We start from the raw sequence: 72089 nt of genomic DNA, 5'->3' as shown, positions 1-72089 counted from the left end.
GACCAGTTTCTCTCATGCCTCTGGTTACCTCCCACCTTTTTTCCCTGCCCACTTCAAGTCAGGAATTTCCATTGTACTTAATCCATGAGGCATCGTATGGGAAACAGAAGTTTGATATCTGCTTTTGTTCCCCAATGAATGAAGCCTACACCTGAAGTCTTAAAAGTCATACTTTTAAGACATTATATTTATAGATGTTCTAAAATATTTCCCAAGTCCAAAATATAACCAAAGGGTGTCTTGATAACTCCATAAGCTGATAGATATCCAGCTCAAGCTCCACATTATAATATTGAGCTCTTCCTTCTCCATCCCTCCCTCTCCTGGCCTCCACCCCTGGTCTTCTCATCTCAGTCACTGGGACCATCTGTTTTCCATCCACTCAGGCCCCAAACCTTTGGAGTCATCCTTGAATTCTCTGTCTTATACCCCACATTCAAATGTCAGGAATTCCTTTTTCCTCCTCAGAATATACCTGGCACCTGGCCACTACTCATCAATACCACTGCTGCCCTCCTTGGCAGCACCATCTCAATGGCAACATCCCCACAGCCTCCAATATGTGTCATTGCTCCTTCTCTGCCTCTTGCCCACCACCAACCACCTACCAGACAGCATGAGCCTTTGCAAATGTAATACTGGTAGCACCACACCTGCTTAGAAACTCCAGCTCACCACACGTGTTATCACGCCAACCACCTCTACTATGTCTTGAAACCAACTCCTACCACCAGGTATACTGGCTTATTTTCTCCCACAAACTGGACATGCTCCCACCGTAAGCCCTTCCCCTACCTGTTTCTTTCCACCTGGAACTCCTCTCTCGACAGGATTCTAACAAAGTCCCTCATCCGTGATTGCCTCTAGTCTCATTGGCATGGTGGGCTCACTCTGACCTCCAATGAACTTGCTGGCATCATTAGCTTTGCCTGCCTTGCCCTAAAGCTTCTTTTCTCTTACTCTGTGTGTGAGTATGTGTGTGTATGTGGAGGGGGGTCCTTTTCCCCAGGATATTCCCCTCCCACAAGACCCAGGATTTATGTTTTATTTACCTTTGTGTCCTTAGCACTCAGAACAGTGCCTGCTGTAGTAGATACTCACTAAAATATTTACCAAGTGAATTGGTTCAGGGAGTCTGTATGTGGTGTTGAAAGAGCACAGAGGGAAAGAAGGTGGCTCAGGACAGAATCCTGGCCCCATTGCTTAGAATCTATGGGACTTTGGGAAAATCACTTTAACTTTTTGAGTCAGTGACATAAAATTATGACTATAAAATCATCTTTGTGTCTGATGTATAAAATACTCAATAAATGATGTTATTAATGGTATTGTTATTACTGTTCTATGTGCCAATACCGACTGTAACTTGGCAATAACCTCTAAGCATATTCTACTTAACTTCCAGCTTGGACCATAAGCTAAGGACTAACTGAATGGACTTTTGCACCTGTCAGGCTTCCTGCTTGCCTATTTCTGTTGTTTCTCTGTTTAGTAAGAGGGAGGTGGTGGGAAGGCATGTAATTGCCATGGCATTAATTTTCTCAGTGGCATTAAATTTCAGCCTCACAACTTCAACTTAAGCCTGCTTTGAGAACAGATCAGGGGCTTCCAGACAGAACCAGGCTCATTTCATCTTTCCTGCCTCCTCCAACTGGTTCAAACTGGCTTCTTCATTATTGTCACACTACAAGGCAACACGGGGAAACAGAACAGAATGGCTTTGGGGTTTAATCTCAACGCTACAAATTGCTAGGTAGACTGACCCTCTATGCATATCACTTTCCTTCAAAAATGCACATGCTCATTGAAGTTCATCAGAGAATAAAATAAAATGTACTGCCCCTTACACTCAGTAGGTGGTCAGTATGTCATGGCAGGGGCTGTGTTATGAGAAGACAAGCTCACCCATAGAATCGTCAGCATTCATTTTCTGGATGGTCATCACTATATAATTGAATAGGTCTTCTTCTAAAGCAGTGAGATAACTGTCCTTAAACGTATTCAAAATGAAATTTCAACTGCTAAATTGGCTGAATGACCAGCTTCTCATACAGGCCTTTTCATGTCTAAATGTGTGATGCAATAAATTCACCCTTCCATCCTCCGCCACTGCCCAGTGTAAACCTGACCTAGCTCTTCACAATGCAGGATAGAGCTCTCTCTTTTCATGGTGGTCGCTGCAGAATGAAAGCATGGAACAAAGAGAAGTGCTCAGAACACTCCTAGGAAAGTAGAAACATGACAGACATAAGAAATTTAGTAAATGCTTATTAGAGATGCAAGGTTAAATACAGCAATATTGAATATGCAAGACTAGCAGAGCATGTTTGGAGGAACATTCAACACCCACCTTCTTGATTTAAGGGAGACAAGATGAGAGAAGCACCCTGAATGATGGGAAGGTAGAAAGGCCGAAAAGCAAATGGGGGACAGTGAGAGAGAGGAAGTCCTGGGCATGCTCCTCCCTGCTGACTATGCAAGGAGAGAGTCAGGGGGCAGCGGTGAGAAGCACCTCTGTGCAAAGAATGCATCCTGGTTCACAGAATGCCCAGGCACAAATGCACTCTGCTTTTTTTCGTGGTGTTCCCTAGGATTCTTTGCACCCCCTCCCAAAGTGGTCCATAGCCAGAGTGTGTTGCCAAGGCAACAGGCTCAGTAGGGGAGCCACTCAGCATTACCCAGTAATTCACATCTGTGCTTATTTTGCTCTCTCCCTCTCCCCTCTCTCCCCCACCCACTTTTTATCTGTAAGTGGAAAGCAGCTCATGAGTGACACCATCTTGATGCTGACAGTTTCCAGAAGGAAGAGGAGACATTTTTACTAAGGGATAGTTCTCTTCTTCCAAACAAAAGACTATTTTACTCCCTGACACCTCACCCAGAGGAGGAGGGAGCGATACCAGAGACACCCACAATGGAGCATCTGTGACTCTTCTAGGCAATGCTGGGGACCAGCCAGAGTGGCTGGCCTTTGCTGCAGGAGAATTTCTGCCTCAAATGCTAAGGAATGAGCTGGGACACTTTTACAAGTTCCCTGGGACTTCGGGTGAAGTCATGTGGGTGGTGGAGGGCTCAGTGCTAGAGTTATTCAAGCACTTCTACCTTACCTGTCTGCAACCTTCCCATCAGGCCCTTGATGTCTGTCTTTGGTCTCCCACCTGGTTGTCTTCCTTCCCTCACTTGTTTTCTGTTTTTTTCCCTTTGTTCAACACCAAGACCCAAAGCTGTGGATGATTGGACATGTGGGGTGAAGACAGGGCCTGAACTCCTTCTTGCAGGGCTCCTGTGGACCCCATGTACTGCCCCTTGCTGCTATCTCCTGCTCTGCTTGTGCTAACTTGGGTGAAGTTACAGACAACAGTTTGAGATGGACCCACCTACCTCTACTTCACCACTTTGCCTTCCTGTGAGCTGTAACTTGCTAGGCTGGTCTGCATCTAATGACGCCTAGCAAAGGTACCCAACACCTCTGAAAGGGTGAATCCCCATACAAAATATGATTTGTAGATAGCACAGAATTGGAGACATGATGGCCGACTTTTTAGGGGAATTATTGTTTGGTGTCTAGAACTTGGCTTATTTTCTCTCCATAATGTTTCTCTTTCCATTCTTATTTTCTTACTTCTTCAATAAGAAATCTATTCAGATGATCAAAATTTAAAGTCACCTAAGGGAAGCTGGAGCGATAGCACAGCGGGTGGGGCGTTTGCCTTGCACGCGGCCGACCCGGGTTTGATTCCCAGCATCCCATATGGTCCCCTGAGGACCGCCAGGAGTGATTCCTGAGTGTATGAGCCAGGAGGAACCCTTGTGCATCGCCAGGTGTGACCCAAAAAGCAAAAAAAAAAAGAAGAAGAAGAAGAAGAAAGAAAGTCTTAAGGAACTGACTGAAAAATCTTCCTTTTCTTCCTGATCTTCTAACACCAGCTCCCTCTCCAAGAGGTGACCATGATTAGGGTTCAGACTAGATATATATATATAAGGAAATGCAAGTACAGTATATTATATTTTATCTTTTCTTTGAAAATCAACTCCTCAAAAGCTAGAGGTTCAGGAGGTAAAATGGAGCATGCTCTGACTTATTTTCTATCCAATTTACTTTACTAATGAAATTTATATTTTGCTAGTGTGTCTGTATATGAATAAAATAAGTAATCACTGTAGCACTGTAGCACTGTCCTCTCATTGTTTATCGATTTGCTCAAACAGGCACCAGTAATATCTCACAACAAATTGTGAGACTTGTTGTTACTGTTTTTTGGCATATCGAATACATCATGAGTAGCTTGCCAGGCATTGCCCTTGTGGGCAAGATACTCTTGGTAGCTTGCCGGGCTCTTTGAGAGGGGCAGAGGAATCGAATCCGGGTCAGCCGTGTGCAAGGCAATTACAGAGCTGTTTATTTGGGGGTACTCGCAAAACTGTTTCATTTATTTCTTTTTAATTTTTAGAATGATCTTTCTCCCCTGTCATTTGCCAGGATGACAAAAATGGTAAGCCAGGTTCCCTTTATTATCTTGTGCAAAACCAGGATCTCTTGGATAATTTGGGTGGAGACAGAGTGCTGGCTGCCTTTCTCTAAGATCAAGGATGCTTTGCAACCTCTTGTCTCCTTCTTGCGGGAGGAGCTGGCAGAGGAGGTGGACCAGCGACTCCAGCTCCAGGCGGCATGTGGGACGGGGGTGGGGAGGGAGGAGAGAATCCACCAGACTGCTTATTTGGCTTTAACCGACTCGTCCGCATCTCAGTCAAAGCTGCTCAAAATGGCTCCTGTGGGCAGACAGGCCTGAGTCAGCCCGTCAATAACATTTAGAGCATGTCCCTGGGTGCTGAACCCAGAGTCCGGGGTGTAACAGTTCAGTTCTCCTTCTGAAAGCTGAAAATGCGAAAACACAGAGGAGACAGATATACCTGAAAAAGACTCAAAATCCTTGTAACACAAACACAGAAACCAGGACATGAGGGTTCCTACTGACCAAGTCAATCTGACATGGTTTTCCTTCTCTGCTTCTCTATTATCTTGTGTGTGTGTGTGTGTGTGTGTGTGTGTGTGTGTGTGTGTGTTTGGGTCACATCCAGCAATGCACAGGGGTTACCTCTTGGCTTTGCAGTCAGGAATTACTCCTGGTGGTGCTCAGGGGACCATATGGGATGCTGGGAATTGAACCCAGGTTGGCCGCTTGCAAGGCAAATGCCCTACCCGCTGTACTATCACTCTAGCCCCTCTGCTGCTCTTTTGGAGGAGCCAGAAAAAGCCCCTTGACATACTGCCACGTGTCCAAACCATGTGGATAAACTACTCGTGTAAGCTGTGATGACTAGGGGGAGGTGGAGATGGGTGGTGGTCAGGCTTGGCAGAAATAGGCCTGGAGTGGCCTCTCTATACTACTAGACATTGCTACAGTGTCTGGATCTCACATGGGTAAAGTGGGGACAATCTCCACAGCTCACATCTGTGGTTAGATCAGAGGACACAAAATATCTGCCCAGAATTGAGGTTAACTTACCAGAAGTGCATGTTTTGCATATAAGAAGCTCCGAGTTTCATCTTACCACCCCTTCCCCCAAAAGCCTGCTTTTCTTTGATGCAAAGGGGACCTCTCAATGAATGGTGAAACTATCTTCTAGCAATCATTCTTTTTTCCCCCCCTTTTTGCGTCACACCCTGCGATGCACAGGAGTTACTCCTGGCTCTGCACTCAGGAATTACTCCTGATGGTGCTCGGGGACCATATGGGATGCTGGGGATTGAATTGGGCTCAGCTGCATGCAAGGCAGATGCCCTACCCGCTGTGCTATCACTCCAGCCCCTTCTAACAACCATTCTTAAACGATAAATAGCCATAGGGAAAAGCAACCCACTCTTCTATTGCCTCCACCCAAAATAAGTACCCCACCCCCACTCCCAACGTCTCTTGCCCTTGGCTTCTACATAGTCTTTTCTCTGAATCCATCATGCTTCCATGGGCCAGCAGGAGTTGACAAACAGGCAGGCCCTGCTTGGGTGAAATATGTCTACATAGACAGTGCCCAGTGTTGGTGTTGTTGAACAAAGTCAATGTGATGATTTCTCCAGGGGACAAGAGAGGAGGGTGAGAGGATCACCTAGGAGATGGGGCCCAGGTTGAAAGCAGAAAGTAGTCAGCATCTTTGTGTGACACAGAGCAGTGAGAGATAGGACTAGGGACGGAGAAGGGTAGAGTATCGGGTATATCACCATGGAGTGATTCCTGGTTAAGACAGAGACTATTTTGGCAAGAACTGCCTTAAGGCCATTTACAGACAAACTTGGCAGAGGGATTCTTGGTGGCTGGGGCTATCTGTGGAGATCATCCAACTGATAACTATGGTGAAGCTCTTCTGTTGACTTTGCTCTGAAAAGACCCAGCTGGTCTGAGCCATTGTTAACTCCCTCTTTATTAGTGCAGTCACAGCCTCCTTCCCCTATCCTACCCTCTCTCCCCATCCTCATCCCAGAGCTGAGCTTCACTCTGCAGCTCCAGAAGCATCTAGGACCCTCTACGTGGGCTCTTAGGTCTCTCAAAACTTTCAATGGTTCCTTCTCACTGAGCGTGAAAGCCAAAGTCCCTACCATGGCCTAAGTCCTAGCTTCTTAAACTGTGGACTCCCTTGCATATGGAAGATTGCAAAAAATTTATTTAAAAAGAAATTTGGGGTGTATTCTCAGTAAAAGTTTGATTTATACATCTACTTCAGATATTCAGTAAAAAAAAAATTCCCCAGGAAAATAAATGTAGAAAATGTTTAAGAAGCCCTGAAGTTAGTTTAGAGAGCTGGTACAGCAGGAAAGGTGCTTACCTGACATGCAGTCGGCCCTGGTTCAATCCCCACTACTCCCTAGGGTTCTCTGAGCACAGAACCGGGAGTAATAATCCCTGAGCACTGCTCTGTGTGACCCCAAATCACCTTTCCCTCAGAGAAAAAAGAAGCCCTGGACTAGGGGAAACTTGGGCAACTGAACCCACTCACTGGCCCTCTTGTCACCTAGTCTCCACTCCTCATTCAGTTTCTGCCCTCTCCACCACTTCTGTGCCCTCCTTGCAGATCCTCAGACTCCCAGGAGGAATGGGGAGGTCACTGGCCTGCTTGGAGGATGTACTTGTACCTTCAGTGTTTGTTCCCTAGGACCTACATGGCCACTCCCTTACCTCATTAACATCTTTGTTTATTTGTTCCCTTTGCCAAGAAGCCCATTCTGACTCTGCTGCTCAAAACCATACTTTACTCTTATGCCATCTCCCTATCCCCTTTTCTCTGTTTCGTTGTTTCCTGTAGCAAGTGTCACCTTTTAAGTCAGTTTCCCACCCCATTTGGAACAGGAGAGCTGAGCGCTCTTCAAGCGCTCCACTCCAGCCCCGCCCCCACCCCTGCTCTTGCTTGCTCTTGCCCAGAGGCTTGGCACTAGCTGTCCCTCGACCTGGAACACTGCTCCTCAGACCTGGCAGAGCTGGTTCCTCTTCTGTCCCAACTTCAAGGTTACCTCTTCAGAGAAGCCTTCCCGGATGCTCTATCCTCCTATTGGGGTTCACTGCAGAGCAGTTTTCACTGAGGCTGCTTCCTAGGTTACAAGTCTGGTTCCCTGTTTCTTTCTGGGCTCTGCCCAGGAGACTGGGGACATACTGTAAGCAGGTCTTGGGTATACTCCACTGTCTTGAGAGGTTCCAGCACGCCCAGGAGCAGGTGAAACTACCTTCCTACTTAAGAAGCCACAGTCTGGGCTTTTTGTGCAAGGGGTGACACCAGATTTCCACAGGGAAACTTAAAAATGAGAGAGAAGGCTCATAGATCAGGAATCAACAAGTTGTAGGAACACTGAATAAGCCAGTGTGGGGGGACAGCATCCTGAGAGAGCCTGAAAAAGGGTCCACCTGTGAAACCCAGCCCAGTGATGCCAGGCTCTCACAAGTGAGTGGGTGTGCTGGTGACTTACCCTCCAGAGCAGGAGCCCTTCCTATACCAGCCCCATTCCCCATCATCTCAAGGGTCCTATCAAGAACCCTTTGCCGTTGAGAATTTGACACTCCGTATCATGCTGTTCTTCCAAATTTGTGGTTGTTGATTCTGATGATCTGTTGCGTTTCTAAATATTTTTGAATTTCAATGACTCACGTAGATGTAAATATATGCAAATAGACCAGCTCTGGCCTTTACTCATCAGCAAGGATGCCAGAAAGGAGTGCTGGATTGTCATTATTTGTCACCACAGGCCTGGGTCATGGTAAAGCATGAGTCAGCACCAGGGGACACTGCTTCATTTCCTTGTTGCTTCTGTTCTCCTTCTTCTCTGGCTCCTGCTGATTCAAGCACTTTCCTCTTTGATGGTGAAAGATTCGGGTCAATGAAGGTTCCAGAGTGTTTCTCTGGCAGGGTCTGCTCGCCTTCTTCTCTGATGCTGGAGCTGCTGGGAAAAGCTCAAGGGGAGAACGATACCTTATTTGTTTCTGGTGCTTCCTATTGTTTTTGGCAGCTTGGTTTTGAATATCAGGAACGCTGTGTGGCGAGATAGTATTCTTTTTATTTATTTATTTTGCTTTTTTTTTTGGGGGGGGGTCACGCCTGGTGTTGCACAGGGGTTACTTCTGGCTCATGCACTCAGGAATTACTCCTGGCGGAGCTCGGGGGACCATATGGGATGCTGGGAATTGAACCCGGGTCCGCTGTGTGCAAGGCAAACGCCCTACCCGCTGTGCTATCGCTCCAGCCCTGATAATATCCTTTTTGATGGAAACTTTATCCATGAGCATGTTTTGGAAAAGGAAAAAAGAGTTATCAGTAGGAGTTTCATAGTTTGGTTCTTTTCTCCAGAGAGCTGCCATTCCTTTCCTTCTCTGCATTAAGAAGACCCCCGACGTTCCCGAATGTTCTCACAAGTGAATGTGGGGCTTCCTATGCTCCGGCTGGGCTGGAAACTGCTGAGCAGCAACTCCCCCCCTCCCCCGCGGGGCACTCTGGGGCTTGTAGTTTGTTGAGCTCATCTGCTCTGGAAGGACCCGGTTTATCTCCAAGTGACAAGCCCTGAGCTCAGAAAGCTCACTTTCTCTGGTCTGCAGAAAGTCATGACTTCTCTGCAGAGATTCTTATTGATGCTGTGGGGTCACCACCCACAGCTGCTGCCATGTGGATTCACTGGCAGGCCCTAGTCCTTAGATTCACAAATTAAATCCCTGAGGAGATGCAGGGCTGGAGCGATAGCACAGCGGGTAGGGCGTTTGCGTTGCATGCGGCCGACCCAGGTTCAATTCGTCCGTCCCTCTCCGAGAGCCCAGCAAGCTACCGAGAGTATCCTGCCTGCAGGGCAAAGCCTGGCAAGCTTCCCATGGCATATTAGATATGCGAAACACACAACAACAAGTCTCACAATGGAGACGTTACTAGTACCCACTCGGGCAAATCGATGAACAACAGGACGACAGTGCTAGTGCTAGAGGAAATGCAACCCAGGCAGATAAAATTCATGGACACACAGGTCTCATGAATGAAAACTCTGGGGTGCTGTCGGGAGGATGATGGGCTGACACCCTGCTCTGTCAGAGCCCTAACAGCTGCACCCACAACCCAGAGCTGCCACCACTCCAGTGGCCAAACCCTACAGCTTCCCTAAGAATCTCTGCAGACTCATCCCAGTCCTACAGATCCTGATGTTCTGGACCCCATGGCCACATACGCCCAGTTTCACAACATTGAAATTCCAGTAGGAGCACACCAAATTAGAAAGTAACATAGTAGCCAACCAAGCTCAACAAACAAGGTCAGTAACACAGAAGGCTCAGCTAGTGACCAACAGCTTAGTAAATCCTCAGACAAAGATTGAACAGCCCTGTGGTGAGATACAATAATTTTCACAAATTTCCTTTCACTGGGATATTTTTGATAAATTTTTTTAGTCCTTTGGTTGTAGCAAGCAATATAAAACAAATTATTGTGTACCTGCTAAGGGGTCAGGCTTGAAGAGTGGGTGGGAAAATGGGGATCATTTAATGGGGACTCCTCCGCCCCTCTCGGAGAGCCTGGCAAGCTACCGAGAGGATCTTGCCCGCCCGGCAGAGCCTGGCCAGCTACCCGTGACGTACTTGATGTGCCAAAAACAGTAACAACAAGTCTCAAGATGGAGACATTACTGGGCCTGCTTGAGCAAATCAGTGTTAAATAAAAATTTAAAAAAGGATACAAATCTCTAATTTGAAAAGAAAGGAAGAAACAAAATGAGAAAGTAGAGAGAGAGAAAAAGAAAGAAAGAAAGGAAGGAAGGAAGGAAGGAAGGAAGGAAGAAAGAAAGAAAGAAAGAAAGAAAGAAAGAAAGAAAGAAAGAAAGAAAGATCAGCCATGACTTCTGGTGCAAGATGGGGACTAACCCTAACTGTGTCCAGGTGACAGGATTTAAAATATGAAGCTGAATCCATTTCCCAGATCTCAGTGAAGCCATACATTTCCACAGGTAACCTCAAGAACCACCTCAAATTTAACTAAAGCTTCTTCCTTGTGGGTAAGGATAGGTTATCTCTGGAATTGGGGTGCTATAAAAATTCCTTCCCTCCTGGACCCCTTTGCTACCACTGACAAAACTGAGCACAGGATGGCTGCATCCATGGTGAGGCTCAGCTGAGAAGGACTGCATGTGCACTTTTTGTGTAGGACTCTCAAAAACCATCTCTGAGAGGGACCAGTTCTGAGAAGAATGACTCTGCCCAGGCATACCTGGGACATCATGTTCGGAATCCCCCCTCTCTGGGAGACTAGATACTATTTTCCTTCATCTGGGTCACACTTGGAAACCAGAATTCTCCCCAAGATTGGAGACGTGATATCTTTATTGACACCCCCTCGGTTGTGCCCGCCCTGAGGTCACATCCCCCACAATGTGGCTTTTCTCATAATTCCTGTTCAATAAATGAGCACAAAAATCTCTGCTGCTAAAGTCACAAACTTGTGACATGTTCTGGAATCACTTGGCCAGCCTGACCTAAGCTCCGGCAGATATAAACTAGACACTAAGGTGAAATTGTAATATAAGGGACAGGAGCCCCGCCTTGCGAGGTCACAGGTTACCTCTCCTGGTGTACAGAAGGGTGTTCCTGTGCAGGGAGGGGAGGGTAGGCCTGGGGCTGAATAGACTGCTTTCATTCTTTTTGCTTAATACTTCCTGCAGTTTCATGTTATCTCATGCAGTTAGGAGATGCAGATAATATCCATGTTTGCCTTTTCCTGATTATGCTCAGTATCACTTGCTTAGAAAACTACCCTGGCCACAAACATACTTCTGGCTGCATATTAGAGACTTTTCTTATTATCTTTTAAAAAGATTTAAAAAATATTCTGCCACTCTGTTGTTTTTGCACACCCAGTGGTGTGAGCATGTATGGCACTGCAATAAAAGCCACTGCTAGCAGAATGAAATGCTCCAGACTTGGGCCATGACTAAAGAGCATGACTGAATGGCTCATTTTCTGGTCTGCATGCTGGCCTTTTTGTATGGGGATAGTGGACAGCTAGGTGAGCTTTTGGATGGCAACCATCTGGGTAGGTCCAAGTGTCTCTGGAACTGCCTCCAGTTTCAACTACCACTAGAGCTCAGTTGGATTTGTTCAATGATCAGAATTTAGAGTCCATTCCAGGGACTTCCCAAAGTCCAGACTCTACAGCTAAGACTACATACCTCTTAAGATCTCATTCCTTCTCTCAACGTTTAATCCAGCAAGACTTTAAGACTTAAAACCGGGGCTGGACCAATAGCACAGCAGGTAGGGTGTTTGCCTTGCACACGGCCAACTGGGATTCAATTCCCAGCATCCCATATGGTCCCCTGAGCACCACCAGGAGGGATTCCTGAGTGCAGGAGCCAGGAGTAACCCCTGTGCATCGATGGGTGTGACCCAAAATGCAAAATAAATAAATAAATAAAAATACAACAAGGCTTGTGCCAAAGATAGAGTCAGTGGCAGAGTTTGTGCCTTGCATGTGGAAGGCACCACAAAAAGCACAAAATATTCCACATCCAATCAGAACTTGTGACCAGCTGGGTTCTCTGGAGAGCCTGAACAGCAGCTTTGGCCAAGATGGGCTCACACATGGAATGAGGAGCAAGAAACTCAGAGGCCACACTTGTGATAACTGACCCAGCATAATTGATGTATATACTTATGTAGCTTGATCGCATCTCTACACATCTGAGGAGCATATAGAAACTGAGCCCTCAGTCCAGCTGCACAGGCTCAGAGAGGCCAACCCATCCATTGGTGAACTTAATAAGTGCTTTCTCGCCCCTGAATGCTGATGGCAACTGCCATCACTACTATTCATCCAGCACTGCTGGGCTCTGCCATGGGTGATGAATTATTTTTAAGTTTATCTCCCATGGTTTTTACTTGATTGCGGAGTCAGCAAATGCTTTAGAGATGTTATTTACCCAAATGGTGAAACTGTGGCAATTGGAGGAATATGTGATTTGCTCAAGGTCACCAGATTCCCATTATTCAAGGGAGAGAACAGCCAGGCCCTGGCACAAAAGCAGCGCTTCTGGGGTGGGGGTAGGGGTGGGATTACACAGTGACAACCCCTAACGGGAGCCCCAAGGCCCTTATAGAAAAATGAGGGAGACCATTCTTTCCTTCAGATTTTGGCCTGTACAAAAACAGTGGGGAGGCCATCAACACAGATTCCTGCACCAGGTTTCATTCTTTGCAGGCAATAACAGTTCTGCCTTTCATTGACGCCTTCCTGATGAAGTAGAAAAGGGCTAGGAAGCAATCTGAGGATCAAGGCCAAACTCTTGGTGAAGATCTTCTGATGGCATTCTGGGCTCTTCAGAGGTGATGTTAGGGCCTTCAGAGCTTTGAATGTTCCGTCTGTCTTCACTAGAGCAGATCATCAATGATCACAGGACTGGCAGGAGAGTTATAGAGATGTCCAGACCCACTCTGTCATGAATTAACTCTGGGATCTTGAGCCCTCAATCTGCATGCTACCCTTATGTGAGAGGTGGGCCAATCCATGACCAGCCTGATGTCGTCATGGCTAAAGTGAGCATCATACTCTCAGAATAAATGTGCACATGGTGGTGTGCCTCTTCTCTCTCCATCATTCAGTTTTTGCTGCACGAGTCAAACAAGTAACAGAAGTTAAAAAAAAAATCATTGGCTAACTCTATTGGTGTCTAGATGGAAGGATTATAAATGGGACAACCCAAAGATCTGTTTGTGTGTGTGTGTGTGTTTGTGTGTGTGTGTATTCATTTTGTTGGTGCCAGGAAGATGCAAGATTAAGTAAGTAGTATCACAGAACTTCTATTTTTTTTCTTTCTTTTTTTTTTTGTGTGCGTGGGGGGGTCACACCTGGCGATGCACAGGGATATTCCTGGCTCTGCACTCAGGAATTATTACTGGTGGTGCTCGGGGAACCATATGGAATACTGGGGATTGAACCTGGGTCAGCCGCGTGCAACGCAAACGCCCTACCTGCTGTGCTATCGCTCCAGCCCAGAACTTCTATCTTTGATATAGACCTTTCTTGTCTCTTTTTAAAATCCTCAAGACTGGTATCCTCATCAGCCATTTTCCTGATCACTCCTACTTGAACCATCGGTCAGTGCAGGCTTCTTTGGGCCAAGCTGATTTTGGAAGCTTCCAAAAATTGATTTGGGGATGTTGCAAGAAGCTCCTATCACTCAGACTTCACACTCTCCAAACCCTTGGGTGAGAGAGGGGAGTAATGAAGACAATTTTGAAAATGGCCATTGTTTTTCCTTTCCCATGTGAGCAGCTGGGCATCCTAAAGCCCCAGAACCCTTGAATTCTCGGGAGAGCTCTCTGCAGGAGGTGGCGGGCTGAAGGCTGTGTGCATGGACATGCAGAGCACTGGGCTGGCAATGACTTGTATAAGTTCTCTTTCGGCCCCTCTCTGGTACAGGCTTGAACACTAAGTAATGAAGGAGACCACTCCCCCCCTCCCCAACCATGGCCATTGAAAGCCTTAGCAATAAGGCAGAGCCTCACAGCTGAGGTTGTGTTTTATTATGTGATCACAAGAACATCTTTTATTTAAAAGGAAGCAAACAAGCCCTTGACTTCATGAAATCCTGGCTGGAGTGTGATCCAAATGTCTGATCCGTGGGGCTGGAAAGATAGCACAGTGGACAAGGCACTTGCTTTGCATGAGGCCCACCTATGTTTGATTCATGTCATCCCATATGGTTCCCTGAGCACTTCCAGGAGTGATTCCTGAGTGCAGTCAGGAATAACCAACCCCTGAGCATTGCCAGGTGTGGCCTAAAGAGAAAAAAAAAAAGCCTGATCCTTGAATTCTGTTTCCATGCAAATTTCCTTCTCCAATTCTAAGATTAGTGACCATGATTCACTTTTCTGTCTACAGTGAAGAGCACATGAGGACTGGAGAGCTAGCTCAATAGGCTGAGCACGTGATTGCATGCAAGAGGCCTGGGTGTGTTTCTGCTCCTTCCCCTCCTAATCCCAGCACTGCCAGGAACGACCCTGAACACAGAGACAGAAACCCTCCAGAACTCTCCAAGCACCACCAGGTATGGCCCCCCCAAGCAGCAATCAACAACACAAATCAACAAGAACTATTTGATATGCTTTCAATGTATGGCTGTAAAGCCATGCAATGACCAAAGGCAGTCTCTCTGTACATTGATTTTTAGCACAGGCTTGATGTCTGTATGTAATTATTTTTACTATGCAGGTGAAGCAAGAAATTAAATTGGGCTTCTTAATGAGGGGGAAAAAAAACAGTCCCAGAAATGAAAGATCACAGAACTTGAGCAGATAACTTGCTTGCAAATACCCTTCTAGCTTTAGGTCTCTGCTGCTGAGAATGCAATTACCACCCCCCCTCCCCACCCCACCCCACTGCCCTACACACACACACACACACACACACACACACACACACACACACACACACACTCACACGCACACAGATCTGTTTTGCTTTCTCTTGGTTTCTCAGGAAATAAAAGTCCCCCAGGATCTTCGTTTTCTGCCTGCCTGACAAACCTAATAGGAAACCGACATTAATCTGTAAGTGAGGGTAATGGGTTGTCTGCTGCTTCATACTTGTTCCATCCAATCGGTGGATCTTGAGGAGAGAGAAGGCAATGACAGGGGAGGGACGAGCATTCATTTCTGCAGGGCCAGGTGACCCGCCAGGCAGCAATGCTGAATGAGGCTACAGGAGCTGACACTTCCCCAAGGAAACAATCTGTTCTTCCTGCCACTTGCCCTTCTCCATTTACAGCCACTTGGAGAGAACATTGGTGCTCTGAGTCAAGGCTCAGGGAATCCGATTTCTACCCTTGCTGAAGGAGGGAGCAGTAGGTCTGATATCTCCACAGAGTATGGTTTGCAGGCAGTCCCCAGAGAGGTAGGCCTAGAAAATGGGGTGGGCTGAGGCTTTGCAGGCTCAGACACACTAGGCTGCTCTGTCTCCTGTGTGCCAAGTGGATACAAATCTGTGTAGCTCTGGATTGCTTCTTGAAATTCATTACTCAGCCTTTCCTTCACTAGAATCATCTCAGAGGATGGGAATGTGGTTCAACCAGGACCCGAACAGGGCATTAAGAGGAGCACACAGGGGTTTTCAGCACAGCGTGAAAGTGGATACCCCATCTCCATCACTTCAGGGTGGCTGGCTTGCCAACCCTCTCTGAGGGGGAAGATGCCCTTGTCCCTGGTTAGCACCACCAGTTAAGGGGAGGGGCCGCATCCTCTCCCAGCCCCCATCGACACATTTTTTTTCTCAGACATGGAAGTTTGTTATTGAATCACTTCTGCTTAAACACATGATTCCCTTTGCTCTGTCTTTCTGGTATGAGAAGAAAGGGTGTTCTCTGCTAGTCCCTAACTCCCATTCTCCTGGGCTTTGCTATTTTTCTCGGGACTCCTAATCTATGGAAACTGTGTGGAGGCGAACTCACCAACTCAGTCCAGCTCTCCATTGTCATAGCCTCTGCAGAAGTGAAGTACAGATGTGTGTCTGTGTGTGTCTGTGTGTCTGTGTGTGGGGGTGGGGGCGGGGAGGGACACACAGGAAGACAGTGAAGTACCTGGAGTCACCTGACGGAAACGGGTGAGGGTAGTTGTCCTCTGACGGGATTCTTCTGCTTCAGTCAATGTCTTTCACTTAAAGGAGAGTACTTTTCTCTTGAAAACAGCAGCAGGGCCTGTGATAAAAGTCTGAGGAACAGGAGTTGGGACCCATTTCCACAACACTTTCTTCCACCACTGACCTGTTGCCTCCCTGACACCTCTGGTTGAATTCCAGACAGAGGAGGGGACTAGGCATTCTTCTGAACACAAAGTGGCCCCTCTCGAAAGGCTCATGGCAGTCCTGGAGAAGGGAACCATGTTGCCCACTGTTGCCATGGAGAGGCTTTTGCAGGCCTTGTTCTAGCCACCCCTTCTCGGTCCCTTCCAACTTCCAGTTCAAGAGGCCCTCAACGGAAAAGCCAAAGCTTGCTGCAGTCGCTTCTAGAAACCCCAGAGGCCTTTCCGAGAATCGTGCTGAAGCCTGTGGGTGGGGAGTGTTGTTGCAGCAAGGAAAGCTGGCAGTGGAGCCTCCATTTCTAAGTAACCTTTGCCTCGGAGACTCGCCAGCAATCTGCCTGGAGACTTGCCTTTGATCACCATGTGTTACCTCCCTGAAGATGTTCTACTTTCCAAGCAGGTGAAAGATGAACCTGATTAAAAATAGACTGGACTTTTCAGAGTCCCTTAGTAAAGAGAAACAAAGGGTGCTCCTCCAAGTGGCAAAAAAAAAAAAAAAAAAAAAACCCCACCACACTCATCCCAGCCTTGCTTCTTGGGCTGCAGAACTCAGTCAGGTTCACACAGCACTGAAGACCCCTGAATGCTCCTCTACTGCACCCCAGAACCCTAGCACAGTCCGGCGCCTGAGCTTCATGGTCATCTACCGCTCTAGTTCACGGGGTTCACCGTGGTGACCGGGGATCACTGTGACCATCTCTGACTCTTCCCCCTCCTTCCCATTCCCTTGGCTGCTTTCTGGACCTAGATTTCTAGAGCTTTCTCAAAATTGTGGACGCCTTCCCAGTGGAAATCATGACATTTTCCGTTTCACATTACACCCTGCACAATGCCTCAGGAAAAGAGCGAGAGAAAGAAAACAGGGCCTGGGAGCCAGCCAGGCCTTGGAGCCCCTCTGTAAACAGCCCGGCCAGGCCATGCCTCTGTCTCAGTCCTCTCTGTTTATCCTGGAGTCACCTCCCTGAGCTTGACAGCTAGCGCGCCAGTGTTTTCTTCCTTAGTCAAAGGCCTGATGAATAGGTTAACTGCCTATTTCTAGCTGCTCGTGGGGCACATCTGGATAAAGGCGTGCCTCTCTACTTCATTGTGTGTGTGTGTGTGTGTGTGTGTGTGTGTGTGTGTGTATGTGTTTTTTAAAAAACTTTACTTTCGACTGCCATGGTAACTGCTGCATGTTTGGCAAAGGGAAAGAGGGAGGGGGGGAAAAAGGAGAGAAGAAAAGGAGCTCTCAGCGCGGGGCTGGCGGCTGTCCAGGGTAATCATGCTGCAGAACTGAAATGAGGCCTCTGGCAGGCAGCCAAGTTACAAAGAACAAAGCTGTCAGTTCCTAATGTTGGCGGCAAAGCTTGTTTGGCACCCATATATGGTTTCCCAGAACTCCCTGCCTTGGCCGCCTTCCATTCCCTTCAGGGCAGCAAACAGGATTAGCACAGCTCTGAGTTGTTTTTCTCCTCTCTCCTCCAACTGTTCCAATGACATCATCCCTGCTGCATTCATTTGCCAGCCTGCTGGGTTTCTTCTCTCTCTGCACCTCCCTCCCCACCCCCCCCACCCCCATCTCACACACACACACACACACACACACACACACACACACACACACACACAAAGAACACACTCGAGCAAGCACACACACCTCACCTCCACTCCCACTTCCTTCCTGTCGCCGCCCCCTCTCCCCTGACTTTCTTTAAACAACGATGTTTTAGGTCATTCTTCTTGTCCAGCTTCTCTCTGTTAAATTAAAAACGCCCTGGTGCTTGTACATTTAGCTGAATCAAGCCAGACGTTGTATTTTATTTTTATAACTGAATTCCTGTGAGATAAAATCTCATTTTCCTTAACAGGCTGTAATCAGCACTCGAAGGGCTGTGGTTTCCAACTGCCCCATCTCGTGCTTCCTTATGAAGCTCCGCTGAGAAGTGAACTTGGCTCTCTTTCAGGTTTAAAGGGCCCGCAGCCGGTCATACATTCCTTACACACACACACACACACACACACACACACACACACACACACACACACACACAATGTACTCACAAAGACCATTATACACTCTCACACACGGGTGCACACACCCACAACTACAAAGACAAAGGGCATGAAAATATCCCCTGAGACCGATGGACATATAATCAGTACACAGTGTCATTTTTTCCCTCTCCAGAAAGAAAATAGGTGAATACGCAGAAGCTGAGAGCTGCTTCCGAACAGACTGGTTTAAACTAGCAGGCAGGCAGGCGTTATGCAACTAATGGCTGGGTTCATGAAAGGAATTGAGGTTCACCGACTGCATAAATGCTCCCCGCCCCAGTCCCCCCAACCCCACCTCACTCTGATTCATGAACTAGTTTTCAGATTCATGAATCACTCGGGAGCCAACAAGAGAAAAATGAGTAGTATTGATCTCGTTTCAATTGAAATTGGCTCATTATGGCAATGCTGGCTGTAGTTAGCTTTCCATAACCAGATGCCTGCCGGCACCCGAGAATTCCAGGCAGACACCCCCACCTTTGGGTGGGACAGGAATCCTTGGGTGAAGCCTAATGTGATGGATTCCCTCGTTCTAATTAAATGGGCAGAATAAGATCTATTTATCCAAGGGGCTGTGGCTGGGTCCCACTGTCCTCCTGGGATTTACCGTTGTCTTTGAATGTTCTTCCCTTTAAAAAAATTTTTTTAACTTTGGATGAACCCTCCAAAATGATATTTCAATGCAATTATTTTCTGGAGTTTGGTGACTTTTCAAGGACTTGAATTCAACTTCAAATCTGACTAGGATGTCATGGGGTTTGTGGGGTTTTGCTTGTTTTCCCTTTCTGCCCTATTGTTGTCGTGATGCCCCAGGGTATCAGGTGACATTGGTGGTGGCATCAGGGATCAAAAATGTCAGTGTAGCATCACTAGCATCACTGTGCATCACTGTGCATGTGGAATGGCGTTGGGGATGAAATTCATGACATGCAGGAGTACTGCCACTGAAGTATCCCAGGGCAATGGGGCTGTTGATTGTCTTAAAAGCAGACCAGTAGCTTTAAACTCTGTCACTCCTTGCCCTTTCTTCAGGCAAAGGACTGAGGATGATGGGGCCCTCTAAATTTGGGACCAGCTGCTTTACATAGACCACTTGGATGACTGCCATAGCATAGAGATGGGGTACTGGGATTTTATAAAATCATTCTTTCCTTTCCCAATGAAGTGAAGAAGTGGGATCTGAGACTGGGAGCAGAGACATCGCAGAATCCTGATTTCCAGGCCAAGGAACCCACTTGTCTCCAATTCTGTTTCCTTTCTTCCCTTAACTTCTAACTCAACCATCTTATCTCTGGATTTGCACCTTCCCTAACCCAGCCACACACATCAGCTTTATCCCTATGGCTGGGAAATCTTTTTACCCCCCCCCCTTCTCTCTCTGTCTATCTCTGTCTCTGTCTCTCTCCTCTAACATTTATTTATTTATTTATAGAGTCACTGTGAGATAGATCCTTACAAAGCTGTTCATGGTTAGGTTTCCGTCATATAGTGTTCCAACACTCATCTCTCTACCAGTGTACTTTTCCTAGCATCAGTGACCCCAGTTTCCCTTCCATCACCCCCCACCCCTCACCCCCTCCCCAGTCTGCCTCTATGGCAAGCACTTTTTCTCCTTCTCTATAACACTGCAGTTTGGGCATCCTGTGTAAGCAGATTGCGAGCTCTTGGCCTTGACTACAGCTTTTAAAAGGGTATTTTTGTCAGGGGGTTTCTGCTCCCAGGTTCCTCTCTTCCACTTCTGCCCTCCCAACCCTGGGAGATTTAAAACAATTGTCTGGACATATGCTTTTGAGAAAAGTCATGCAAGTTAGCAACTATCACCAGAAAAGGATTCGATCTTAATCTGCATAATTTTGGATCCAAGAGTTTAGAAATGAGATTCTTATCCATTTACTTCAGACGTACAGTCGCACCATTAGATGCATTTCATTTGGCAGGAACTTGATGATGTGACCTTATTCCCTCTTCTTCCTGCAGTGCTCAGAGGGACTGGGTGCAACCCAAAGAGGGGGGAAAGATAGGTTTGTGTGCATTTCAATAAGCAGCAGATTCAAGGGAAAAGAGCTTCCTGGCATCCAGTGAGGTCTGTGTGAAGGTGCCTTTCAGCTTGGCACTGCCCAAGCCCTCCTGGGCTGAACCTGCAGTCAGCTGGAGTTTCAGTTCTGCTGGGGCACCAGGGGTTAAAATCACTCCCACAAATGTGTTGGCTGGCCTCAGAGCAAATGGGGATAGTGGGTTGGCTCATGTTTTGCATTAACTCGTTTGATTTTTTTTCCACTGCAGCCTCCCATTCTATGATAAGGCTGAGTTGCTAGGAAGCCTTTATGTAACACCCACCACTGGCCTCTGCTTCTCGGAGCAGCAAGTGTTCTGCTTCCAGAGTCCCCCATAAACCTGGCAGCACATCAAAACCTCTGTTTCATAACAGACCAGAAATAGGATTTTCTAATAACATTCCAAGGACTGGACTTATCATTCAGGGGTCTGGACATTTATGAATTGTTAATGGTTCACTATACACAGAGACCCCCACCACATCCGACCGGCTGTCTCTGGGGTGGAGGAGGAAGGGGGAAGTCAGGAAAAAAAAAAAAACAGAGTTGCTACATCCAGGATCTCTTGGTTAGTGACTTGAGCCCTCATCAGAGAATTTGCTAAATAATCTCAAACATATTGAGGATCTTACTCATGTATTTTTCTAAAAAAAAGAAGAAGAAAAAAAGACCTTCCTTCCTGCTTCTTCCTTCATTCATGGGGAATGTGGTTTCCTTTTATTTTATTACTAGACACAGCACCAGTGGTCACAGATTTAACCCCTATTTCTTTCTTCTGGGGGAGGGTGGCTTCTTCCATGGCTACACCTCATTCTGGGGGAGACTGGCCTCATGCATTCGACGGGTCACACCTTTGAAACCCAACTCCATGGATGAAGAGAATGATTGCAGATTGAAAGAATGGATCAAGAGATGGTTCCTGCCTTCCCCTCTCTACCCACATGTTACCTCTGGGCTGCCCACTCTGCCTCGTCTGGTCCTGGTTTAGATTATGACAGGCATGGGAGTTCCCTCCACAAGGCCATTTGCAGTCTATTTAGATGTCACTTGGGAAACTTCTTCCTGGTATTCCAACCGCATATCCCTTTGTTCCATTTCATCAGCTGTGCCTTTCTTGGGCTTCTGCCTGGAATGCAAGTTGCACTGCACTTCTTGTGCAATTAGCATACAGCCATCACTTCAAAACTGAAGCAGCCCCAGGGCAGCCTAGCTATTGAGACTCACCTTGGGATAGCTGCTAGGCTCACCTTGAGGGAGAATGCAGGGTACTGGTGGCAAAGCAGCACCCCGTACTGAGGCAGAAACTCCTGCCATAAGAAGCTGTATTGCACGCCCCCCGCCCTTTCCTTCCCAGCCCCTCCTGCATCCCTGCCATCTCCCTGCTGGTCTTTCCAAAAGAAGCTCCTTAGATTTCCCTGTCTTTCCAAAATGGGCAATGCTTCCCCCACTATGGGAGGGAAACACTGGGATGATCCCACAGGGCAGGGGTAGAGGGGGCAGGGGTGGGGGGTAGTGGGGGGGCAGTAACCTCTTGTGAAGGTGAAGGTGCTTTCTGTTTATTCCTTTTAAGCTGATTTCTAGGGGCACTGAATAACTATTTTTTTTCTGGAAAAGGGATGGTACGCCAAATACATTTGAGAGCCTCAGACTCACCTGAACAGCCCATGAGGATTTCACCTGCACAATCCCACAGGGGATAGAACTGGGGCTCATTTCTGTGTGTGGGATCTCAGCCTCTGCCCAGCCAGAGCTGTGTTGACCCTTCCTTTCCCATCCCTTCACTCTGTGTTTCCACATGAGGTCCGTGTTTTAGCCTTAATTGTTGTCATCCTTCCCTCATCTTGAACAGTTCCTGTGTTGCAAAGTTTTTTTACCTTCTGGGTTTGGAATAGTGGCCTCCAGATAGAAGTACCTACCCTGGGCTTTCCAGGGTAACTCACTCGGTTATTTCTCCCAAGGCCATTATCAGCAACTTTCTAGTCTCACTGGGGTATGACACAGCACCTTCCCGTTTCATTTCATGTGTGTTTGTTTCATCTGCTACTTCTCTCTCTCCTGCTTCACTGGTAAGCATGACCCAGAGGTTCTGTGAGGGTCCTAATGGTCTCTTAAGCCCAATTGGAGGCCCTTGGGAAAACCCACACCTGTCCCCCAAACCCACCCTCCAGCCCTCAAGGTGAAACCTTCATAGGAAACCGCAGTTGGAGCGAGCTTCCCTCACCATGCAGAGATTTAATATCCTGGTGATCCATTTAGCGCCTGGACACCTGGTTGCTATGGAGATGGTTGTCATAAAAACACACCGATCTGTAGAGAGATATCAAACTGATCCCTGTGGTAGACAAATGGACACATTAGCTCAGAGAAATGGCCTGCTGCTTATCACTTCTCTTTGTTGACACAGTGCCTCTGCCTTTCAAATTCAACCTGGCGGGGCGCCTTCGAACTAGGTCAGTTCAAATCCATGTTCAGTTAATATTCCATAAGGGACAATCAGAGCTTCATCAGATGCCAGATGCCCTGTCTGCTGTCCCCAGCTGAGCCTGTCAAGGGGAGGCTGGTCTTTGGCACAGGGTGTTCTTTGCTTATCACTGATCTATCCGCACAGCTGAGCAGAGCCGAGCAGGCAGAATCAAAACACTGACCCTGGTGCTTCTGAGTGGCTGGGAAGGAGAAACAGGTGTGAGTAGAAACGATGGCCTTGGATGCACTGCCCGGTACGGAAGGACAGAATCTGAAAGGGCCTTCGGAGACCTTGCAGGGCCCTGTTATATACCTGCAACTGTGGCCTACCAGCTCAGACCTGGGTGGTTTGGCCAGAAGCACTGATCTGTTGTGTGGAGGCATCCACTAAGCACCTTTACCGTAGCATCATCTAAACTTTCAAACCTGCACCTATGTGGTTATTGCTTGCTAAAGGTTAATTTCTCCCTAGGTCTGGCCTAGGTGCAGAAACTGGTAAAACATGTCCCTCCTCTGGACTCCACCACCACTCTGGCCATGCAAAGGGGCAGGTAGAGATTTCTTTTGTGATTCACAAATGATAATGGGAAACTCACTGGGGCTAAAGGATAAAGATGATTGGGTTTTCTTTTGCTTATTTGATTTACCATTAGCAAAGATGTTTGGGGGTAAGAAAATAGCTGGGGGAAAAAACCCAGTTATGACAGGATCATATTATGAATGCTGACAAAGTCTACTTTTAAAATCCTCACAGGGTGAATGGCTCCAGTTCCAAGTGAGAATATGAGAACCCTACTTCCCCCCCCCGACCCCTGACCCCCACACTCTCCTCACACACAGCTTTGGCTGGGTAGGCAAGCCTGAATTAACACCTGAGCCCCAGATCACCTTGTCTTATTTTCTTCTTTTGGAAGATGTCTGAATTCTAGAAAATGGGTCATAACTTAGTCCTTGACTTGGTATTTTATCCTCAACAATTCCTCCAATAAGTGAATGCTTCCATTTAATTTTCTTAATGAAAGACTTTTTTCTTTTCCTCTTTAAAAATGTAAAACAAAAGCATTTAAAACAATTTTTGCTTAATTCAATCCTAGTACATTACTACTCGGAGAGGAGGTGAAGTTCAGAACCAGGCTAATAATATATGACTCTGAGAACAATGAATGCACATCTCACGCTTGAGTTTAGGATGAGGTGTGATGTAATGTCAGGATACTGGCTCTCATCTCTATAAGATGGTACTAAAAACTATCACCTCTCCAGTGTTGTAAACATAGTTTCACTAAATACCTTGAGATGTGTATTGTATTATATTAGCCTCTTATTTGCATATCTTCAATTTCCCTAAATACTCCTTAATCCCTCCTTATCAATAGTTTATTGACAGCATCATTATTTTCCCATTGTCCTTGCCCCTTATCTCTGTTTTTCATGTCTAAGATCATTTTTTTAAAGGCTTTTAATACCTCAGCTCATGTTGAACTCCTTTGGCTTCCAGCATCCTTCTGTCATTAAATGCTCCCACTCTTCCTTTGTGCATGCTCCTCCCCCCAACAACAATAAAAAAGCAAACATGCTTCTGAAAACACACCCTATTCCCCACAGTTCCTTCGGTTGGCACGAAAGTACTCTGCTTTGTTGTTGTTGTTGTTGTCTCCTGCCCTTGAGTTTTCCCTGAAAACTTTGACTTTGTGATGACTTTCTTATTTTCCACTCTGTCTTTTCTTGAAAGAGTTCAAGAGGTGGGGGCTGGGAGGGGTTGCTTTTTTGATCTCCTACCCCACCTGCCCCTGAACACAAGGGGGAGGGAGGAAAACTTCTTTCTTGTTCTTTTTCGACTGTTTTCTTGGGCCCTGCAGTCTTGGCCTGCACTTACCGGGCTCTTTCATGTTATCTTTCTCCCAAGGCAACAGCTCACATCCTGGCAAAGGAGACAATGAGAGTGTGTGTCTTTAGTTAGCTTTTATACCTTTTGTTTCAGAATGCAGGATTTCCTTATAGTGTGTTTGGGCTTTTCAAAAAGCTTATTTACTAATGCAGAGAGGTGCCAGACTCACGCCCTGAAGAACACAGGCCAAGTTTATATGTGCCTGAAAATATGCCATCATGTCCAGGCCCATTTGATGCTTTGGGCCAACTAAAGGGCTGATTTGATTACTATGTGTTCTGTCCGTTGTTTGCCAAAAAAGTGACTGCCAAAAGAGGCAAAAATCTTAGCTCATTGAGTCTCATGTATAGAGAGAACTGGGCTCGAAATTCAGAGCACAGTACCGTTTGAAATGGGAACAAATAATTATATTTTTAAGTATGGCTTTGTTTATACACTGGTAGTCAATTCATTATTTGTTTAAGCTGTCTTGACTTGATTAAAAGTGAAGGCATGATTTCTTTTAAAAAATGTGTCTATCCTACTAGGTTTAAACCTCAACTCCTACATTTTGTACCAAGACCCTGTCTTAATACAGTGCTTTCCATGCAATACAATACTCACATAAATAAATATAAAAGGTCACAGGATCTTTTCAAGAGAGAGGGCATATAATCTGCACGATAGAACCACAAACAGGACCCTAAATCTTGAGTATGCTGTAGATCTACCAATTACTTCTAACCGAGGTAGCCCAACAGGTTTGTGTTATTTTCCTTGATGCCTGTGTGATATCGTTACCCAAGGAGCATTGGGGGAGAGGTCACAAGAATGTATATTCATCAAGAATGCGCACACCCATGTAGGCACACAGAAACAAAGGACAGGCTTGTTCTCTTGCACTAATCATGAGCCACGGGATGTGGCCTTAGGTGTTAATGCTGCCTCCATGATGCTGAGCCAGCCTTCTCCTCAACACCAGATCTGGTGTTTGGATCTTGGGTATTAAACAGTTGTGGAGTTTGGGTGATGTGAGATAACCTAAAAGACCTGCTGGGTTCAAAGAATTATTCCAGTAAATCCTATTCTTTTTCTGTATTTGCCCCTTTACACTACAGCAGTATTTCACCACAGAATCTTAATCAATTAAAAAAAAAAGTCTTCAGGGCACTGGAGCAATATAGCACAGTAAGTAGGGCATTTGTCTTGCATTAGGCCAACTGGAGTTCAGTTCCCAGCACCCATATGATTTCCCCGAGCACCGCCAGGAGTAATTCCTAAGTGCAGAGCCAGGAGTAACTCCTGAACACTGTCAGCTGTGGCCCCAAAACCAAAAGATCAAAAAAATAACATCTTTAAATAGTGTATTTTTGTCTGAAATGACCATCTCCATCATCTTATTAGCCTTTTTCATCTACTGTTCCCAACCAGAATAAAACATGACCTTCTCGTGGAGCATTTCCTCTATCCTCATTTAAAATTCGTTTCTTATCTTTTTTTTTCTGGGTGCCTAAAGTACAACACCTCTCTTTCAAAGCACTATCCTGTGTGTCGTAGCATAATAGCAAACTAAACAGTAAACTCTTGAGAGTCAGGATTGTGTCTTTTTCCTCCTATCGTGACTCAAGCTAAATATTACCCGGCATTTATCATTTTTATTTTGACATCTCTGTCCAGATGTCTCCCTGAAATCATAGATGGAAAGTCTTTGGGCACATGGACTTTGCAATGTTTACCTTTCTGTCCCCAGCGCTGCACAGATGTCTGTCTCATCGAAGGTATTCTAAGGCTATTGCACGACTGAAACTGTATAATAGAAGTGAGAGTCCACCTCACCCTTGCCACACTTTCTGTCAGATCTTTCTTCTTCCTTAAAAAAAAAAAGCACATCTTTCTTGCTGTCTCCATTTATTTCCTTCTTATTTCTTTTATGTCTAATGACACCTGGCTTCTTCTCTTCCCCTTCAGTGTTTCACTGTAACAGTTTCTCCCTCAGATGAACACAGACCTCCTAAATGCTTGTATTCCAAGGGATATTTTTCAGGATGCCCCTTTTTCAATCCTCTTGAAATATTTAACACTGGTCCATTTACACTGAAACACTTTTCTTGGTGCTCACTATGGGGTATTGTTCTGCTAGTCTTCATTTCAGATAAGCCTTATGTGACTCGTTGATACAGGTACTCAGATTCCTGGGTTCTCTCCTCCCTTTCTGTCCCATGTTCTACCTCAGCAACCCTAACCTAACCAGGGCTCTCCCACAAATGTATCTATTTAAATATTTTCCCCTCCATCTTCTCCCACAAAGACCTCGTCACAGAGCTTTAGATTCTCATTCCTCTAAGTCTACTAAACCACTCCCGTTGAGGAACCTACAGTCCCTATACATCACTCTCTTCCTACCAAAATCTGTACCTACCTTCAATTTATAATCCTTGTTATATTCTGAGTGTCTGTAGCTATATAGCTCAGCATTTAGCCCCTCGCTCACCTCCACATTGCCAGTGGGTACATCTTTCTTGAATCCATGATCTAAGAAATGTGATCATGTCACTCTCATCCAAGCCTCTGCATGCACAGACACCCCCCGAACAGACATGAGAAGCCCTCTGAGCTCAGTACTGCTTTCAGCCTTCCTGAAGTGCTTACGCGTCCCCCCATGCCCACCTCCTGGTCCACCTGACAGTCTCTAACTGGTACTTCTAGACGCATCTCACCTTTCTCCCCATCAATGAAGCTTTTGTGGACCCATTCCTGCATACCTGATAATTCCTTCTTTTGCTTTCCGTCACCTTTGAACATTGCTCCCCCAAACTGCTTCCTCTGTTATTGTGTGAAACCCTTTGGTCTTTTTTCTTCCCAACCAGGCTTCAAACCCTTCAAAGGTAATGGTTGCCTGAAGGTGCCATTTTCTGAGCCACCTCTTGTCATTCATCTCTAGTAGTAGTCAGTCAGTTGAATTCATGATTGGTTCCTCGTTGTTGACTTTAGAGTTGTATGGAGAGTAACTGTCTTCTGCTATTTCTGTGCTTTAACAAATCCTTTCCATTTTAGATGGGCAGCACCTTCATTCTGAGTGTTACTGTCTGTCTGGGCACACCAAGATGTGGGCAAAAGGGTGAACCCCAGAGAATACACTTCTACCAATGTCTTTAGTGTGTTAAGTCACAGCTATAATGCTTTCTGCCCAAATCTACCCACAAATGAATACAATACACCCTTTATTCCCTGTGCTTTTGCTGTTTGGCTCAGCCTCCTCAGCCGGTGAATGTCGTCAAATTTCCTGTATTCCTTGTCTGTGTATCTTCTCCTCTCCTTCCCCTGTTTGTTCTTCTGAGAATGGTGTTGCAATGGTGATCTTCTCCATATCACCCAGGTGGAAGCTGCAAAAGATCAGCTGAAAGCATGACAAAATGGTGCTCCAGAGCAAGGGATATGGAAGTCTAATTGTCACGGGTTTTCTATGGCACCTGAGTGTTACACAATGAAGCTGTTCAGAAAGATCATACTACACACTGTCTGGATAAAATGAAGTTTGTCATATTCACTGGGCCATTTTTCTGGCCTGCGTGGTAGTCCCGTGTGGCTTGACTTTCCTGAAGTGCTTCTCCTGCTGTAGTTAATGATGAGCAGTTAGGTCGGACAAAGAATCAGAGTACGGCCTTTCGACTCTTGCATCCAACACCATTGCTTCCTTATTCTCTGACACAGTTTCACCTTTTCTTGGTATTATAAAAGAAATGTAGAATATATTTTCCCTAATTTCTGAAGATTCCCAATCAATTTTTTCTAATACAGCAGCAATTTCCATTATACTTCATTCTTGATTCATCTGTTTAAAATGTAGCCATGTAGTTTGAAGAGCCACGAAGAAATAAATTGGGTTAGGGGCTGATGAGGATAATTGCTTCAGTTAAGCAGTCCTGCTGTAAGTCTTGAAGTGATATTATCTTTGCGATCTAAATGGTACCTGAATTTTATACAAGAGCTGGGCAATTGTCTATGATTTAAAATGATCACTTTTCTATACTTCAAACGCATTCTATACTAAAACAAGCATTTTTGCAATCACTCGGGAAACGTGAAAATTGAAGTTTTGCTATTTAGTTTGAAGAAAGGTGACTGGATAATTGGTCTACAAGTACATTAAATGTTATTGTATAGCATTATTTACCACCAAATATCACACAAAACTTACATGGACTTAAGGTGTACAAAAAGTATATAGGTCAGATCATAGAAGAGCAAAAATCTCCCAAACAAGCTAATGCTTAGAAGATTTTCAGATAGTTTTAGATAGGTAGAAAGAAATAATCTTGTAGCACTGTAGCACTGTCCTCCTGTTGTTCATTGATTTGCTCGAGCGGGGCCCAGTAATGTCTCCATTGTGAGACTGGTTGTTACTGTTTTTGGCATATAGAATATGCCACAGGGAGCTTGCCAGGCTCTGTTGTGTGGGTGGGATACTCTTGGTAGCTTGCCAGGCTCTCTGAGAGGGATGGCGGAATCTAACCTGGGTCAGCCTTGTGCAAGGCAAACTCCCTATCTGCTGTTCTACCGCTCCAGCCCAGAGAGAGGTAATTTTAGGAGAACAAATTTATTGAAAATTCCCTTATGGTTTATCACTAATATTCAGAGTTTATATCATAAAACAGAGGTACCAGTGTGGCATTGGGAGTTTTTGGTTATTTGCTCCTTTTAGGATGCCAACAGTCTTTGCTCTGGGCCAGTCTGGCTCACTGTGTCGGGGCATGTCTTCTTGATCTTCTCAGAAGGTCCAATATCTAATTTCCTGGACCATACTTACAAAAACCAATAGAAGTTAAGCCATGATTGATTGTTGAACATAAAAATGCCTTTCCTGGAGAAGGTGGTGCTGGCTAGGCTTAAGGGTATGAGACCACATTTTCTTCTTTTGGTCAGAGAACCTCACTCATTCCCTATAAAAGGAGTTATGGCCTCTAGCCAAATTGCAGTTGTGTGTCCTGGGGGGAGAAACAGGATAGATGTGGGGGTAGTGTGGGGGACTGTCACTCCACTGGTCACATTCTTCCTTTACACACTTCACTGGAGACACTCAAAACTGGTATTCATATTCATTTTCTACTCTGGGACAATTGTCTGGACAATTCTTGGAAGGTTCTAGAAGTGCCCACTGAAATGGGAAATATGACACCATTTTTCTGGCCTAAAGACTAGCATAGACTCCCTTTTTGCTCCCAAACACCAACAGTTTCTTTTTGTAAAGGACCAGGCTTTTTTTCCCCCTCCCAAACCTCCTTTTTGTCATTGTCCTTTCCTTGGTCCCTGCTAATCTAAACCCAGGCAAAAGACAGGCCCCAGAGAGACACTGTAAGATGGTACTTTGTAGCAAAGTGCCTATGAGATTCTGCATTGTCCTGATGACCTAGTTCATGCCCTCAATATGCCTATGAAAGTTGCAGGAGTTTTCTGAAGAGGCATATCATTCAGCTTTTATTTTTGTACCTCTGTATAAATTGTTTTCAGCTGACTGAATAGAGTAGGATCACTTATGCAGCTTTTGAATAGTATCTAAACCTGTCTTCTGCGCCCCCACTCACTTCTCCTTGACCAAGTAATTCGGATTCTTTGAGTGGGGGGGAGGGGGCGCGGGGGAAGTTGGCCGTGATGCTTTTTATAAAACTCCCCAGGTGTTTGTAATGTGTGGCCTTGCTAGAGAATGGAAGGATCAGTGGTTTTAACTCTGGGAACAGAGATAGCAAAATGCCCGTGTTTGGGCAAATTTTCTGAATGTTAAGGAGCACCGCTCTTTGCAGGATCTAAGCCAGGCTCCGACTCTCTGGAGTCCAAAAGATAGATACATTTCTCTCTAAGGAGAGACTCTGAAAGAGAAAGGTTCATTTACTGTCTAGCTTGTCATGCAGTTGAGTCACATACAGGCAACCTAGCAGAGAGACTCTGCGTGGAGTTTCCTGCCAAGGTTTGCAAGCCTGAGTGGTTTGTATTATGAGTGGGGTTTTGTGCAGAGAAGGATAAACAGGACTTTGTGGCAGGAATAACAGAGTGCAGGTATCAAGCAGCATGATTTGCCCAGGGGCTAAATTGTCACCCACAGACAAACAGGGTCTCAGGGTCTCAGTTCTTCACTGAGAGCCTATCTTGAGCTGAACACCATCAGGGACAGAACAAGAATACTGGAAAGAAGGAGCACAGGGCAGTGCCTCCTCGTGGGCCTGGGGAATGCCAGAAAATAAGGTGAGGAGAGCAGCAAGAGCTATCCCTGTCATGAACCATATTTTTTTACTAATTAATTTTAGTTGCGACGCCATGATTTATAATATGGTTAATGATAGGTTTTTATGCATGCAACATAAGAAATATATATATTAAAACATACCTTCTTTCTCCCCCACTCCCTTCCCCCTACACACATCTGGAGGAAGAGTACAATCACTCAGAGCATTTGCATTTGGCTTTCAATTCAAAGGCCACATCTTTCGAAACCCTTGTGTCCCACCATGATCCTGCCACCTCTGCTGTCTGTGATCCCTGGTGCTACAAGTAAGTTTTGGATGCACCACAACCAGGTGTTTGTAAGCAGCATTCCCCCCTGCCCCCCCACACACATTGAGATAAACAAGTGCGATGAGCAGAAAGTATGACCCCTGTGAGCACATGGTGAGCACTGTAATGACCCCTGGAAATGAGCAGCACCGCAGCAAACATAACTTATAGTTTGTGTACCTGAACACACACACACATAGGAGTGTGACTCCTGAGGAGCACGCACATGTACTAACAACTGAAGGAGCATAAAACCTTGGCGAGCACCTAGGCTGAGTGTGCCAATACCACGTACTGATGTACACATACTTCCACCCTCTACCACATGAGCAGCTCAGCTGAAAATGTGTGTGTACCAGGCACGTGTGTGACCCTGGTCACAGCAAGGAAATAGAAAGGAGAGAAAGGGGGAAGAAGAGGAGGGAATAAACAGTGAAAAAAAACCCTTTTGTTTCATGTGTACATACTAACGCCTGTGTGAACTGGGTCAGATATAAGACGTGCTTCTTTTTAAGTGATGGTCAGCATCATTGGAAAACCACCAAGATGAACAGAGAAGAGACACTGGGGGCCCAAGGGACTGGGCCCATGGACTGTTGAAGAGTTTGCATTAATTTTTGAGCTCTTTATAACCACAAGTTTGATTCTTACCTTGTCACAACCTCCCAAGGTTTGTTTTTGTTTTGGGCCACATCCACTGTGCTCAGGGCTTACTCCTGACTCTGTGCTCAAGGATCACTCCTGGTGAGGCTTGGGCGACCATATGGAATTGAATCATGGTCAGCCACATGCAAGACAAGTGCCCTACTCATTGTACTATCTCTCTGGTCCCTCTCCCAAAGTTATTTTGATGGTTGTCTTTGAGCTTTCTTATATCCCTGGTATTAGGTATTTTTCCAAATTGACTTGGGATTTTGAGATGAAGAAACCATATTTAAAAAGGAAGAAGAAGTTCTCTCAGAACTTCACATATTATAGCAGTAGTACTTTTAGTACTATTGAGAATGCATATAGGTTTTTTTTATATACTTCTATATGTTTCCTGATTTTTAATTAATTTTGATCACAAAAGCAGCATACATAAACAATATGTTTCAGTCTCTGAATTCACATAGCCATCGTTCATCTTTGCTTCTAAAATTTTAAAGACAGAAAGGTCTAAGATGTGGGTAATCTTTAAATTTGCAAATTCTTGGCCTACTGTTTGTTTCCTAAACAATACAAACCCATTTCTTTCCCATCAGAATTTAAAATGTAGCTTATTTGGAAGCCCAGTGACTTGACTTGAGTCAAGGAATCTTCTTTTTCTGGAGCAAAAAAAATTGTGTCTTTTCATTGTCTAAAGGTGGATACCAGCTTTTTCTGATAATACTCCTGACATTTGTTGCAAGTGCTACTCATTTTATTACAACAACATTTTATCCTTACCTCCACTCAGTGATGTAATACTGTTCCTTCCTCTTGCAGAGAAGAGGAAGAGAGATAGATAAGAGAGATGTATGGTCAAATCAGTAGATTTTAATGGAAAACTAGATTGGTTTGAGGGAGGAAGTAGATCGTCCAAGATCACTTACAAGTTCTACTTCAGTCACTGGGCAGACGGAAATGTCATCAACTTAGTCAGAGACCAGACTTCCTGGTTTTTAATGTCCCATATTTATTCTTTTAATATATGTATGTATATATACATATATATCTTAGATGACATCTCCTTTAAAATATAAATTATTCATTAGGAATTAGTCATTAATAATCCTAACTATGGATTAAGTCCAACTCAGTGAAAGAGAAAAAATTTTCCATTGTTAAAAATGGATTATCTCAACAGAATTCATTTCCTTGTCTTCCACAGACATCATTCATTAAAGAGAGTCAGTTTTTAAGTCAGCCTTGGTACTTGAAGGAGAGAAATCTATAAAGTTGGACACGGGGAGGTCTAAAGTATAAGTGAAGCGGGGTCTAGCCTCAGGAATCTTTTCTGAACATGGCTAAGTGTGTTCTTAAGTTGTCAGTGAGCCAACAGCATCTCTTCCTTCATCACAGGCTGCTCTGGCCCACAGCTGAGCTGAGACCAGGGTGTGACCATCAACAGACGCAACACAAAGTTTTTTGTTGCTGTTTTGTTTTTAATTAGGTTTTCCATTTATCTGAAAAATAGTTCTATGACTCAATCCATCAGCCACTCAAGAAGTAACAATTTGCTAGGTTACAAAAAAAAGACAAAAAGGATTTGTGAGACCAAAAAAACCTTTTTTTTAAATGATTCATGATGTCTAACAAACATGGGGAATCCCTAAAACACTGATGGGTGTGGTATTTGAGGGAAGTTTTTGAGGGGTGTGGTATTTCCTGAGGCTTCTTGGAAGCAAGGTCTCCACAGACACAGGAGCCTCCAGGAGGGAGTTTCCTCCCACCCTCCCAGGTCTTGCTGCCACCATCACTTAATCACTTAACTTCCCGTTAGTTGTCGAGTTGCTCGAGCGGGCACCAATAACGTCTCCATTTGTCCCTGTCGCGTGCTAGTGTAGCCCAATGGCATCTGTTCGCTCTGGGAACATGAAGAGCCTCAAACCGATCGTTCATGATCTTGATGAAGAAGTCTGACCGTCTGGTAGGTGGGCGGCCACGCGGTCATTTGACATCCCGTGGAATCCAGTCAGTAACGGCTCTAGTCCAGCGGTCATCTTTAAATCTCATTACGTGACCAGTCCATCTGATTTTTGACACCTTGGCAAATGAGACAGCGTCCCTGATTCTTTTTTTTTTTTTATTAGTGAAACACCATGAGGTACAGTTGTAGATTTACAATTTTTTGTGCTTGGGTTTCAATTATACAATGATCAGATACCCATCCCTCCACCAGTGCCCATTTTCCACCACCATGGATAATATCCCCCCACCCCCATCCCCCCATCCCCTCCGCCTCTGTGGCAGGGCAATCCCCTGTGTTCTCTCTCTCCTTTTGGGTGTTGTGGTCTGCAAAAGAGGCATTGAGTGGCAAACATGTTCAGTCCATAGTCTACTTTCGACATGCATCTCCCCTCCTGGGAGGATCCTCCAAACACCCTTTATTTGGTGCTCCCTTCTCTATCTGAGCTGCCCTTTCCTCTAGAATGCCCGGCTGGCCACTAAGCTATGGAGTAATCCTCCTGGTGCTGATCTCAGCTATTCTTGGGTATTAATCTCATATTTTGTTACTTTATATCCCCCAGATGAATGCAATCTTTCTATGTCTATCCCTCTCTTTCTTACTCATTTCGCTTAGCATGATACTTTCCATGTTGTACCACTTGTATGTAAATTTCATGACTTCATCTTTTCTAACAGCTACATAGTACTCCATTGTGTAGATGTACCAAAGTTTCTTTAACCAGTCATCTGTTCTTGGGCATTCAGGTTTCTTCCAGTTTCTGGCTATTGTAAAGAGTGCTGCAATGAACAAACAAGTGCAGATGTCATTTCGACTATACATTTTTGCCTCTCTGGGATATATTCCCAGAAGTGGTATTGCTGGGTCAAATGGGAGCTCAATTTCTAATTTTTTGAGAATCGTCCATACTGTTTTCCAGAAGTGCTGAACCAGTCGACATTCCCACCAACAGTGAAGGAGTGTCCCTTTCTCGCCACATCCACGCCAGCATCGGTTGCTTTTGTTCTTTTGAATGTGGGCCAGTCTCTGAGGTGTGAGATGGTATCTCATTGTGGTTTTGATCTGCATCTCCCTGATGATTAATGATGTAGAGCATTTTCTCATGTGCTTTTTTGCCATTCGGATTTCTTCTTTGAGAAAATTTCTTCTTTGCCCCATTTTTGGATGGGGTTGGATATTTTCTTCTTGTGGATTTTAACCAGTATTTTATATATACTGGATATCAACCCTTGTCAGATGTGTATTCGGCGAATATCCTTTCCCATTCTGTAGACTGTCTTTGTATTTTGCTCACTGTTTCTTTGGAGGTGCAGAAGCTTCTTAGTGTAAGATAGTCCCATTTATCTATCTCTGTTTTCACTTGCTCGGCCAGTGGCGTGGCATCTTTGAAGATACCATTAACTTCAATGTCATGGAGGGTTTTGCCAACTTTGTCTTCAATGTACCTTATGGTTTCTCGTCTGATATTGAGGTCTTTAATCCATTTTGATCTTACTTTTGTACATGGTGTTAGGCAGAGTTCTGAGCCCATTTTTTTGCATGTAGCCGTCCAGTGATGCCAGCACAATTTGTTAAAGAGGCTTTCCTTACTCCACTTCAAATTACTTGCACCTTTATCAAAGATTAGATGATCATATGATTGAGGGGAGATGTCAGTGTATTCAACCCTGTTCCATTGGTCTGCAGTTCTGCCTTTGTTCCAGTACCATGCTGTTTTAATTATTACTGCTTTGTAGTACAGTTTGAAGTTCGGGAGGTTGATTCCTCCCATTTTCTTTTTCCCAAGAATTGCTTTAGCTATTCGTGGGGGCTTATTGTTCCATATAAATTTCAGGAGTGTTTGCTCCATTTCTTTGAAGAATGTCATGGGTATCATTATAGGGATTGCATTGAACTTATACAATGCTTTCGGTAGTATTGCCATTTTGACAATGTTAAGTCTCCCGACCCATGAGCAGGGGATATCTTTCCATTTCCTCATGTCCTCTTTTATTTCCTGAAGTAGCGTTTTGTAGTTTTCTTTGTACAGGTCCTTTACTTCCTTAGTTAAGCTGATTTCTAGGTACTTGATTTTCTGGGGCACAATTGTGAACGGAATTGTTTTTTTCATGTTGCTTTCTTCTCTCTCTCACTGTTTGCGTATAGGAAAGCCATGGACTTTTGGGTATTGATTTTATAACCTGCAACTTTACTAAAAGGGTAAGGGTAAAGGCCCTCCCATTGATCGTCGATTTGCTCAAGCGGGCCCAGTAATGTCTCCATTGGAGACTTTGTTGTTACTGTGTTTGGCATATCGAATACTCTCGGTAGCTTACCGGGCTCTTTACTATACGAGTCTATTGTTTCTAGGAGTTTTCTGGTGGAAGTTATTGGGTTCTCTTAGTATCATATCATCTGTGAATAGTGAGAGCTTGATTTCTTCCTTTCCTACCTGAATGTCCTTAATATCCTTTTCTTGCCTAATCGCTATTGCCAGTACTTCCAATACTATATTGAACAGCAGTGGAGAGAGTGGGCATCCTTGTCTCGTCCCTGATCTTAGAGGGAAGGCTCTCAGTTTTTCCCCATTGAGGATGATGCTTGCTGTAGGCTTGTGGTAGATGGCTTTAATTATGTTGAGGTAGGTCCCCTCTATACCCATTTTGGCTAGGGTTTTCATCATAAAGGGGTGCTGGATCTTGTCAAATGCTTTCTCTGTATCTATTGATATAATCATATGCTTTTTATCTTTTCTTTTGTTGATATGATGGATTATGTTGATTGATCTCCGAATGTTAAACCATCCTTGCATCCCTGGGATGAATCCTACTTGGTCACGGTGTATGATCTTTTTGATGAGTAGTTGGATTCTATTTGCTAGTAGTTTGTTGAGGATCTTTGCATCTGTGTTCATCAGGGATATTGGTCCGTAATTCTCTTTCTTTGTGGTGTCTCTGTCTGCTTTTGGTATCAGTGTGATATTTGCTTTGTAGAAACTGTTCGGTAGTGTTTTTGATATTTCAATTTCGTGGAAAAGCTTAAAGAGGATTGGGAATAAGTCTTCTTTAAAGATTTGGAAGAATTCACTAGTGAATCCATCCGGGCCAGGACTTTTGTGCTTGGGGAGATTTTATTACCATTTCAATTTCCTTGATGGTGATAGGTCTGTTCAGGTATTCCAGGTCTTCTTGGTTCAGCCTTGGGAGTCTGTAGGAGTCTAGGAATTTATCCATTTCCTCGAGGTTTTGATGTTCCGTGGCATAAAGCTTCTCAAAGTACTCCCTGAGGATCCTTTGAATTTCTGTAGTTTCTGTTGTAATAACCCCCTTTTCATTTCTGATTCGGTTTATTAGGGGTTTCTCTCTCCCTTTCTTTGTGAGTTTTGCTAGAGGGTTATCGATCTTGTTAATTTTCTCGAAGAACCAAGCTCTTGGTTTCATTGATCTTTCGGATTGTTTTTTTGGTTTCCATCTCGTTAATCTCTGCTCTGAGTTTTATTATTTCCTTTCTCCTGTTCGTGTTGTGCTCCTTTTTTTGGTCCTTCTCCAAGCTCTTAAGCTGTGAGGTTAGGTTACTTATGTGTGCTCGCTTCTCCTTCCTGAGGAATTCTTGTAGAGCTATAAACTTTCCTCTTAACACAGCTTTTGCTGTGTCCCATAAGTTTTGGTAACTCGTGTTCTCATTTTCATTCGTTTCTAGGAATCTTTTGATTTCCTCTTTCATTTCCTGTCTAATCCACTCGTTGTTCAATAGCGCACTGTTTAATTTCCAGGTGTTTGGTTTAGTTTTCTGTTTTTGTGTGTGATTTACTTCTAATTTCAGCGCATTATGTTCTGAGATTGTTGATACAATCTCTATCTTCTTAATTTTACGGAGGCATGTTTTGTGGCTCAGCATGTGGTCTATCTTGGAGAATGTTCCATGTACGCTTGAGAAGAATGTGTATTCAGCTTTTTGAGGATGAAATGTCCTGTATATATCTACTAAGTCCCTTTCTTCCATTGTTTCCGTCAGATGAAGTATGTCCTTGCTAAGCTTGAGTCTGGTTGATCTATCAAGAGGTGACAAAGTGGCGTTGAAGTCTCCCACTAGTATTGTGTTGCTATTGATGTCTTTTTCCAAATCTATGAGTAGTTGTTTTAAGTACTTTGCTGGTCTCTCATTAGGTGCATATACATTTATTATTGTAAGTTCTTCCTGTTGTACAGATCCTTTGATCAATAAGAAATGGCCTTCACTGTCTCCTATGACCTTCTTCACTCTGAAATTGATGTGGTCTGATATTAGGATGGGAGCTTTTTTATGGGAGCTGTTTGCCTGTAGGATTGTTTTCCAGCCTTTGACTCTGAGTCTGTGTTTGCTTTGACTATTGAGATGTGTTTCTTGCAGGCAGCAGAATTTTGGGTTCAATTTTCTAATCCAGCCTGCCACTCTATGTCTTTTAATTGGTGCGTTTAGCCCATTGACATTGAGAGAGATTATTGTTATGGGATTTTGTCCCATTGTTCTGTTGAAATTTGGTGTATTTGAGGGACCTTTCTTGCCTTAAAGTAGCCCATTTAGTTGTTCTTGTAACCATGGTTTTGAGTCTATGAAGTTCCTGAGCTGTTGTTTGTCTGTGAAACTGTGTGTTGTTCCTTCTATTATGAATGAGAGTCTCACTGGGTAAAGTATTTTTTGGGAGGCATTTATTTCATTGAGTTTTTTCACTATGTCCCACCACTGTTTTCGAGTGTCCCTGATTCTTGATCGTCGACGGATGTCGGAACTCCGGATTCTTTCTCTCATTTGAGTGAAACGTGATATTCCAAGCATAGCTCTTTCTATTCTTCTTTGGGAGACCTGAATAGCATTCTCATCCTGTTTGCGTAGGGCCCAGGTCTCTGAGGCATATGTTAATGCAGGAAGAACAGTGGAATCAAAGAGATGTGCCCGGAGCCGGAGGTTCTTCGTCCTCTTAGCTATTTCTTCGACGTTCTTGAAGGCGTTCCAAGCCTCTCTCTTCCTCCTGCGCAGCTCGGGTGCCAGGTCATTTGTCATGTTGACTTCTCGACCTAGGTACACAGAGCTGTTGCATTCGGAGATGGTCCGAGCTAGTGGTTGAGAGCTAATGGGGCATCAGGAAAGAGGCTGTTTCTCATAAACATTGTCTTCGTAAGATTCAGCTGTAGTCCTACCTTTCCACGCTCACGGTCAAAGTTGGCCAGCATTTGTGCCGCTTGGCTGATGTTTGGTGTTATTAAAACAATGTCATCAGCAAAGCGGAGGTGGTGTAGCAAATGCTGCCACCATAGAAACAGAAATAACTTCACTGTTATAAAAGCATCTTCACTGTTCTGGTGACCCATCAAGTCATCCAGGTCCTATGTCCCCCTCCCTGGTGGCTCTCACAGGCTGACAGTATTTCACATGGGGTGACTAAGTTCTCTGCTGTCGCCCCTTGTGGATGCTGTCTTCTCAGGAAGGTGTCCAAAGGTGGCATATCTGGGAGGACCCTCTCCAGAGCTCCTCAAACTTGTCCCTTGAAGGTACCTTAGTCTGGAGCTTTACTGCATTCTTCTTGGGTTACAGGAGGTTGCTCCTCTTCTCAGCCCTGCATGACATCCCTAGAACACCAGACTGTGAGGAAACTTTCCTGGGAGGAAAGTTGTAGCTTTAGTTTCCATCCATACACCTCTCAGTTCATGCCTGATCTGGAGGAGGCATTATAGGTTCCTGTACTTTTCTAGACACTGGGGAGACTTTCTGGGACTAACTGTTACCAGCACATAAGAACCTGGTGTGTGTGTGGTGGGGTGGTAGGAGTGGGACAGGGAGGACAGCTCAGAGGCCCCCAGTTAAGACTTGGCGAATCCCCGTTACATGAGGGTAGAGACTGACTGGTAGAGCAAGTGTAAAGTTTTCATTGTTATTGTTGTTTTTGGTTTGGGGGCCATACCTGGCAGTGCTCAAGGGTTGCTTCTGGCTCTGCACTCAGGAATCACTCCTGGAAGTGCTTGGGGAACCATATGCGATGCCAGGAATCCAACCTGGGTCAGCAGCATAAGTGCTGTACTAAAGCTCTGTCCCCAAGTAGGGTAAGTGTTGGGTGGGCGGTCAGAGTAGCACAAATGAAGGGTTACTGACCCTGACTCTATCAAGATACAAAATAATTGTTCAGAAGGAAGGCAGGAAGCTCAAGGTGGATGGGGGCTGAAAAGAGAAAAAGCCTAGAGCTGTGGACCTGGAGTCTTCTGCAGCCCCTTGAACCCCTGCTTGGATGGTTGGTCTCCTAACAACTGTGCAGAGAACTTGGGACACTTGAGGGTTCAAGTGGCAAAAGGCACACCACCCTTCAGTGCCTTTGGGTTCATCTCAGGAGCCTCGTCAAGGACTTCCTTCCTTGATGAGACTACTCGGGAGCAGCAGAAATAGGTCTCTGTGATCCCACCCTCTGCAAAGTAAGGCCCAATTCCACATATTCCTCAGGTCCAGGGCCGCTGAGCCCCCATTTGCTTTCAAACTCGTCTTTTCCTGCTCTTCCCCACTCTGCTCACACACTGTCCATCAAACTTTAGGCACATGCATTCTTCATTTCTTTAGTGAATTTTGTTCTTTTGCTGCTTGGCATGGGCTGCTCGAGCAATAGCATAGTGGGTAGGGTGTTTGCCTTGTACACAGCAGACCCGGGTTCGATTCCTCTGTCCCTCTCAGAGAGCCCGGCAAGCTACCAAGAGTATCCCACCCGTACAGCAGAGCAGAGCTTGGTAAGCTCCTCCTGGCATATTCAATACGCCAAAAACTGTAACAAGTTTCACAATAGATATATTACTGGTGCCTGCTCGAGCAAATCGATGAATGATGAACGACAGGACAGTGCTACAGTGCTATTTGGCAAACTTCTAGTCATTCCTCAGACAGGCGAACCATTCTCTTGAATATGAACTTTCTAGATACATAACCCATCTATTTGGCTACTTCGTCCATGCTCCCTATCATCCACTTCTCTATGGAAATACCTGAGACTAGTCTTAAGTCACCGTAGGTCAACACTTCCCAATGAGCTAAAAATGATGTCCACAGCCATCAGGGGACAATACCTGGCACCACTGTCTAGCCCTGGGTACTTTATATCCCCCTCCTTCTTCTTTCTGCAACAAGGACATGAGTTCTTCCTATGCACCTCCTCAGCTGAATCTAGCTCAACTCCTCCCTCTTGTCTCAGGGCCTTTGCACAGTCTGTTCTTTCACTTTTCCTGTGATTCCCTCTCATCATCTAGATCTCAGCTAGTTATACCAGCTCAAAAGACCATCCACCCCTTCTAAGAGGTTCCTACCATGGTTTATGAGAGAGGTCATTTGTTTTACTTTCTTCTTTCTTCTTTTTTATTTTTTGGGTCACACATGAAAATGCCCAATCTTAGTCCTGACTCAGGGATAACTTGTGGTGGTGCTTGGGAGATCGTATGAGGTTCCAGGGATTGAATTCAGGTTGACTGAGTGCAAGGCAAGCTCCTGTTTGCTATACTATCTGACTCCTCTATTTTTTTAATATTGAAGAAGTTATTATTATTTTTTTAACTTTTATTAGTGAAACACCATGAGGTACAGTTGTAGACTTACTAATTTTTGTTCTTGGGGTTCAGTTATACAATGATCGAGTACCCATCCCTCCACCAGTACCCATTCTCCACCACCAATTATTCCAGTATTCCTCCCACTCCCCCCCATCCTCCCATCCCACCCCACCTCTATGGCAGGGCATTCCCTTTTTGTTCTCCATCTCCTTTTGGGTGCTGTGGTTTGCAAAAGAGGCATTGAGTAGCAATCATGTTCAGTCTATAGTCTACTTTCAGCATGCTTCTCCCATCCTCCATCCTGGGAAAATTCTCTCAACACCCTTTACTTGATGCTCCCTTTTCTATCTGAGCTGCCTTTCCCCCTAGCATGTGAGGCTGGCCTCCAAACCACGGAGTGAACCTCCTGGTATTTATCTCGGCTATTCTTGGGTGTTAGTCTCCTATTTTGTTACTTTATGGTCCCCAGATGAATGCAATCTTTCTATATCTATCCCTCTCCTTCTGACTCATTTCGCTTAACATGATACTTTCCATGTAGTACCACTTGTATGTAAATTTCATGACTTCATCTTTTCTAACAGCGGCATAGTACTCCATTGTATAGATGTACCAAAGTTTCTTTAACTAGTCATCTGGCACTTGGGTTTTTTACTTACATCAATTCTTTCTATCCCCTTATAAATTAAGGTCATGATGAGAATATGTGTTGAATAAATGTATAAAGATCTAGTTTTACAGGTTATGACTATTTTCATGAGTGTATTTCCTCAACTGTCCTGCAAATTCCTTGGACATGGGACTCTGCGTTATGAACCTTTGAGACTTCAATATAGAAATAGCTTTTTCTATGGCTCCAAACCCAAATATTTGCAGAATTGCAGAGAACTTCACTCATACTTGGGGTAAACTACAAGGAGAAAGATTTTCATACACTTCAAACTGAAACTTTTATGAACACTTCAAACTGAACCTCTAGAGTGAACCCAAAGCATGCCAATGCCATGATTCAAGGACACTTCCTTGACGTTGCAAGTGTCCTTAAGTGTTGATAACCTGTCTGGGACCTAACAGGAGAGAATAGCCTAGACCCAGCAGAAAGCTACTGCCTGGTCATCCACTACCCTGTCTCCGAGTCTGCTCCTTGGCCTTGACCAGAGCTGTCCTGTAGGGCTAGAGCTGGGCTTCTAGGACTTCCACTGGCTCTTGTAAGGAATTCATGACCTTGTGGATTTTTTTCTCTTCTCTTACAGTTTCTTTTTTGTTTGTTTGTTTGCTTATTTTGGGATTGCACCCAGTAATCTCAGAGTTTACTCCTGGCTCTGTGCACGATCACTTCTGACTGGGGTACTGGAGATTTAATTTGAGTCTACAGTGTGCAAGGTGGTCACCCTACCCACTGTGCTCTCATGCCAATCCCTCCTCTTTCTGGAGAATTGGCCTAACAAAGGAAAGATTCCTAGGAATAAGAAGTGTACTTTAAATGGGTTATTAAGAAAAGTAGACAATAAAACTACACAAGATGGAAATTTTCCAAAGTAACGGAAATTATTGACCTAGAGACAGGAGTCACAGGCTCAATTTAGTTGTTGGAGGAGGACTTTTGATATTGATAGCTAGACTCCAAACCTCATCCCTCAAGGCCAGGCATAACAAGCATTGAGTTTAAAACTCCATAAAATCTGGAAAACATCTTCAAGATTTTTCCACAAAACCTCCAAGAATTAAAAAAAATTGAAAACAGCATGTTCTGATTTTGAATAGCCAAAGCCTTAAAGAGATCTTCCTAACTAGAAAATACTCTGTTCCAACCCCTGCCCAAGGCTGCTTTTTGGGCTCACAACAAATTCATCTTGCTTCTACACTCAGTAGGAACCTGGGATGTCATTTAATCCTATCAAACCAACATTGAAGAGTGTACATGCTTGGTTATCCAGGACCTAGGACCAAGGAGCCAATTGAGCCAAGGAGCCGATTTTGAGTTCTCAGAAATTGAGTGGTAACAAACATGAGAACAGGCAAAAACTATTTTTACATTAAATAATAAAAATGTTCTAATCTGAATTATGTCTAGTGTTGGTTTGTTTTAGCCAGTAATATTTTTTTTTAATTTTACAGTCATCATCAACTGACACTATTACCTTTTGTTGTGTTTTTAATTTTATCTTAAGAAAGTCACTAGAAGTATTGTGAAGGATGTGGGCTGGAATGATATTTAACCCTAATAATTTTTTTGACAGTAAAAAACCTGAAATATATCTTTCTTACAAATTGTTTCCACTTGTTCTTAGGATGATATAACATTTTATACCATTGTAATATGATTAGCTTTTCTCTTGGAATACTTAAAATATATTAAAGGTTTATTTTCTTTGTCTTTCATTAAGACTCAAAATTTTAGTTTGCACTTAATAGTATAATTAATACTAGCAGTAATAATATTGATCTTTTCATAGATTCTCTGCTTCTACCTAATATAATCACTTTTTAAAATTCTGTATTTAAGCTATCTTTAAAAATTGAAAATGTTCATTGAATACACTCTTCTTTTAGGTATAGCATTTGCTACTAAGATTATAAATAAAATGCTCATTTGCCAATTGGAAAAAAGCCACTATTATGATTTTCTTAGGTCTTACTCTAGTCCAACTGGGTGCCATGTGATTCCTCTAAAAATCCCCAGGATATTCTGAAGGATGGCACAGGAAAAGTCACAAAATGGGGCCACAGGGAACCACAGAAAGGAAACAGAATGGCAAGGGACCACAGTAAAACAAAACAAAAAAAGTTGAGAAACATTTCTTTAGTCCACCTTTAGGATGTACATGCAGGAAGAAGAAAAGGGATGGTCCAGATTATGATGGAGAGAGATGACACCTTACTCCCTGTATCCATTCCTTTGATCAGCAGCATGGGAAGTACTGACCATCGTATCATGCAGGGCACTAGTCCACTTCCTGACTCCACATTGTAAGGTGAGTACTTCAGGTTCTATTCCAGTTTTGCCCATGACAATCTTCTTTGCTGAATCAGTCAGTCCTTGACACAGGTATGGAATGAACATTGGCTTTCAATAATATCCTCTCTTCCATACTCTCTCTCTCCCCAACACTGGACCATTTTATGTCCCCTTCATAAAGTTTCCAGTATTCTCTACTGACCCAGGCTACTAAACTATGCATCCAGACACATCCTTATACCAATATTTTTGCATTCTTCTATAAAAACATAGTTGTTTTTAGACTCTATTTCTGCTTGCATAAAAGAAGTTGATAGTAGTTATATCCTTTCCCTTCCCTTCCCTTCAATTATATTTTACTAAGGACTGGTATATCTTTGTGGGGAGAGTAGATTATACCAAGTGGAGCTCAGGGGCTGAGCTCCACTGAGTGTTCTCAGGGGTCACTCCTGCTAGTGCTCAGAGGACCATTTGTGGTGCCAGGGGTCAAACCAGGTTTGGCTGCATGAAAGTCAAGTACCTTCAGCCCCATACTAGCTACTCTGTCCTATCTTATGGTGCTTTTCTGTGAGGCTATTTGAGTAATAAAAGAATTCTAAAGAGACAAAGATCATGCTTGATTCCTGGCATTATTTTCTGTTCTTTTACCTCTACATTCTGCTGCACTACTCATACAGTATAAGAAGCTTGTCCTGTTCGTTTTTTTTCCATATGGGTTTATGAACATTTTTCTCTATATATTCTAATTTATAAATCCACTATGTATGTCCTGGCACAGAATTAAAACATTGGTGAACACTTGGGAAAGACTTGCTAATGTGCATAATGTCAGCAACATAAATAGACCAAAAAAATATTTTGAAGTTTGAGTTGGAGGAAACTTAAAGAATCTAGTTGAGTTTCCTCATGTTAGAGAATAGATTGTTGAGTTCAAAGAAGCATTGAGACATGAAACAGTGAGCCATTTATTCATTCAAGAGCAATATTGATTCCATGTCTACTCTGGTTGCTGTGATGAGAATATAAAGATGAATCACTTGCAGACTTTGCTCTCCAGGAACTTAAAGTTTGATGTGTGCAGGAGATAAGATATGAATGAACATCAATAACTGTACTAGGAAATAGGAGGTTATAATCACAATGAAGGTGCTAAATGGACCATAATCAAGTGCAAAAAATGAACAGGGTGAGCTTAAAGTGTTTTGAGAAGCCAGGAAGGGAAGACAGAATTCAGGTGAGAATAGATGATATAAAGATAATTTCCTATAGATCTGTGTCAAACATCTAGTCATAGCTAGATGAAACCCAGCATGGTCTAGGGATGATTTCCTTCATCTCCAGTTATGATACGAAGTCAGACCCAATGTGTAGCTCTTTGCTGGCTAAGTGAAGATCTACAAACTTAATTTGTTCCCTTCTTTATTATTAGGTTGCTATATGCTTCATCATGATTAATAGAGATACACAGAAGAAAACTAAAAAAGAAAATGGACCAGATCATCATCTTGGGACCTTCCAGCCAGCCTGACCCTGGAGATGATAGCAACCTAAAAAACAAAAGATAAAGAGAAAACTGTCTTTGTTTCTTTTAATATAATTTATTTCCACCAAATAATTATTACAAATTTTCCATTATAAGCTAGATACCTTTGTCTTATTAATACTAAATTAATGCTGTGAAATATGGCAGATCAATACATACATTCTTTAAAAAGGAATTTAATATCCACTCCAGTGCTCAAAAGATGAAGGATGTCTTATATTCAGTGCGTCTTATATTCTTATATTCAATGAATATAATGTCTTATATTCTTACTTGCCTAGTAATATGAGAGACAAAAACAATAACAATGAGAATGACCAGATTTATTTATCACTCACTCAATTCTATATTTTTTAGCCTTTTTTAAATTTTGAGGTACTGATACTTACAATGCCACTTTATGAAGTACTATGATTTACAATACTTTTAGTTATACTTTCTATTCATATATTTTTCTAATACCACACCATCATTATAGTGCTCACTTTTTTCCTCCAGTATCAGGGGCCCCTACCAGCAGGGTCCACTGCTCCCATGTAAACTCAGTTCTGTAGACAAATCTCCACTTCTGATGATTCTGTCCATTTGTTGTTTTCTTACTATTTTTGTTTATATACTACGTATGAGGGGGCTGGAGCGATAGCACAGCGGTAGGGCATTCGCCTTACAAGCGGCCAACATGGCCGACCCGAGTTCGATTCCTCCGCCCCTCTCGGAGAGCTCGGCAAGCTACCGAGAGTATCTCGCCCTCACGGCAGAGCCTGGCAAGCTCCCCGTGATGTATTCGATATGCCAGACACAGTAACAACAAAGTCTCCAATGGAGACGTTACTGGGCCCACTTGAGCAAATCGACAATCAACGGAAGGGCCTTTACCTTTACCTTTACCTACGTATGAGAGAGATTTAATTTTTAATTTGGAGTCCTGACCCTTTCTTCACCTGTCCCATCCTCTAAGACTCTGTGATCCTTCATTTTGAACCTTCAATTATATCCCCTCTTTGACTCCCTTTCCATGTATTTTTTTTCCCCTTTATTTTATTTTATTTTTTTTAAAGTTGTACATTTACAATTTTTTGTGCTTTGGTTTCAATTATACAATGATCAGATACCCATCCCTCCACCAGTGCCCATTTTCCACCACCATTCCATGTATTTTTAATGTGCCAAATAACCCTTAATCTAAAAGCCTTCTTCTCAAACTGATATCTGATCTCACAGCATTTCTTTACTACTAGTCTTCATTTTTCAAAGGAGCTTTATTTGTTGCCTCTGTTATTTAGTATTCATTTGTTCCTCCAACCTACTGTTCTGCTACTTTCATGACCAATGTACTAAATGGCCCCCTCATATTATAACCCACTTTTGGTAGCTAGATGATCTACAAGCTTTGGTCTTGGGATCCTTTATATTCACTTTCTATGAATGATCTTTTGCCTCTCAACTGATGACTCCCAGATACAGTTCTCCAATCTTGACCCAAATTCTGAGATACAAAGACTGATTTTCAACTGCCTAGTAAGCAATTAGTCTACCTTTACAACTCTTGAAATCTAAATCTCAATAGTCCCCAAGTGAATTAACCCTATTTCCTACTCAAGTCTTCCTTAATCTGTATGACAGTTTGTGATATCCTCAGTCCTCTTCTAATTGCTGATAAACTAGAACCTGGAGGTTATGCTGAATGCCTTCTTCTCCTACACATCTCCTATATAAGTTGTTTCCAATCAAAAGTAAATTACCTGTTTCTTTTGAGGTGCAGAAGCTTCTTAGTTTAAGATAGTCCCATTTATCTATCTCTGTTTTCACTTGCTTGGCCAGCGGTGTGACATCTTTGAAGACACTATTAGCTTCTATGTCATGAAGGGTTTTGCCAACATTTTCCTCAATGTATCTTATAGATTCCGGTCTGATGTTGAGGTCTTTAATCCTTAGATCTTACTTTTGTACATGGAGTTAGGCAGAGATCTGAGCCCATTTTTTTGCATATAGCCATCCAGTTTTGCCAGCATAATTTGTTAAAGAGGCTTTCCCTGCTCCACTTCACTTTTCTTGCCCCCTTATCGAAGATTAGATGCTCGTATGCTGGGGGGGGGGGGGGGGGGCGGGGAACGTCAGTATATTCAACCCTGTTCCATCGGTCTACAGCTCTGCCTTTGTTCCAGTACCATGCTGTTTTAATTATTACTGCCTTGTAGTAGAGTTTGAAGTTAGGGAGGTTGATTCCTCCCATTTTCTTTTTCCCAAGAATTGCTTTAGCTATTCGTGGGGGCTTATTGTTCCATATGAATTTCAGGAGTGTTTGCTCCAATTCTTTGAAGAATGTCATGGGTATCCTAATAGGAATTGCGTTGAATTTATACAGTGCTTTGGGAAGTATTGCCATTTTGACAATGTTAATTCTCCCGATCCATGAACAGGGGATATTTTTCCATTTCCTCGTATCCTCTTTTATTTCCTGAAGTAGCGTTTTGTAGTTTTCTTTGTACAGGTCCTTTACTTCCTTAGTTAAGGTGATTCCTAGGTACTTGATTTTCTGGGGCACAATTGTGAATGGGATTGTTTTCTTCATGTCTTTTTCTTCTCTTTCACTATTTGCATATAGGAAAGCCATGGACTTTTGGGCATTGATTTTATAACCTGCCACTTTACTATACAAGCCTATTGTTTCTAGAAGTTTCTTGATAGAGGTTTTAGGGTTTTCTAAGTATAGTATCATATCATCTGCGAATAGTGAGAGCTTGATTTCTTCCTTTCCTACCTGGATGTCCCTCATGTCCTTTTTTTGCCTAATCGCTATTGCAAGTACTTCCAATACTATATTGAACAGCAGTGGAGAGAGTGGGCATCCTTGTCTCGTCCCTGATCTTAGAGGGAAGGCTCTCAGTTTTTCGCCATTGAGGACAATGCTTGCTGTAGGCTTGTGGTAGATGGCTTTAACTATATTGAGAAAAGTCCCCTCTATCCCCATTTTGGCTAGGGTTTTCATCATAAATGGGTGCTGGATCTTGTCAAATGCTTTCTCTGCATCTATTGATATGATCATATGATTTTTATCTTTTCTTTTGTTGATGTGGTGGATTATGTTGATTGAGAATGGGAAAGGATATTCGCCAACTACACATCTGATAAGGGGTTAATTTCAAGGATATACAAAATACTGGTTCAACTCCACAAAAAGAAAACATTCAACCCCATCAAAAAATGGGGAGATGAAATTAATAGAAACTTTGACAAAGAAGAAATCCGAATGGCTAAAAGACACATGAGAAAATGTTCCACATCATTAATCATCAGGGAGATGCAGATCAAAACCACAATGAGGTATCACCTCACACCACAGAGACTGGCCCATATCCACAAGAACAAAAGCAACCAGTGCTGGCGCGGATGTGGAGAGAAAGGGACACTCCTTCACTGTTGGTGGGAATGCCGACTGGTTCAGCCCTTCTGGAAAAAAGTATGGATGATTCTCAAAAAACTAGAAATTGAGCTCCCATTTGACCCAGCAATACCACTCCTGGGAATATATCCCAGAGAGGCAAAAAAGTATAGCCGAAGTGACATCTGCAATTGTCTGTTTATTGCAGCACTCTTTACAATAGCCAGAATCTGGAAAAAACCTGAGTGCCCGAGAACAGATGACTGGTTGAAGAAACTCTGGCACATTTACACAATGGAGTACTATGTAGCTGTTAGAAAAGACGAAGTCATGAAGTTTACATACAAGTGGTACTACATGGAAAGTATCATGTTAAGCGAAATGACTCAGAAAGAAAGGGATAGACATAGAAAGATTGCATTCATCTGGGGAACATAAAGTAACAAAATAGGAAACTAACACCCAAGTATGGCAGAGATTAGTACCAGGAATTTTACTCAATGACCCGGAGGACAACCACACATGTTAGGGGAAGGGGGAGCTCAGAAAGAGAAGGGAACACCAAATAAAGGGTGTTGGGAGGATCCGCCCACGATGGGAGAGCATGCTGAGGGTAGACTGTCGACCAAGCATGATTGCCACTCAATGCCTCTTTTGCAGACCATGGCACTCAAAAGGAGAGAGAGGGAAATGCCCTGCCACAGAGGCAGGGTGGGATGGGGGCTGGGGGGGAGGGGCTGCTGGGATCTGTGGTGGTGGGAAATGCGCACTGGTGGAGGGATGGGTGTTTGATCATTGTATAATCGAAACCCAAGCACAAAAATGTGTAAGTCTACAACTGTACCTCATGGTGCCTCACTATTAAAAAATAAATAAATATAAAAAAAAAAGTAAATTACCTGAACTCATTCAACAACTCTGCTAGCATTGCCAGAAAAGATCAACAGTCAGTGACAGTGACCAGAATGATCTCACTATTCTGTAGTATAGAGAGAAACAAATCAAGGGTATGGACAGTAACAGTTCATAATAAACCCTGATGCAATTTCAACAGACCCAGATCTACATCATCTGCACGTCTATTAATTGACCTGCCCCTCTAGGTGAGATTAATTTTTGTGCTGACAACTCTGTGCTCTTTTTGGAACTTAAGAGGGATGTTCCTTTTTTTCAGCTAGGACCAGGCAAGTTCCATGGCTGACCTCTACCACTTCAACAGGCCAAGCTCCACATCTCCTCATCAGATGTCACACTGCTCACAGTTACTCTTTGTATCACTGAGTGAATATGGGTAGGAAAGGAAAGGAACCATTACCTGCCTAATTCCTCAAAGTTCCAGGGGGTCTGACTACAAAGAGTAACCATCAACACAGTAAACTCAGTGTAGAAGACATGCAGAAGTCCACCAAGGTCAGCAAACAAAAAGAACAAAAACAATAACTCTCTTTCCCTGCAGTGTAGTAGTCAGGAAAGCACAAGTATTTATGAGAGCCCAAATGAGAAAGTTGCAAGCATAAATGAAGGGTATGATACATGAAATCAACAGAAGCTCTGAGCAACAGAATAACAGAAGCTGGGGAAAAGATCAAGACACTCCAAAAGATCAAGACACTCCAAAAATGATATGGAAGAAACTTCTGAAAACAACAGAAGGTAGAAAAAGTCTGGGGGAGAAATGAACAGCATACTAGAGTACTATGGGATGAACTCAAGAGGAACAATTTAAGAGTCACCAGAGTCCTTGAAGAACAGGAAGGTGAAACTGATGGAGAACCAATAATTAACAAATTATATATATAAGTTTCCCAGAGTTGAGGAATACAGGCAATCAAATACAAGAGACCTGAAGGGAAAACTCACTCAAAAGGAAACTCAAAGAAATATTTACTCAAAATGACAAAATCCATTTGACAAAACTATAGAAACAGAGTATTGAAAGCAGCAAGATCAAAAAAAAACTCACAAAGGAAATCCCATAAGATTCCCAGCAGATCTATCAAGGAAACTCAATGTGTCAGAAGAGAATGGAGGGAAATAGTACAAAACTTAATGAAATGAACATCTCACCAAGGATACTCTTTCCGGCTAGATTATCATTCAGATTCAAAGGAATTCTACAGAGTTTCAATGACAAGCTCAGGAAATTCATAGCCTTGAAATCACTTTTGCAAGAAGCATTAAAGGAGCTTCTGCAAAGGACAGGACAAGCTTCCCAGTACGTAGTGTTGAGTATGATATTCACCCATGGTGTGTATGGTTGCCCTCTACCCTCTACTAGATTAAGAAATGTTAAGATCATACAACAATCAATCACCACAGATTGACTTTTATTTTCTTTATGATAATTCCATCTGCCATCCCTTTAAGTTTTGTTGGAGCAAGCAATATGAAATAAACTTGCTATGTGCTTGCCAAGGAGTAGCTGGGAGATTGGGGGAATCTGGAGACATTGGTAGAGGGAGGGTGACACCAGTGATGAGATTGGTGTTAGAACATCGGATGCCTGGCGGATATGGTGAGAAAGGAGCCCTCCTTCACTGCTGGTGGGAATGCCGACTGGTTCAGCCCTTTTGGAAAACAGTATGGACGATTCTCCAAAAATTAGAAATTGAGCTCCCATTTGACCCAGCAATACCACTCCTGGGAATATATCCCAGAGAGGCAAAAAAAGTATAGTCGAAGTGACATCTGCACTTGTTTGTTCATTGCAGCACTCTTTACAATAGCCAGAATCTGGAAAAAACCTGAGCGCCTGAGAACAGATGACTGCTTAAAGAAACTTTGGTACATTTACACAATGGAGTACTATGTAGCTGTTAGAAAAGATGAAGTCATGAAATTTACATACAAGTGGTGCTACATGAAAAGCATCATGCTAAACTAAATGAGTCAGAAAGAGAGGAATAGATATAGAAAGATTGCATTCATCTGAGGAACATAAAGTAACAAAATAGGAGACTAACACCCAAGAATAGCTGAGATAATTACCAGAAGGTTTACTCCGTGGTTTGGAGGCCAGTCACAAATGCTAAGGGAAAAGGCAGCTCAGATAGAGAAGGGAGCACCAAATAAAGGGTATTGGGAGGATCCTCCCAGGATGGGAGAAGCATGCTGAAAGTAGACTATAGACTGAACATGATTGCCACTCAATGCCTCTTTTGCAAACCACAACACCCAAAAGGAGAGAGAGAACAAAAGGGAATGCCCTGCCACAGAGGCAGGTTGGGATGGGGGGGGTGATGGAGGGGGGATGGAGAGGGGGAGGGATACTGGGATCCGTGGTGGTGAAAAATGGGCACTGGTGGAGGGATGGGTATACTTAATCATTGTATAATTAAAACCCAAGCACAAAAATTTGTAAGTCTACAACTGTACCTCTTGGTTTGTCAGTAATAAAAATTAAAAAAAAGAACATCAGATGCCTGAAACAACTGTATCATGAATGACTTTGTAAATCACAGTGCCTTAATAAAAATAAATTTTTTAAAACTCCAGCTGACTCACCAACATACTTTATCCTGGCTTTCCCCAAACACTGTACAGCTGGTTATTTTACCAAGAGCCCCAACCTCCCTATTCATTGTCCTCAGCTCTCTGATTCCTAATTCCTGTTCCGTGACTTCACTTGATTTTTCCATTTCAGGACACACTAGTTTTCTACAAGTATTCTCCATGTAGTTTATGCTTCTGAATTTAGAAAGCAATACAAAAAAAAATTCTCTCTGAGAGAAAAGCCCTACTTTATTTCTTCTCCTGTTAACCCTTTTGACCAAACCAGCCACGTGGCTTCTACCTTTTGGTTCTGTAGTAATGCTATTATTTATGTGCCTGTTTGTTTCAGAGCAGATATCAAGTAGGTATCAAGTTCAGGAAGGACAAGAAATTTCCATTATTCAACTTCTTCTAATCCCATTACAAGCACATAGAGAAGTTTTGTTTGTTTGTTTGGGGGCCACACCTGGCAATACTCAGGGTTTATTCCTGGCTGTACACTCAGAGATCACTCCTGAAGGGGCCTGGGGGACCATATGGGATGCTGGTAATTGAACCCAAATGGGCTGCATGTAAATCAAGTGCACTACCCACGGTACTATTTCTCCAGTTCCCAAATACATGTCAGTATAATTATTCTTTGGTTTGAGGGCCACACCCGGGGTTCTGAGGGCTTACTCCTGGTTCTGACCTCAGGGATCATTCCTGACAGACTCACTGTACCATATGGAATGCTGGGATCAAACACAGGTTGTTTTATGCAAGGAAACTGCTTTACCTGCCATTTGCTGGACTCCAAAACATAGAGAATTTTTTAATGGAAATGCTGTGTCATATGCAGTAATTGTTTATGGATGAATAAGGGCAAATACATGTTTTATAGAAGTACAGAGGGAAAGAGGACCTGTGGAGGACTGAGTCAGTACAGGAATTGATCCCCCTCTGAATATACACATTGTAATTATAAGAAATGGGAAAGTGATGGTTACTTACATGAAATCTAGCTTTTCATTCCTCTCAGTGTTTTAAATTTTTCACTTATTGTGTTACCTTTACTCTTTACTTAACTGGGATAATTCTAGAAGAATTATCTAGAATGTCCTGAAAAGAGTGATCTAGCCAACATGAAGTCATGGGCTAACAATCTCTTGCGTGTTAGAGCCAGAAATTTGAGAGGCTCTCTTCTCTGTTTACTCAGACCAAATGGATCTTGGAATTGTGTTTAGTTCCAGAAGCTCTCCAGAATCAGAAGCATTCATCATTCCCATGAGCACATATCCAGGGAGTATTTGATCACAAGTTGTCCCCAGAGCCAACTCTCCAGCCAAGTGTGAACAGCTCTTGTACAATTCTGGCTGATGTTCAAGAGCTTTAATATGTTTTTCAAAAGAAGTATGCTGGGCCTTTTCATTGCATTCCCTGTTTATTATTTCCTATCGTGCTATCATGTAAAATAAGGTGTTCTTAATGTTGTATCCCTTTGGTACTATGAGCTCAACTCCTGTTCTCTCTATGCTAATCACTCTTGGCTAAGGGATCACTGGAATGCACAGCAGGATTGGGTCTTTCCTAAGGTCTCTCTCTCTCTAAACTGTTCATCAGTTGCACAAGGAGTGAGTGTATAGTTCATTCCCCATTATCAGGTCTGTGAAGGACTCTATTTGGATATGATTCATACGATTGAAAAACCATAGGATTTGGATATGACAATTTTCTCTTATCAGCCTTGTCATATCTTCAGTCTCCTCTGAGGTTTGGCCTCTCACCTTCCTACATTGAATTTCCCAGGTATTTCACCCCCAGATTTTCCTAAAGGAATGCTAGAGGTGACTTGCTATTCATTTTGAGGCCAGGAAGTATAGAGAAACTTGACTAGTACAATCATGAGCGGTCTGACAACTTGTGCCTAAGGGAAAGTACATTCTGACTCTAGGCCCTCTCCAGCAGGGGGTTATACTTTAAACATACTTGCATCTTTAGGGTTTCACTGACTTCTTAGATTTTCCACAGAGGAATTTATAGTACAAGAAACCCCATGGTTGCTCAATGACCTTATTCATGGTCATCTTGTGAGCTATCACAAAATCTTCTGTCTTCCATGGTTCCTGGAAATCCTTGGTGAATAGTAGGAAAAAATTATTTGGGGATATAGTATTAGATTAATATTCAAGTTAAGATATAAGGAATGGGAATTTCAAATCATAACATTAGCACTCATCCTTTTGGGTTCCCAAACCTAAAAGAAAACTCTGAGCTTCAGAAGTATACATAGAGAAGAAACAATAGAAGAAACAAACACACACACAAAAGAAAACATTCTAGAAAGCTTCTGCCCTGTGTTGATGCACATCCATGGACATGGCCTTCCCTTCTTGCCTTCCTGAATCTGTCTCCAGCTATAACTATGGGAGAGATGGAGAGAGAGACCCGAGGAAAGAAAATGAACAGTGTCACTCTCCTGAGGGCATTCATCATAGTATGAGATGACCTCTAGCTTTATCACTCATATTGAACCGGCTATGTAATGGTCTGGGATTTCTACCATCTTTGTTTATAATCACCAACTGTGATCTTGTATAAATCACCCCTGATTTACATGAGTCCCCTGGAAAATATTTCCAGGTGGGACTTATATACAATGTCATTAATGTGATACTGGGCTGACTGACTTTTTAAAATTTAATTAATTAATTAATTGAATTTTTTAAAAACCAATCTAGGCTTGGTCTCCTTTGTAGCAACTGGGCTGCAGGACCTACGCTGACTCATTCTCTCCAGTCCCTGGGCTCTGAGCTGCCTGCTTACTTTGGTAGGCGCCAGAATATCATTTGCCTTTCTGGTTTACTGCTGCTCAGCCGACCCTTCTTTCTCTCTTGCTGGCATGCTGTCTTCTAGCAAGCAGGCCTGCGTCAGAGAGGGGCTCCCCTGAGAATCAGCCTTATGTCATCTGTACATGGCTGGGCCTAGAAATCTTGACAAAGCGCTTTCTATAAACCACTGTGAGGGAGGGCAAAAATAACAATAATAAATAATGTCTCTGAGTCATCCATTAACCTCTGCTGATGCCGCCTCCGGGTCAGCTGTCACATGTGAATAGTGTCACCTAGAATCCCTGATGGGGCCATGCAAGCTTTCACATGTTCCCTCCCCACAGCAGTACAGCCCATCTGTCGTGTTCTGTGTGGCAGGGCCTGTCTCTTCCAGAGCTTCCTGAGCAGACCCCACTGTATTCGCATTACCGTTGCCATGAAAGTTTCCAAATCCTCTGCTTCCTTTCGGTTTTAGCTGCAAACCACGACGTTTGCTATTTGGCGCTGCGCTGCTGCGCTTGCTTGCCTTTAAGTCAGACCTCAGTGCTCTGTATTTCCAAAGTCTCTGGGTTGGGTTTGTCTTGGGAAACTTCCACCCACCAGAGCCACAAGACTCAGCCCACCAGGGGAGTGTCTGCAGAAGTGAATAGACTATTTCTTGGGTCTGTGCCTCTCTCTTCCAACCTGTCCTGTTCTTACTTAGGTAGACCCTCAAGGCTTATTGTGACATTCTACTCTCTCGATGGCACTGCCCTGAACAGACCTGGCAAAAATGTATACCAGTGATTCACTGTGCATAGAGGCAAAGTCTTCTCTCCAGGAAGTCTGGCGCTTTAGTGAGCACAGCCAAACCAAACTTAGGCCTCCTCTTGCAGCCTCAGGGCCACTTTAGTTTCATTATCTAGAGTGAATTCACTAGATATTGAAGCATGAAAAGGGAAGAGAGTGGCACTGACTTTCTGGACTTTCTGGACTCAGTCTCTGGGTTCAGAGGGCCTTCAAAATATTTCTTCCCTCACTTCTTGTTTTAATTAGGTTACCATACAGTATTTTGCCACTAGCCAGAATCTGGCTTTGTGTAAGATGCTGAGTGCTCTTAATATGGTTATGATGACTGTTATCAAGAGCCCTCTGAGGTGGAAGATGTGGATGTCACACTCTGAGAACTGTGAGACAATTGTGCAGGTCCCTGAAGGATGTCAGGGTGAAGGGGGGAGTTTCACGAGGTGGAGACATTTGCTAGAAACTTGACCATTTATTAGAAGTTTGAGAAATTTAATAAGAAAGGCCTGCAGGAGTCAGAACCCTGAGGGCTATCCTGTGTAGAACCTAGTTTGGAGGTGAATGTGTCCAGCTGGTGTTTTGATAGCCCTGGTCAGCAGTGAGAAAGTCTGAAATCATGTGAATTCAAATGTTTTCCCAAAGACCACATTCAATGAAGGTATTTAGGCAGACTTGTGTGTAAAGGAAGGACCAACACTTTTCAGATTTGCGAGACTCGAATCAGGGTGCAAGACAAGATGAGGACAGGTATGGGTAGAGATGGAGTTGAAATCAAACTCTAATGGCTTTCAAACTGTGATCTCTGAAGAATAAGGGGCAGTGAGTGTAAGTAAAGTCTTCAAGAAGTTCAGTGATGGGGATTAAGGAAGGAAGCTCTAGCAGTGCTACAGGATTTTTCTAATATTGCAAAAGCACATATGTAAGTAAAGAGAAAGTCACAGGAAAAGAGACATTGCAATGTGTGGCAGAGTTGCCTGTATTGAGTGCAAACTGTGAGCATGTCCTGTACCATGCACTGATCACACACATCACATTTCACGACACACCAAACCAATGAGATAGGATAAATCAGATCTATTCTTCCAAATGAAGAAATTGAGATGAACTGACAGGTTATCACAGGGAGGGGACTGGAAGGGCAGTTGAAGGAGAAAGATGGAATGGATGGGAAGGAAAGGGTATAAGGCTGGGTAGGAGCGGACAAAATGTGGGGAGGTGAGCAGGGAGGCATTTGAGTAGATGAATACCTAAATTTTAGAATGGGAATTTGGAGCAAATATGGTTGTAACAAAGACTAAAGAGTCTTGGCCATCCTGGGTATCTCATGATAGGTACCCAAGTGCCCAGCTACAAAAAGCTCTTGGTAGTTGGTGACAGTAGGTGACAGTTTAAATGCTTACTTCTTTTGTGACTCTTTTCTTGTCTTTTCTGCAAAGCATGATGTGTGCAAAAAAGAATCTATGTTCCAGCCTTGCCCTCCTATCTTGTTGAAGCATAGAGCTACAAATAGATTCAGCCCACATTTTGCTTCAAAGATTTATTCTTTGTTTTTTTCCCAGTTTCCAAGCTGAGCTCTAAACTGATATCTAATTTATCTGCAGTAATGAGGGGTGGGGGTAGCCTTGAATAATTGGAATCTGAAGATAAGCCAAAAGCGTGTTTCAGCCAAAATTCCTACATCCTTTCCCACCAAGTCCTTATGGCCATGTTGTTAACAAATAGCAACAGATAGCAAGTGAACTAATTTAAATTTCTCTGGTTCTTTATGGCATGTGTCTGACCGTGCATAATAAGTTGTGACTGAGCATTTCAGTTATTTTAACACATCAGAACCTACTTTTAGCATCCTTCAAGATGTGGTCATCTTGTGGTTGAGTGTCCATCATCATATATAATAGTAAATCAAACTTCCACCAGCTGCTTGCATATTTTTTGCTGGTGTTAGAAAAAAACATACTTGCCAATAACAAGTAACTTGTGGTGAAAAAGTGAGGGAGTGAACAAATGTATGAGTACATGAATTTCGAAGCAATCCATAAATGAAACTTCATTTATGATGAGAAACAATTATTATATAGATTTATGTAAAGATCTTTGAACCCACTAGTCTCAGTTTTTTTTTTATTTACTATGCAGCCGATAGGGCCAACCTGGTTCAATTCCTTCGCCCCTCTCGGAGAGCCCGGCAGGCTACTGAGACTTGTCTTGCCCGCATGGCAAAGCCTGGCAAGCTACCCGTGACATATTCGATATGCCAAACACAGTAACAACAAGTCTCACAATGGAGATGTTACTGGGCCCGCTTGAGCAAATCAATGAACAGTGAGGGAGGACAGTGACAGTGACAGTGATTTGATTATCAAAGATCCAAACATTCTAATTGACTCAATGTTTTAAAAAATTATTCAAAATTTACTAGGGATTTTGTCTAAAGTTATACATTGATGTTTTTATTTATTTATTTATTGTTTGGCGATCACACCTGATGAATGCTCAGGGCTATTCCTGGATCTGCACCCAGGAATCACTTCTGGAACTGTAGCAGGGACCATATGGGATGCTGGGGATTGGAACCAGGACAGCCACATTCAAGGCAAGTGTTGTATTATCTCTCTGACCCCAAAACTTCTATTTTTAATACCCTCTCCAGTACAGAAGTGTGAATGGAATAATATGAGACTGTATCAAAGAGTGAAAAGAGTTTATTAATAATCAATTCTTAAAGAACTATTGAGGTTCAACCCAATATGGTTCATCTTGATCGAAATCTTAGTCAGGAATTATTTATTCAGACCCCAAATCTATTCAAAGAATCTAAGATTTAACACAAATTTTATAAAAGACATGGAAACAAGTTGAAAGAGGGTTAGTGGGAACTTGTGGCAAATAGAAAATCATTGGTTAATTTCTGAATAGTCTTACAGATCCTTTTCTCTACTTTCAGCAACCATCTGTATTCCCTTTGCAGAGTGCTTCCTGATCTCTCATAATTTGCTCCAAAGGAAGAATCACTTCTGTGGCTCCATTACCTGCCATGTAGGATCCTTATAGCTATGTATGGGGTGGAGATCTCCTTGATCTGCATTAAGTCACTGACCTATCATTGACCCATCACTGTTGTGGGGGTGCGGTTATTACTGGTGAGGTTAATAGGCGATGATTCTCTAAGAGGTGAGGGTGTCAGGTTAAAAGTATAGATTTGGCCCCTCTACTGTCCATTAGTTGACTCCAAATAAGCATTCTGTTGGTGACTACAAGTGCAAAGAAGGCTCAAACACAACTACCTTTGAGAGCAAGGTGTACTGTAAAGTAAGCAGAGCAAGAATCAGTTGCCCTGCATTGCTCATCCTGAATTATACACCATCTGAAGGTACATGGTGATACATCCTAAGAATGATACAGAAATAATTTAGCATTCAGCCAGAGGAAAATAACAGTGATGGTGAAGGAATTAAAAATTATGTTAGTAATCTTCACACACTTTCTTCTAAAAAAACTTTTTTGGACGATTTTTAGCAGATATTCATAACAAGCAATATAAAATAAATTATTGAGGTCCTGCTTTGGGGGCAGGATTTGGGAGTCAGGGTGGAAATATTCGAAATATGGTGGTAGGAAGGTGTAATGGTGGTGGGATTGGTGTTGGAATATTAAGTGCAACAAATTCTTGTAAACAATTTTATAAAAATAAAAGTAAAAAATTATATTAGGAAGCCTGGCACCATTGTATAGTGGGTTAGGTGCTTGCACTGTGTGTAGCCAACCTGGTCAATCCATGGCACCCCATATGATCCTCTGAGCCCTCCAGGAGTCATCCTTAGTAGTAGAATCAGGAGGAAGCCCTGTGCACTGCTGGGTTTGTCCCAAAATCAAAAATCTATTATGTTAGAAATGATTGGAGTAATTTGGCATATTTAACCTGGATAAAGATTTAAAAGATGTGATTCTTTTGCCCCAGTATGCCCCCTTCATCCCTAAAGGATTCCTTATATGTCTGCCAGAGTTTAGAACTAGTACCAAAGCATTAAAAGCAAAAGGAGTCAGGCTTTGTCTAAAAATTAAGGTTATTTAAAATCCTTCCCAATAGAATACTCTAGAAATAGACTGCTCTGATCTCTTAGAGATGATCACTTGTGAGAAAAGCTGTGGAGCTGTTGTATGAATTTAGAGATTTCTAAAGTCTATTCCAGTTCTGGAATTCTCTGACCTTGTTGCAAGGATGTCTGGCTGACTGAATTGACTGCTGTCACAGGAGGAAAAAAATCCACCACTATGTGTGATCTCTTGGGTCAGAAGTATCAGTATATGCCAAGTGGCTGAACCCCCCCCCCCCAGGGGAACAGCAGGTTGCCCTGATCTTAAGTTAGATCGCTTCTATTCTGGGCCTTCTTGGGGCTGTTAGAGACAAGTCTCCTTCAGCTCAGATGCTCTGGTTTGTTCAAGTCTCCTATTTCCCGCAGCATCACCATCTGCTGAATCAACCAGTGGGACTGCAGTTTGCCCATTGAATGACCAAGCTAAAAAAAAACCAGCACTGAGCGAAATGCTTCAGGCATAGTTCATTGGTAGCAGAGATCAGAAGCAGGTTCAAAGGAGCTCAGATTTGTGGGGGGAGGGGTGGGGAGCATAAAGGAAAAGTATAACGACATAACTTTTTAAGTCTATAAAGAGGTTTTGTAGCAACCCAAGAAAAACTGAATGCCAGATGTCAAGAAAGGCAGAACTTAAATAAAGTGAGAGGCTGCGGGGTATATGTGAGGTGTCTAACCTCATCAGCAAGGGTTCAAGGCCTTTACACAGTCACTGACCATATGACCTGGCTCTATTCCTCAGAGCTGCTTATTCTCTCCCTTGTGTCTCTTCACTCAAAATCCTTGAGAGCCTCTGATTGCTGACCAGTCAATAAACAGTCCAGTTGAAATTCCTATCCATCACCAGACTAATCAACTGTGGCCTGCAGTGTCTGATTATCCTGGGTTGCACTTTTAGCAAGCTAGACTACAAGAGAAAATGGGAATTCTCATGGGAAAAGTAATCAAAATCATCTAGTGAACAAGTAAATATGGGACCTGAGTATGTGAATTCAATATATGAACTCAGATTATTCTAATCTGAATATATCTATATCTATTTGCAGTTTTAATTCCCCTTTTCTATACTGTGCCTTTATCTGCTGTTTCCCAAGTCATATTGCTTTCTATTGATTCAGTAATCCCCCCAAATATTAAATTTATTGTGCCGGCTAGGCCAGGTGCCTGTATATAATTCCAGAAAGTTTAGGCAAGGAGATTGAATATTCAGCTTTGATTACTCATTCTAATTAACTCACTCATTTGTACATGTAACAACTAATTATTGGGTGCTTAATTATGAGCACAACTCTCTACTAAAATCAAAGAGGTATAATCTAAGGTTTATATCCTCAGGCAGCTTGCCATCTATCTGAGAAATCAAGACATACATTCTTAAGCATATAAATGTAGTTGAAGGTAACTCCTATTATCTCAGAGGTATGTGGGTTTAACTAACTTGTACTACAAGAAATCAGGTCCAGTTCAGCCACTGTGATATGCTAAGGAAAATTCAGCATTTTCATTCTGCACTAACAGCATCATTGTCTCTCTGCAGCATTTAACTACAGAGACTTTGAAGTCTTCTTCAGTTTGTTATGCTGAGTCCAATTAATGAAGGATAGAGCTGCAGCACCAGAAAAGTTGTACAATCTGGGTGACAGGTGCAGAGCAAGGACAGCCTCTTCCCATCCTGGCTGCTGTTTCTAAGGAATGATGCTATCTTCCTTGTCATCTTGGAGAGGACTCAGTGTAAGATTGTCTAAGATAATCATGACTGCAGTATGCAGAAATTTTGAGACTGAATTTAGCATGAATCCTCTGACATTTGGAGAAAAGGAACATGGAGGTAAAATATTTCTAACTGAAAAAGGAGATAGTCTTTTCGGTTTCCATTGTTTTCTTATTTCCATTTTTAATTGTTTTTTGTGTTTTTTTTTGTATTTTGGTTTGGGGGCTACACCTGGAGATGCTGAGGGTTTAGTACTGGTTCTACACTTGGAAATTACTCCTGGAGGTGCTTGGGAGGGCCATATGGGATGCCAGGATCGAACCAAGGCTGGCCACATGTGAGGCAAATGCCTGACCCTCTGCTCTATCATTCCAGTCCTTATTTCTACTTTTAGAAATGAGGTTACAAAGGATAGTTGTCCTGGTTCCCCAGGAAAAAACTTTTGCTGCCCCCCACCCCAGTTGCTATCCAGACCTCTAGGCTGGGTTAAAAAAAACTTCACCTCCATATCTGATCTCCACCTTTGTACAAAGTGTCAGTCTTCCACTTGGCACCCTACTCCTCCTTATTTGGGCTCCCATTCAGATCAAGTTAACAAACAACCCCAGAGGCATGCTCCAAATATGCTCTCGATTGAGGGCTGTGAAGATTAGGCAGCAATAGCTGTTCTGCCCTTCAGCAACAGCAGTCTTGCCCTTCAGCAATTTACCATCAGAGGGTTAGAAGATGCTCACATAAAGTACCTCCCTAATCCACAGGAAAAAACTCTTAATTCACATTATAATTGAATGGACTTAAGAGGACATTGATAACTTTCAAAGAGAAAAGTAGAAGACCTAATAGAAAATGGGTATTTAGTATGAAAATAAAACTTACACCAGGGAAAATTCAAATTTGAGGCAGCCCTCAGTCACACTACATATAAAAGAAATAACTGGGGTTGGAGTGATAGCGCAGTGGGTAGGGCATTTGCCTTGCACATTGGCAGATCTGGGTTCGATTCTCAGCATCCCATATGGTCCCCAAGCACTGCCAGGAGTAATTCCTGAGTACAGAGCCAGGAGTAACCCCTGTGCACCAACCGGTGTGACCCCCAAAATTAAAAAAATAAAAATAAATTTTAAAAAATAACCCTTAAGACAATAGTGAGATCATTTTTGCACTGGGAAAGATATTAAATTGAATAAGGTCAAATGTTGCTGTGGGTTGAAGAGCAGGACCTTCCATGAAATGCATATAGATATAAATGGGTGCAGACACATTCCAGACAATCTGGCAATGCTTAATCCCACACCTGGGATTTTAACCCATATAAGCTCTGCTTCTAGAGGGATATGTGAAAGGATGAGTATTTCAGTGCTGTTCTTGGTAGTGCTGAATTTGGAACCATAGGTTTCCACTACAAAGTGAATGGATGTGTATATTTTATGGAGGACTCTGTAGCAATCTAAATAACAAAACAGATGTCCATTCATTATGAGTACTTCTTAGTAAGATAGTAATGATTGGCGACAGTCAGAAACAGATTGGAATGTATAGCATAGTGACATTTATATCCGTTCAAAACATGTGCACAAAATAGCACATCCCCAGAAACTACAAAAGTATCTAATAAAGTGTAGACTCACAAAATGCTGTTTTTGTTGTTATTATTAAATAAGTTAAAATAAGTATATGTCTTTAGACATATATATGCTCTAACCAGGTCTAGGAATATTTTGTGCCTGTATGTTTAAATCTGTAAGACTATTTTAATGTAAATATAGAATATATATGTATATACAAAAATATATCTATATAGAAAAATAAATCTATCTTGTGTACATCTATTTTGTGTATATCTGTTTGTGTACATATCTATTTACATGTACACAAAAGATTACATGTATATAATACATATCTATATTGAGGGTACATGAACATAATACTTATTTATATTGAGGGTACATGATTTCCTCTGGACATCATCATTGACTGTTAGAATGGAATTCACTGAAGTAAAGTAAGGTAACCTCATTTTACTATTGTTTTCAGGATTAAAAAACACTCGCTTTCTATGATCTGATTTTATATTGACCAAGCAGCTTTCTGAATTCTGAAAGTTTCTTATACTCCTGGTTGCCAGAGAAGGCAGAAAGAGGGCTTCTCCAAAAGAAACTACATGGAAGGGCCAGAGAGAAAGTATGGGAGTAAGGCACTTGCCTTGCATGTAGCTGAGCCAGGTTCCATTCCCTTTACCTCAAGTGATCCCACCAACACAGGGGTTATCTTTAGGCACCGCCAGGTCTGACCCAAAAACCAAAAAAAGAAAGTAATAAACTATGTGAATTTTCTGTCTATTAGAATATATCTGGTCAGACGTAAATAATATGCATCAAAATAGAAATAGGAAGAATGAAATGACAAGCTGTCTGGGATTTGATGGAAAATATTTAGCAAAGATTAAAAACACAACTTCTTTATTTTTTTCTTTTTTGATTCTTTTTTTAAATTGAATCACTGTGAGATACAGTTACAAAGCTTTCATGTTTGAGTTTCAGTCATATAATGATAGAACACCCATCCCTCCACCAGTGCACATTTTTCACCACCAATGTCCCCAGTATCTCTCCCGCCCAATCCCAACCCTCCCCCTGCCTCTAATTTCCCACACACTCTCTCTCTACTTTTTGGACATTTGGACAACTTCAACAAATAAATAGAATGTTGTGAATTTTTGACTGGATCTGTAGAATATTGATGATTATAGAGAGGGTATATAATTATGTGAATATTTAGAGAGTGAAAAAAGTTCTCTTGCCTAATAATATAGGCAATATTCCATCTCTACTTCTTTTTCCCTATCCAGGGATAATTTAGTTTGCACTTACTGTTTTGGTATTTATATTCACCATTATTTTATTTTCACCCCAGGAATTTTTCTTACTTTCTTGGAATTCAAGTGGCAAATTTTAAAAATGCTAGGTTTCATATTTCTGAGGTTGTTGGAAAGATTTCAAGTAATTTGATCCCTGCTTCACTTTTGGAAATAGACATTGCTGTAGTTTTAAAAAAGTTTTAATTGTCTTTAAATATGAAGGAGAAAAGTCTATACAGTGGAAATTTCCCTACCAGTTACAAATATATTTTATTGATGCCCACTCTTAGTAAAACAATAATTTAGAGCTGATAGCTTAAAGCATTAGAGTGCATGATTGATATGTGGGAGGCCCTGAGTTCGATCCCCAAAATGATATGGTGCCCTGAGGACTGACAGATATGATCCTAGTTGCCCCTAGCACTTTCAGGTGTAAATAGCATCCCATTTCTGGGTCTAAGCATTGAGAGTTCAGGTTCACACAGTTGAGCCAAGTGTCATCAGGAGAGGCCATAGGTTCCTAAGCACTCTCTGGAAGTGTCCCCTCAAGTAATAATTCAAATTACACTTTCCATTATAATAACTTGTGCATAATCAGGCTAACACATTGATGATGGGTAAGAGCACTGAAAAGTATTTTGTATCAATTTTACCCCAAGTAAGGAATATATAGCAGGTAACCAATTTTAGGACAATATATTATAAACTGCAGAATCTAAGTGATCATAAAACATTTTTGCATTTCATACTCATTGCATATCACAGCACACAGCAATATTGCCAAACTGCATTTACAGTTGAAGAAACTGAAACCTAGTGAGGCACACTAAATGCTCGGGTAGGACTTGAGCCCTTGGGGTTCCAACCACTCGGTAATATTTGTTCTTTGAGATGTCAGATTGTCTTTTTTTTTTTTTTTTTTTTTTTTTGCTTTTTGGGTCACACCTGGCGATGCTCAGGGTTTATATTTACTCCTGTCTCTGCACTCAGAAATTACTGCTGGCAGTGCTCAGGGAACCATATGAGATGCTGGGAATCGAACCCAGGTTGGCTGTGTGCAAGATAAACTCCCTACCTACTGTGCTATAGCTCCAGCCCCTCAGATTGTCTTCTTAAAATGATTATCAGTATACGCATTTTGGAAGTCTAATGCAGATACATTTTAAAAGGGAAAAAAAAGAGAACAAATAGTTTCAAAATCTAAAGAAAGGAATGAAACCTCTTGCTCTACCCCCCCCCCCCAAAGTGGCAATAGATTTTGGGAAGAATTCATCTTAAGAAAAAAGTCACCCTCTGAATTTGGAAGATGGTCAGCTATCTGCATTCCCTTTCACGTTTTAGGGAAAAAAAAACTGTACACATGTTCTTCAGACAGATGTGAATGCTCTCGTTGATGCTGCTCTGCTCCTGGCTGGTTGTCATTTTCATCCAAACATTCAAATCTGGGGCCGGGTAGATATTAGTGGCTGGGTCAGAAAGACAGTTCTGGTATGAACTATTTATGTTTAATTGGCCTCTTAATCTGTCTATGTAGTTGTGCCAAGTCTTTTAATAGTTTTCATTGAATATTCTTTATTCTACTTTTGGGAAGAAAGCTATTCAGAGTGGGAATGGGAGGAGACTGGAACATGGAATGCTCTGTCTTCCCTTTAGACAACAGCCTCCAATTCTCAAGATGCAGAAGGGAATATTGCCTTCTGGCTTAAGATTTTTTGACTTTTTATAGTTTAGCACTATTGTTCTTCAGCACTATTGTCCTGATTTTACCTCTGGCTTACATACCCCCTCATAACACTTCTCATGTTTTGATTCTCAGCAACATCAATATCAGCATAGACGATCTTTTTTTTTCTTTTTTTTGGGTCACAGGGGTTACTCCTGGCTCTGCACTCAAGAATCACTCCTGGCGGTGCTGGGGAACCATATGGGATGTTGGGAATCAAATTTGAGTTGCCACATGCAAGGCAAACGCTCAGCCTGCTGTGCTATCGCTGCAGCCCCAGCACAGATGAACTTTCCAAATACTCTGGTATCCCATTTCCTTGACCTCTGTTCCAATGATGCTATTCTCCACCGTTGTACCAATCTACCCTCTATAGCTACTACTCACGTGATTCTCTCCTAGATCTTGTCATACTCAATCAATGCATCCCTTCCATCAATTCAACATCTAGGACCCATTTTTCTAGCTATCTCTCATCTTTTTTACTCCAACCATTCTGTCTCCACAAATCCATTAATTCAACCCAATGCCCAAGCCCTGACTGACCCTTGTGACCCTCCTTTCTCATTTTGTTTGCATTCCCAGCATATACTAACTTGGCCTTACTTTGAAAATTATGAACCTGACCACTTCTTACCTCTCCCAAAGTTCCCTTCTCCAGTGTTAGCGAGTGCCATCCACAATCTTCTCCACCTGAATTCCTGTGAAGAAACTAGTACCTGGTACTTTCCAAGTACCTATAGTCTATTCTCAATATTAGAGCCAAAGCTCCTCTTTGAATGAACATAATCATGTTTAACCTTCATTCAAAAAAACCCTTGAATAGACTCTCATTTAATGTAAAAGCCAAAGTTGTTCTCTTTTTAAAAGTTAATAGGTTTTAGTACTTAGAGCACAGGACCAAATATGTTGCAATGCTTAAAAGACCAATAGAATTGTCCTTGGCTCCTAAACCCCACCTACTTACATTCCTTAGATCTTTTCTTCTACTTTTTTTTGCATCGTCCTTAGTCCCCTTCAGCATCATCCACCATGTTGGATATTCCTTGAAGACACCAAAATTGCTCCTTGGCTTAAATTCCTCTTGGTTTGATCCTCTGCTTGCTTTGCTCAGTCCTCTCCAACTCTCACTTCCTCAGGTCTCTGCCCCAATGTCACCTTATAAAGGGAAGTTTTCAAACATCATTTTATAAACTAGCAACACCGTTACCAACACTCAATCCTTGTTCTGTGTAATTTTGTTATTTTTAAGGCAGGCTTTTAAAATAGCCTCTATTAAAGGTTCAGGGCACTTTTAGGTTCAGGGAAAAATTAAACAAAGGACAGACTGTGCCCCTACCTCCACACACACAAATCTCCACACCAACAGTTACAATTAGAGAGAGACACGTATTACCATTTATGAATATGTGACTTTTTCCTCAGTGGAACTACCTGGCAAATTAAGTTTTTTTAATCTAATTACTTGTTTGGTGTGTTTTGTGTTGCTTATTAGAATGTAGGGCTGGAGTGATAGCACAGCAGGTAGGGCATTTGCTTTGCACGTTGCTTGACCTGGGTCCCTTTTGAAGAGCCCGGCAAGCTAACGAGAGTATCCCACCCGCATAGCAGAGTCTGGGAAGCTCCCCATGGCGTATTCGACATGCCAAAAACAGTAACAAGTCTCACAATGGAGACGTTATTGGTGCCTGCTAGAGCAAATTGATGAACAATGGGAGGACAGTGCTACAGTGCTACAGTGCTATTAGAATGTAAGCTTCTAGAAGGCAGGGACATGGCTATTTTCTTTTACAATGAACTCCCCAGGCAAGATGACCTAGCAGTTGTTCAAACAATATTTGCTGAAAGAATAAAGGAAAAATATGATAGGCAAAAATAAAACCTCAAACCAAAAACTGACTTGGCATTTTGCAGCTTTAATTTGCATTTCTTTGAAAAAAAATAGGAAGCAATGATTTTTGAGAGTGCAAGTGTTTGTGTTGTTTGGGTAGGTTACTATATCACATTCATTATCACCATCATCAACAGAACCTCCCTATTGCCCCCACCTTGATAACCTCTATTCAGCTGTCAGAATTTGAGGGTTTGTTTCCCCTGGACATTGTCTACTTTCTTGCTCTGTTTCTTTTCTACACACTGAATGAAATCATGCAGGATATATCTTTCTCCTTTTGACTTATTCTACTTAATATGACAACCTGTAGTTGTCAAATTGCAACAATCACTTAATCACTTAATCACTTAACTTCCCGTTAGTCATCGATTTGCTCGAGCGGGCGCCAGTAACGTCTCCATTTGTCCCTGTCGCATGCTAGTGTAGCCCAATGGCATCTTTTCGCTCTGGGAACATGAAGAGCCTCAAACCGATCGTTCATGATCTTGATGAAGAAGTCTGACCATCTGGTAGGTGGGCGGCCACGCGGTCTTTTGACATCCCGTGGAATCCAGTCAGTAACAGCTCTAGTCCAGCGGTCGTCTTTAAATCTCACTACGTGACCAGCCCATCTGATTTTTGACACCTTGGCAAACGAGACAGCATCCCTGATTCTTGATAGTCGACAGATGTCAGAACTGCGGATTCTTTCTCTCATTTGAGTGAAACGTGATATTCCAAGCATAGCTCTTTCTATTCTTCTTTGGGAGACCTGAATAGCGTTCTCATCTTGTTTGCGTAGGGCCCAGGTCTCTGAGGCATATGTTAATGCAGGAAGAACAGTGGAATCAGAGATGTGCCCGGAGCCGGAGGTTCTTTGTCCTCTTAGCTATTTCTTTATGCTCTTGAAGGCATTCCAAGCCGCTCTCTTCCTCCTGCGCAGCTCGGGTGCCAGGTCATTTGTCATGTTGACTTCTCGACCTAGGTACACATAGCTGTTGCATTTGGAGATGGTCGTTCCGTTGAGAGCGAATGGGGCTTCAGGAACGAGGCTGTTTCTCATAAACATTGTCTTCGTAAGATTCAGCTGTAGTCCTGCCTTTCCACACTCACGGTCAAAGTCGGCCAGCATTTGTGCCGCTTGGTTGATGTTTGGTGTTATTAAAACAATGTCATCAGCAAAGCGGAGGTGGTGTAGTTGCCGACCATCTATCTTCACTCCCATTCCTTCCCATTCCAGTTGTCGCATGATGTTCTCAAGGGTGGCACTGAAGCGTTTCGGTGAAATGGTATCACCCTGCCGCACCCCTCTCTTGACATCAACGATCACTTCTTTGTAGAATGGTGAGATCCTGGTAGTGAATCCACAATACAGCTCACGGAGGATCCTGATGTATTGGGCTTGAATGCCCTGATTGGCTAGGGCTTCAATGACCGCTTCCGTCTCAACAGAATCAAAGGCCTTCTTTAAATCAATGAACGTTAAACAGAGTGGCATCTTGAACTCCCGAGAAACCTCAATGAGCTTGGTTATTGTGTGGATATGGTCGATGGTGCTGAATCCTTTGCGGAACCCGGCTTGCTCGCATGGCTGTCCTTCATCTAGTGTTCTGCCAATCCTATTTAGGATGACTCGAGTTAACAACTTGTAGATGACAGACAATAGGCAGATCGGGCGATAGTTGCCAATGTCACGGATGTCTCCCTTCTTGAACAGTAGTATGGTCCTGCTGGTTTTCCATTGGGACGGAACCTTGCATTCAGACAGATAGCGAGTGAAGAGCCGAGCCAGTGTATTGATGAGTACTGACGGCAGGTTCTTCAGGTGTTCAGGTCTGACCTTGTCTGGGCCGGGTGCTGTTTGTTTCTTTACCGACGAAATGGCATGTCGGATTTCGGAAGGGAGAACATTGGGAACGACATATCCATCCTGTGGAATTTGGTATGTCGGCAAGTGGACATGGCTATCGAAGAGATTTGAGTAGAAATCATGGATAATCTTCTCCATTGCCGTTCTGGAGGATGTGATGGATCCATCAGGACGTCGGAGGGCAGTCATCTTGGTCTTGTAGTTGGCGAAGGACAGGCAAGCGTTACGAATACTTTTCCTGGCTTCTGCCGCATCTACCAGTACTTCTGCTCTTCTCTCTTTGAGGTCTTCCTTGATTGCATCTCTGCACTGCTTTGCAAGCTCGGACGTTAGCTTGCGGTTGCATGCGCCAAACCACGCTGGCGAATTAGCTCAAGAGTTTTCGAAGATGGACGATTTTTTGTGACTATCTCTCTCTTGGCGTTCCTCGCACATTCATGGAGGTGCTGAACCAATCAGCACCTCCAAATTGCAACAAACGTGGGATCATTTATATTATTTATAACAGAGTAGAATCCCATTGGGTATCCATACCACAATGTCTTTATCTATGCATCTGTTGGATGCTTGGTTTATTTCCAGATCTAAGCTCTTATAAATAATGCTGCAATGAACATAAGTGTGCCTACCTTTTGAATTAGTGTTTGGTGTTCTTGGGATAGAAAAAAAAAGCAGTGACATTGCTGATTTTGTGGTTGTTTTAATTTTCTGACAAGTCTATGTACTGCTAAACCAGTTCACAATCTGGAATAAGGATTCTTTTCCATCATATCCCTACTGGCCCTAGTTGTTTCTGACCTTTTTGATGTAGGTCATTATTATTGGGTTCAGATGAAATCTCATTGTTTTTATTTGATTTTCCCTGATAATCAGTGATGAATACCTTTTTATTTTTTTTATTTTTTTTTTATTTTTAGTGAAACACCATGAGGTACAGTTGTAGATTTACAATTTTTTGTGCTTGGGTTTTGGGATTCGATTATACAATGATCAAATACCCATCCCTCCATCAGTGCCCATTTTCCACGACCATGGATAATATCCCTCCCACCCCCATCCCTCCCATCTCACCCTGCCTCTGTGGCAGGGCAATCCCTTGTGTTCTCTCTCTCCTTTTGGGTGTTGTGGTCTGCAAAAGAGGCTTTGAGTGACAAACATGAATGAATACCTTTTTTAAATGAGCCTGTTAACCATCTGCATGTCTTCTTTGGAGAAGTATATATTTAATACTGTTTCCATTTTTGATGAGGTTGTTTTTTTAATTATTGAATTTTAAATTTGACTATTAATGAGTTCAAATATTTTCTCATGGGTTTGTTGGTCATTTGATTTTTGGAGAAATTGCACATTTTCATATACCTATTTTATCCCAGGAATATTAGCATATTGAATGCCTGAAAATAATTTGAATTATTTTCCTACCTCTGCTTTTCGTAATAACTCGTGATCTCACACGAGCTTGATTGTAATGCTCACACACTTTGGTTGTAGTACTAGCAGGGGTCATATTCTTTAATTGTGCTAACACAGATGCTTGCCAAAGGGTGG

Source organism: Sorex fumeus, unplaced genomic scaffold, assembly GCF_029834395.1.
Source record: "Sorex fumeus unplaced genomic scaffold, SorFum_2.1 ptg000021l, whole genome shotgun sequence".
In the NCBI taxonomy this organism is placed as follows: Eukaryota; Metazoa; Chordata; class Mammalia; order Eulipotyphla; family Soricidae; genus Sorex; species Sorex fumeus.
The sequence above is the reverse complement of the archived record's forward strand: the minus strand, read 5'-3'. Positions refer to the sequence as shown.